At 43.3% G+C, this 65,484-nt stretch overlaps 2 protein-coding genes across 3 annotated transcripts in view; both read left to right on the forward strand.

The window, feature by feature from the left end:
* The first annotated feature begins 7,665 nt into the window (after window positions 1-7,665).
* LOC102906287 (cell adhesion molecule CEACAM3-like) lies at window positions 7,666-23,413 on the forward strand. 2 transcript variants are annotated; one of them, XM_042272652.2, is made up of 7 exons: window positions 7,666-7,924; window positions 9,219-9,575; window positions 12,415-12,774; window positions 15,793-16,146; window positions 17,421-17,780; window positions 20,154-20,495; window positions 21,522-23,413. In XM_042272652.2, the coding sequence occupies exons 1-7, from the start codon at window positions 7,861-7,863 to the stop codon at window positions 21,803-21,805; spliced, it is 2,121 nt and encodes a 706-aa protein (XP_042128586.1). In that variant the 5' UTR covers window positions 7,666-7,860; the 3' UTR covers window positions 21,806-23,413. The 2 variants fall into 2 exon arrangements, with proteins under 2 accessions (XP_042128586.1, XP_076424867.1); XM_076568752.1 differs by lacking the exon at window positions 9,219-9,575.
* Window positions 23,414-52,563: 29,150 nt separating this feature from the next.
* LOC102905983 (cell adhesion molecule CEACAM3-like) overlaps window positions 52,564-65,484 on the forward strand; it is a 14,689-nt gene continuing 1,768 nt past the window's right edge. Inside the window, exons 1-6 of the mRNA XM_006997648.3 lie at window positions 52,564-53,002; window positions 53,528-53,881; window positions 56,696-57,055; window positions 60,098-60,451; window positions 61,707-62,066; window positions 64,450-64,791. Coding sequence (XP_006997710.1) covers window positions 52,939-53,002; window positions 53,528-53,881; window positions 56,696-57,055; window positions 60,098-60,451; window positions 61,707-62,066; window positions 64,450-64,791 — 1,834 coding nt within the window. The 5' untranslated portion in view covers window positions 52,564-52,938. The remainder of the gene's footprint in view (window positions 53,003-53,527; window positions 53,882-56,695; window positions 57,056-60,097; window positions 60,452-61,706; window positions 62,067-64,449; window positions 64,792-65,484) is intronic.

Genomic DNA, 65,484 nt, shown 5'->3' on the forward strand with positions numbered 1-65,484 from the left:
CAATAGAGATGATCCTGTAGACAGGGTTGCAGGAGAACTGACCTTTAGGGCATGAGAGTAGGGTAGCTGGTTCTGCACCCCTAGTCTGTAGTGTGGTGGTTATGGTAAAGGAAAGATGCCTTCCTCTTCAACCCTGCTACCTGTGGTGGGTTAGAGAACTGAATATCCCCTTTATCAGCTGCAGCACTTGGGAAATTGGGCCCTGCACCTCATTTGGGCATCACAGTAGAGCTGACCTTGTTGATGGGGGTGTGGGTGAGCTGACCCCGAGGACACAAGATTGGGAGATTTTGCCTCTCCCTTCCTCTGTCACAGTGGCAAGTTCTAGGGAGAGTTGCACCACCTTGGTGCCTGTGGTGGCTGAAAGAGCTGGGCCTGAGGTCATAAGAGCAGGAGAGGTGTCTAGCACCCCAGCAGCTGCAGCACCTGGGAGATTGGCACCTGCATGTCCCCAGGGCAATATCATAGAACTGGCCCTCATGGTATAGGTATGGGTGAGCCCACCCTGAAGTCATGAAAGCAGGAGAACTGTCCCCACCCCATGCTCATTGCTGAATATGGTCAATTAGACAGGGCAATGCCAGAGAGCTCACCCTGGTGGTGAGGACAGGGGTGAGCTGGTTGGCTAACCAATACTACTAACCAACTACCCAGGCCCAGAACCAGGGTTATGAGTTGGCCCACACCAACATTCACACCATCTGAGATCTGCTGGAGCATGTGAAGGGTCCATCATGCAGATCCAAAGCTACAGGATCTCCTTGACACAGGTCACCAACCAGATAACCAAGAGGAACTCCAATGAGTTCCCAGTATCAGTGGTGTAGCAGAAACCAGAGTCCTTGAACCAGACCAATGACTCTTTGCAAGGAACACTTGCAAGTAAAGATATATATATATATATATATATATATATATATATATATATATATATATATATATACAAAATTATATACTGTGTGACTCACTATTATACTACAGCTTGCATGATGAAATATTTATGTCTTTTCTTTTTGTTTTATCTCTTTTTTTATTTTCTCTTAAATTTTATTTTATTTAATATTAGGAGGGAGGTTGCAAGGGTAGAGGACAGATTAGAAGGTACAGGGAGATAACTGAGATCAAGATGCCTTATGTGAAAGACACATAGAACAAAAAATAAATAAAATGAAAAAAAAAACTTTTTAAAAGCATTTGAAAAAGAGTGGAAATAAGACTGAGCTAGGGAGAGTAAGATAATGAAAAATAGCTGCCATGAGAGTGATCATGAATGGAGGCCAGGAAGCCTCTTCTGAGAACAGTCTCCAGTTCTGGACAACATCATTGAGCAGTCTTCTCCAGATTCCTGCCAAAAAAGAAGTGGCCTGGTCTTCTATAACCTTATAGGGGCACAGGGAAGTTTCACACCATGTGTTAAGTTCATTGTATTGGAAGTTACAAGGAACATGGAGGAGCCGGGTGCTATAAACTGAAAATACTTGAGCCACAGCACAGACAGCTCCTATACTCTCTGTCCTAGAATGAGCTGCAGGAGATGTGGCCTGACTAAAGCTGTGGGAATCTGCCCTAAAGGTTCAGATCTGTGTCCCAACAAAGGTGCATGGCCATGACTTGACAGTGGAGGAGAACTCAGAGAATGGCTGGCATCTGCTAAGGTAAGAGCTTGAGAGGGGACTCAGGGTTTGTGCTTGTATTGGTGCTTGTGTGGGGCAGATGGGGACAGAGGCTCACCAGCAGAAAGTTCTCAGTGAATAGGACACAGGAAGGGGAGGGGAGAAGCCTACCCCGAGTTACCACCATTGGCCATTATATTCTGAACACTGATGTTCCCAACTGTGACAGAGTGACTGTCCAATTGAAAATCAGACCAGGGTGGGGAACTGGATGGCTCAGTGAGTAAAGGTACTTGCGCCAAGGTAGTGTTGCTGAGTCATCCCTAGGTCCCACATGGTGGAGGGAGAGAGCCAACTCCCTCATCTTCTTTGACCTCCATGTATGTGCAGTATCATCTTCCCACCCACTGATGAATGTGTGTGTAAGCCCACACAGATGTTTGTTCTCTCCCTCACATACATAAAAACTCTGTGGTATTAGCCAATTTTGTTGTCTACCAACATGAGACTCCCTCAAAAGGCCATGCCCTGGTATGCTCATTCATTCATTCATTCATGCATTAATTCATTGTTTATCCCCAGGTGTCTGAGGCTTTCTAATAACTTGACTTTCCCACAAAAGAAGGTAACTCTTGTCTCTTCAAAGCTCTAGTTACCTTTTAGTTACTGGAAGGCAGACCAGCATCTAGAATGTGAAGTCTGGGGTAGACTAGAACCTAGTCAAACACATATGGAGAATGGAGGATGGGCATAACTGCTTAGGACATAGGGTCCAAGTTTCTGCCATATGAAAAGGGCCCAAGATTCCCCTTTGTTCCCTTCCAGCCTTATTTTAATTAATTTTTCAAAAGATTGTTTAGAGATTTATTTTCTCAAGGGTGTTTTATCTGCATGTGTGTTCTCCATCAGACAATTGCTCATCTGGTGGGTTGACATCCAAATTATCAGTTGTCCTCTGTTGTATTATGCCATGGACTGTGGCAGTAGTGGGCTCTCTCCTGCAGGCAATAGTAGCAGAAGCTGCTGATCTGGACAGCTGTCCTGTCCCAGTGTCAGGGCCTTGTTCATATCGAAGGCTACATTATAGATACAGCAACATTCATTTTTGATATGTGGTATCACTGAGAAAGTGAGGCACAGGGAACACAGTGGCCGTGTGAGGCTTACAGTGTCCATGCTTATCAGACATGAAGTACAAGCTGTCTGCCTGCATCCAGGTGTCCTCCATCCTGGAGGCTTTCTCAGGTGTCTGTGGATTGGGGAGGAGCTGTTTTTCAGAGATGTTAATCTTAGTCATCAGCAGCTTGAGGGAACAAATTGTCCAGGATGTGAAAACCAATGGACAGTCTAGAACTAAGCCACCTGCATCTAGAGAATTTCTGTAGAATTCCAGGACTTCACAGCCCACGTTCTAGACAGGAAATCACCTGTTTTCTGGTATGCTGCTATCACTACTCCAGAAAGGCAAAAGGATAGGGCTTTGCTTTGTACCTTGCAAAAGATCCTGCATCTAACTCAGGGCTCTTTCTGCTCAGGGAGTCACTGAATTCAAACAACTCTAGCATCTGTCATCTTACCTCTTTTGTGCTCATTGTGCTCTTTAGATCCTGGGTATTGGTAACATTTGTCTCATATGGAGACATATATCATCCAAATCCCAAACCCAGATCTGCCAAACACACTTGTCCTTTCCAGCCAGGGTTCCAGCAAGTTCTTGCTCTCTACCTTCTACCAGTCAGATATGCCTCTAAAAACATCCACCTGAGATGGCTCAGTGGTTTAAAGCATTGGATAACTCTTGTAGAGTTACCAACACATATACAGTAATTCATAACCATCTGTAATTCCAGTTCCATGATGATCCAATGCCCTGTTCTTGCTTATGTGGGCCCCAGGCATACTCATGGTACACAGCTATACACAAAACCAAAATAACATACACATAAAAAATTTAAAGAAAAAAAAACCCAGCCACTTTTGTATAAGGAAATATATCTACATGGTACTGTCCTGTGGGAGCCAGGGCATTATAGGCCAAGACAAATGGTTTTGTTTGAAGCTCCCCTGACTTCATACTCATCACACTTTTAGATCATTCTGAGACTCATCCTTTGCCTTTGGGGGCCCTGTACCTCATGTCAGTAACTATCAAACATGTTACAGTCCAGGATATGTAGTTAGCTGAATATCAGACTTGCTCCTGTTCTCATGTGTGAGGTTTCTGTACACACATCTAGTCCCAAGGACAGGCTGTGGGTGCTTCTCAGGGAAGCTCAATGGGAAATGTTATTCTGTCCTGTCTTTAGGACAGCCTTGAACAGAAAAGCTTGGAGGGCACTGGCCCAGGCTGAGCAGCAGAGGTCAGTGCAAAGGAGGGACAAAGCACTCTGTGGTTCTTGAAGGCAACGGGTCAGTGAAGACCAGGAGAAAAATTGGGTGTCTGATTCCAGATCCTAGGTTTGTACCATCAAGATCTGCAGCTCAGCTTACACATGGCAGACTGTTGTTCACCCAAGCACAGGAGGCCCACCGTCTCTGAGCACTCAGGTCCTCCTGCTCTGCCTGGGAGTCATCATCTGGATGGGAATGGATTTGGGGTGGGGTTTAGAGAGACCAACAGTTTGAAGGGGCCTTTTCAAGGATCAGAGGTTCCACAGGGGGCATCGTCTCCCTGTTGTCTGTACAGCACTGCTACTGAAGGCTAACACCACAAATAACAATTCTAACCCCTTGGAGGGTGAGAATGGTGGCCTTAAAGCATGAACCTGAGAGTCAGAATACAACCTACCTGTGGAGCACAAATGATCAAAGCCTCTCAGAAGGTGACAGGCTGAATCTCTGAAGGGGCAAAAGGATTCTCACTCAATGTTACAACTAACACAGGAACCACTGAGTGTGAAACTTGGGAACCACTGAGTATCATGTGAAGTGACCAAATCACTCTGAAAAGTACCTATGAGCAATTTCTGTTTCATCATGACTATTACTAAATATAGAACCAGGATACTTGGTCCCTCTTGGGTTAGTGACACAGATCCACCACACAGATATCTAGGTTGGTCAGGGAATCCTGGCCAAGTCCAAGAACATGAAGCCAGACCCAGCATTGAGCTAGAATGGTCTGGAGGAACTTCTTCCTAGAGAGGCTCAGGGTGATGGAGACAGGGGACATGTCAGACTCAGACTCAGTGCACATGAGTGTACAGTGGGGTTGTTTCTGTTTTGTGCTAGAGATGGATCAGGACTTGCACATTCTACATGAGTACTCTTCTATTAATATGCACCCCAGGTCTGGGTGGGACCTCCACAACTAAGGTTATATCACAGCTCAAAGAGATACTATGGCTTTCTACAGATCAGGATTGCCTTTCTTTTTTGCTGACATCACCCGTGGTTTTATAATATTGCTCTGGCTGATCTGGGTGTTCCAATCACATTCCTCACAGGTATTAATTTCTATCCAGGGCCAAACCTCAGTGTCTCCTGCCATGCATTCTCTCATCCACCTGAGCAGTACTGTTGGCCCATCATTGGGAAGCCATAGCCATCATCTCTAGAGCTTTTTATCTCCAACATCACTACTAATACATATTTTTTATCTTTCATGTCCAGATCTCTGCCATTGGCCTTGATAGGTCCACAGTGAAGAAAAGTACAGGTTTTGGTCAATGGATCCCTGAAATGTCATCACAGAGCTGTTGGGTGAAGTCTTAATTTTATGGATAGATACAGAGCTCAATTCCAAGCCTGTGTCTACAAGTACAAACAAATCACAATTCTCTAATGATATTCCAGCTCCATCTCTTCATTCTCTCCTTACATCTCTGATTTTTCCCAAAGGATTGGTCAGGGATTTTAGGGGGCCTTTATCCTATGGAGAGGAACTGTACTTTAGGTCAAGTATATTTAGATCACTAATTCATACCTATCTGTCCACACCATTTGTTTTCATGATCTCCATGGCCCAGAAGGAACACCAAGAGCTTAGAAACATGCTCATGTTTCTTTATGTTATATGCTCCTAGATCTTGTCTGTTCTTAGCTGGTGAGATGCTTCTACTCTTATTCCAATGGATCTAGAAGAAACAGGTCATCAATGTGCCTGGGAGGGCTGTGCTAAGTCAGGATGAAACTTATGTTTTGATAATGCTGATTCATTAATTCTTCACAATGACTGTGATGGACATAATAGCATCCCTGGGCTCAGGATCTGAGAAGTAGCAAAAGTGAAATTCAGTTCATATGTTCTTGAGCTGTGTCCTGGCTCTGTGGGTACAAATGTGAAGGACAGTGAACACCAGCACATGTGATTGGCCCAGCAAACAAAGAGAGACACTCCCTTGGAGAATGGAAAACTTCCTGTGGAATATCCATGTGGAAGAGGAAGACTTGGAAGTTTAAAACATTTTCCTAGTCAGCATTAACTGTCACCTTGACACAGGCCAAAGTCACTTGGGGGAAAAAGATACAACAGAGTAACTGTCTTTATCAGGTTGGGCTGTGGACACATCTGTGAGGGATTGTCCTAATTGATTCCGGAGGTCCCAGGCCACTGTGGGCAGCCTCATCCCTAGGCACATGGTCTTTTAGTTTTATAAGAAAGCTAATTAAGCATGAATCAGAGAGTGAGCATCAAACAGCATGTTCTCTGGCTTGACTTCTTTCAGTGCTACACTCTGTCCCAAACCAGAAAGAAAATGGACTGTTTACTCTCTCTTTAACTGTTGTTGCTTTATTCCAGCAAGAGAAAGAAATAGAACAAGGTATATGGAAGAGCAGAAGACACATCCATGTGATTCAATGTTCTTTGTACTAAAGAGCAGAACAGGGTATAGGGAAGAGCAGAAGACACATCCATGTGAATCAATGTTCTTTGTACTAAAGAGCAGATCCTTCAGCACCTTGTGGGCAAAGAGAAGGAAAGATTTAGACACCCGTGATGGGCCAGAAAGTGCATGTGCAACCCTACATTGGTGTCCTGTCCTTTGAGAGAAATTTCCAAGGACTTTCCTCTGAATTTTTCTGATAAGGACACCTAACCTCTGGACGCACATTATTTCAACTTTTGTCATGGATGTCCCAGGAAAAATCTGAAACCTTGCTTAGACCCACCCTATACTAGATGGGATAAGGAGTTCTGGCAAGCACAGTGAACAGGATGACAGGCCACACATCCCACCTGTGCCCAGGGTGTCAGGGCAGTTCACAGTTGACTTGTTGACCCTGCCTGTTGTAGACCTAGATGTGAGATTGCAGTTTTTCCAGTGATTGCCAGGAGGCGATATCAGGATACACATTCAACAATCAAAATTGTTTCCCTGAGCCATGATCTTGCCCAGAAAGGTCATTCTCATTCCTGTTCCTAGATCTTGCTCTGACCTACTGGCTGCTATGTGTGTCTGAGAACATCTTTATTCATGGTGAACTTGAAAGTCCCCTCACTCATGGCATGTCTCAGAGGAGAAAACTGGATCTCTACCAGGGATTCAGCTAAGGTGAGATCCAATGTGACCCAGGAAGATCAGGTAGGACATGGGCTTACCTAACACAGGGCTCATCCAACACATAATGCTAAAGGTTACATTGAAGCCCTCCATAAAAAGAGTGAACCCACACTCTTTTCAAGAACACACAGGACACCTCCACCTCAACACTAAGGACATGAAATTCCTAACACAATGGCTCTTGGGCCACTCTTCTGGGTCAGGAAATTAACTGGTGACATTAGTGATACAGGATTGATCTTCATCCCTAGTCATCACTCAGCTGGTCCCTCTGCAGCCCTCAGAGAATGTTCCCTTCCTTCAGGGAGTAAATCTCACCTTCCCAGAGCACTGAGGATACAGGGCAGACCGGATGCTCAGCTGGGTCTCTGTTACAAGGACACATAGGCAGGGTGGAGGCTCCTTCTTGTGTGCTGACAGACCCAAGGCCAGGACAGAGCAGCAGATGTCAGGCCTGAGATGAGTGATTGTTCTCTGAGGGCATGGGGATGTTTATTAGCCTTGTTGCTCAATGTGCTGCTTGGAGGTGAAACATAAAGAGAGAACAGTTGAGAGGGATGTGGGACAGCACTGGGAGTGGAAGGGACAGAGCAGTGTCTTGGACACAGACCCATTGGATTCTGGGAAGTGCTCCTACCTGGGATAGTGCTCCTCTCAGGAGTAGTAAGAACAGAAGAGCCTGGGGCTCATGAAGTAGCTGAAGCTCTTCTCCTCAGAGGGAGGACAACACAGTGAGAAGAGAGATGGAGGTGTCCTCTATGATTCCTGGCAGGGGTTGCGCCTCCTGGCAGGGCCTACTGTTCACAGGTAAGGGTACTCTCTCTCTCTGACTGTGGGCTTGGTGGGGAATTCAGAGAAAGGCTGGAGTCTCCTAAAGGGACAGGTTCCTGAGGAAAGACTCGAGATTTCTGTTTGCAGTCATGGGCCAGAAGGTAGAGTGAGGGACAGAGGCTCAGCATCCTGAAACTCTCAGTGGACAGGAGGTGATGAGGGGAAGAGAAAAGCCCCAAACACTCCCCATTCAAAGAGAGTCCCATTGGCTGCCTTGTTCTGAAGCCTGATGTCCACAGTCATGGCAGGGTGACTCCAAATATAAATCAACAAGGGTGGGCCAGGGGGATGGCTCAATGTGTGGAGACTTGACTGCATTCAGTCCTCAGCTTTCACAGGGTAGATGGAGAGAACAGACTCCTGCAGGTTCTTCTCTGCCCTCCACACAGCTGCTGTGGCATGGACCTGCTCATATGCACACCGAGACATGTGTCAATGGGAAAAAAATTAAATCATTCTTTAGTATAATTATTGTGCTTAGCTATAAATGGGAACTATGTAGACAAACCCATGGACACACCTTTCCTAAAATCCTTCCTTCCTTCCTTCCTTCCTTCCTTCCTTCCTTCCCTCCTTCCCTCCTTCCCTCCTTCCTCCTTTCTTCCTTCTCTTTCTCCTTCCTTCCTTCTTCCCTCCTTCTGCTTTTCCTTCCTTCCTTTTTTTCTTTTCTCACCCACCCCAACACAGTGTTTCTCTGTATATTCCTGACTGTCCTAGAACTCACTGTGTAGACCAGGCTGACCTCATACTCAGATAACTGCCTGCCTTGGCCTCTGGATTGCTGTGATTCAGGATGTGATCACCACCTTCCAGCTTATTTCATTTTTTTTCTTTCTTCATTGATGTTTGAGACTATTTTAGGAACTGAATCTTCCTAAAAGGTCACACCAATCCCTGTCTTTATGCAGCCCTGAATCTATCAGATTTGAAGTCAGTGTATCCAGAGGTGGATACCAGGAGATGACTGATAACACAAAGAGAACAGAGGAAAAAACATCAGAACATAAGGATCCCCTAGAGGAGGAGGTCAGAGTGACTTCCTCACAAGAAATACTCTTTATGTGAGGAGAGATAGGTTGATACTGAGGCAGAGAGCCAGGCAAATAAGTGAGAAGGTTATTCCTCAAAGAAGAAAGGACACAGTCAGAAGCTCTGAGGAAATGGAGGTCATGTAGCTCATCTCCAGCAAGGAGGGTGGGCACACAGCCAGCCAGATGCCTAAGCTGAGTGATGATCACACCTGCTCAATGCTTTTTCTCTTTCTTTCTAGCCTCCTTTTTAACCTCTTGGCACCTGACCACCACTGCCCAAGTCACCATTGAATTAGTGCCACCCCAAGTGGTTGAAGGAGAAAATGTCATTTTCCTTGTCCGTAATCTTCCAGAGAAGATTGTGGGCTTATCCTGGTTTAAAGAGGAGACAAATATGAAGTCTAAAATTGCAAGCTATGAAATGGCCTACAGTCGGGATTTTCTGGGGGCAGCACATACTGGTAGAGAGACAGTGTACCCTAATGGATCCCTGTGGATTCAAAATGTTACCCAGAGTGACTCAGGAGTCTATATCCTACGAAGCGGTAATAGAGTAAGAATTACATCATCAACATACATATACCTTCACGTGTACAGTAAGTAGTTCTTTGTGAATTCTCCATACTGTGCGGGGTTCATACCACTGGACACACACAGAAGTGTCAGGCCTGGCATGTGTGTACCTCCTCTCTGCACTGTGTCCGCATGTTGGGGTTTGAGCATTTAGTGCAAGACACACTTGGTGTAGAATAACTGTAGTAGATCAGAATCCTTGCACATAAGTGGATGCATGGTGAGTAACTCTGCCTATAATATCATCTTCTATCCAGACTCTTGGTGTTCTCACCAGGAATGTGTCCTTGAGAAAGACCATGAGGGAATCAACATTGGGCCTGATTTAGAAAAAACATTGGATCATGGGGAGAGGTGAGAACCAAGATGCCCTGGCTCCAAACCTCTGTTCCATACTCAGCTCCAGGTGTCCATGAGAAGCATTTTTCAAAGTTTGGATTTTGACTTCCTATAATCAGGGACAGTGCTTTCTTTTAGCTAAAGTCTTGTGCCATGTGAAACTAGCCAGTGCACTGTCATGAGATCCATGGTTAGGCTAGATCCCGTGGGCAACTCCAAAGACTCAAAAGAAGAGCATAGCTGGACAGGTGTCAGGCCATTAGCTGTCCTGATAGGTTTATGAGACTTCACAGGAAGGTCAAGGTCATGAAGGAGTGGGACAGAGGACAAATGTCAACCTGACAAGTTTCTTGTCCTCTGTGGTTCAGCTCAGGGAATTCTTTCAGGAAATTCTTTCCTTTAGGCAAATGTCTTCAGGCTCTTCTGATCTGGACAGCTCCCTAGATGTGAGCTGAAGATTACCAGGGGGAGAATCAGGACACACAATCAACACTCTAAAAGGTATTTCCCTAAAATGGAACTTACCTTGTATCCTTGCTCCCACCCCTCTCCCTACAAATTGGAAGTCAGTGACACAGACTTGGCAGATATACTCATTGCTTTCTGTATCCTTTATAGTGCCAAAGGATTGTGTTGAGGTATAGAGCTTATGTATTTCCTTCAAGAAAGATAGGGAAGCAAGGAGTAATAACCTAGACAAAGGTCTAAGACATCTTAGACGTCAGGGAGCACATGGGCTCAAAACATAGTTCAGGAAACAGAAGAAATGGGAGCATCATCATGAAACCCTGCATGGGATGATGGAGTCCAGAGCCTTCTTTATAGGACCCAGGTCACCTCCTCCTATACACATAGGATATGAGGCTCCTGACACATCTTCTCTTGGTCTTTTGTCCTGGGTCAGAACCCTGAATGATAACAGCAGTGAGAATGTCTCTGTCCCCTTCTTCCTGCCTCACTCAGCTTGTCCCTTGTGGCCTAGCAGACACCTCTGTCACCTTCCTGCTAAGAGGATATTCCTTCTTTTCAGATAACCGATCACACAGGGCAGACTGGGTGCCCAGCTGGGATTATCTGTTGTACATGGAGTACAGAGGCTCCCTCTTTGGTGCTGACAGTTCAAGACCAGGACATAGCAGAGGGCAGCCCCAGGGTGAGCTGCTGTTATCTCAGGGCACAGGGATGCTCATCTGCCCTTCTGATCACTGTGTGTTCTGGAGGACTGAGACATAAAGAGAGAAGTAGAGAGGGATATGGGGCAGCACTGAGAGTAAGGGGACAGAGTAGGGTTTTGAATAGCGAACCCCACAGCCCATGGAACTCTGGGAGATGCTCCATCCTGGGAGAAGGCTCAGTTCACATGAGGGAAGGGTAGCAGAGCCTGGGAGGAGATGTGCCACAGAGCAAGGATCTATCAGGCCATAGAGATTAGGGATGCACCTCTGTTTTCCTCTGCAAAGAGTCATGGACTCTTAGGGGCTCCTAATCACAGGCGAGGAGACCATGAGTTGACGCATGTGAGAAAAGAGGTCTTACCTAAACTCTGGAGTCTCCTAAGGGGACAAGGACCTGAGAGGAGTCTCAGTGTTTTAAGGGAGAAGACACAGGGTAGGTGGAGGCTCAGCAGCAGGAAACTTATTCTTATTTTTGGTGAATCTGAAAAAGTAAGGAAGTGGGGAATTGTTCTTAACAAAACTTAGCATGACCACAGTGTTGTGAAGACTGATGTCCTCACCTTTGCATCCTAAATAAAGTAACCAAACTTGTATTTATCAGTGACATGGCTCACTAGATACAAGCACTTGTTTCAATGTCTGACATGCTGAGACTAATGAATACAAGTCCTCTGACCTTCACATAGGTACTGAATCCTGCACTCACTCCCACATCCTGAGTCAAGACCTTGAACACAAACTCACAGACAAATACAAATGAGTTTAAAAAATCAAAGCAAATGGAAATATTCAACTCTGTATTCCCAAATCTATGAATTTCTTAAATATCCATGGGCATACAGAGTACTGGGATACCATTCATTCATTTGTTCTCCACAAGTACCTGAGTTTTACTAGACATCATTTCTTTAAAAAACATAAGATGAATCCAGGTTCTCACTATTCCCTAGTCCTAGTGGACTGGAAGTAAAAAAAAGCTAGAAGGTGAAGTCAGGTGTTGCTGACCGGAAACACCAGAGGAAAGAACATAAACAACAGAAAGTCAGAGAGTCAGGTATCAAGGTCTGTAGAGAAGAAGTCAGGGAGACATGTTCCTAGCACCAATCTACACTGATGTGAGCAGTGGCTTGAGGTGGTAAGCTGGCACCATGTTGACACCTGAGCAGAGAGCACCATACAGAGAAAATGACATGTGCAGGGACACTAAAGACATGGAAGTCAGTAAATGACAGGAAGTCACCCACCCACACACCTTAGCTAAACTATGGACACACCTGCTCAGGACACAGGGCCTCATCTTAGCCAAATACAAAGGTCCAACTATTGATCAATCTTTCTTTCCTTCCAGCCTCTCTTTTGAACTGTGGGCACCCTCTCACCTCTGCCCAGCCCACTATTGAATCAGTGCCACACAGAGTAACAGAAGGGTCAAGTGTTCTTCTAGTGGTTCACAATCTCCCGGAGAATCTTCAAACCCTTTTCTGGTATAAAGGAATTATTGTGTTCAAGAACCATGAGGTTGGCCGACACATAATAGCCAAGAATTCAAGTGTGCCAGGTCCTGCACACAGTGGCCGAGAGACAGTGTACAGCAATGGATCCTTGGCTCTCCACAATGTCACCTGGAAGGATGCTGGATTATACACCCTATTAACTCTGACCACAGATCTGGCAACTGAAGTAGCTCATGTGCAGCTCCAATTGGACAGTAAGTGATTCTCAAGATCATTCAGTCCTGGGGTGTGCGTGAACTCACAGGACTCTCTTGCTTGGCCTGTGCATACCTCCACTCTGAACTGCGTCTCCATTTTGGTGTTTTAGCACTTAGTGCAGGACACATATAACAGAGACAAATGGCCATAGATCAGACTCTTGCCCTGACTCTTTCATGAGTATGGTGAGTAAGGTGTGTGTGTGTATGTATGTGTGTGTGTGTGTGTGTGTGTGTGTGTGTGTGATGGGAAATGGTAAGTCTGTATGAGAAACATTAGACACAGTCTTGTCTTTTGGGGTTCTCATCAAGAACATAATTCAGAACGAGACCATGTTAGCATCAGGCAGATCTTGCCATTCCCAAAGAGAGGTGAGCACCAGAAAGTACTTGTTCCAGACTTCTGCCTGAAAATTGACTACAAGTGATCCTGGGGATACTTACTTCCTTATGTACCAGGTTTGGACTTTTACTTTCTTATGGAGCTGACAGGAAACAATGGTTTTTGGATACCCACTTCTCATAGCATTTGAAACTAATCAGTGCAAGGTCATGAGAGTCACATTCAAGGTGTGTCACCTGGTTACCTTCTTCTGAGACTCAGCATGGAGAGCAGAGCTGGACATATGCCCAGGCCAGCAGTCAACTGTCCTCATGGTCTTATGGGACTTTACAGGAAGGTCAGGGTCCCCAAGGTAAAGAAGAGAGGACACAGATCCACCTGGCAAGTGATTGTCCTCTGGGGTCCAATCCAAGGAATTCCTTCAGGCAGCCAAATAGTAACAGGCATTGCTGGTCTTGACAGCTCCCAGACATGAGCTCCAGTCATCCTATCAATCTCCATGGAGTGATATTAGCTCACAGTCAAACTCTAAGATGCTGCTTTCCTGGAGAAGATGAAAGAAACTTGTGTGCTTTCCATTTCTGTCACTACAGACCTAAGGTCCCTCCTACAAGTCCATTAGGACCCATGGTGCTTTATCTGTCTGAGAATGGTACTATGGTAGGGGATTTTAATTAGCCTCATTCCTTCTAGCATCTTCCATAGAGAAACAGAGACTAATCACAGGGGAATTATCAAGCAAAGGATAGAGACATCCCTAAATTTTCTGGGTGGATTTTGGCAGGCCTGAGCTACACCTCAGCCAACAGAAGAGGCTGGAATTCATGTTTCCCTTTAAAACCCTCCATAGCAGGGCCAGTCCACAACTCTCCAAGACATAGGTGACTTTCTCCACACAAAGGACATGGATTTCCTGTATAATACTTCCTGGATATCTGTTCTGGATAAGACCACAAAGGAAGGCATTAGTGAAAAGTGATGAGTGTCCTTCCCCTGGCTCACTCAGGTGGTCCCTTTCCAGCCCTCACAGACATCCATCACTTTCTGGCTAAGAGCTAATCCCACCTTCCAAGGGCATTGAGGACATGAGGACAACTGGGTTGACACAGGAGTTTCTGTGCCACAAATAATGCATAGGAAGGACAGAGTTCCCCTCTTTGTTACTAGAGTCAAGGCCAGGACACAGCAGAGGTCAGCCCTGGGGTGAGCTATAAGATTTTGGGGCACAGGGATGATTATTGGCCTGTTGCTCACTGTGTGATCTGAGGACTGAAACATAAAGAGATTGGGGAAGAGAATCACAATCAATGTCAAGGGGGTGAAGACACAGCAGTACCTTGTACAAAGACCCACCTGCAGCCCAGGTGACTCTGGGAGGGGATTCTGACTCGTGGTAGGCTGAGCTCAGGGTGAGGCAGGACAGTGGTGCTGTCTCCAGGACAGCAGATCTGACTCCAGGACAGTAGAGTTGATTCAGGGAAGGAGCCATGATCCTAGGAGAGTGGAGTGTAGTAGTAGTACTGGATCCCATGGAAACACCCCTGTTCCAAGGGATCAAGATCCCTACCTTGTTCAAGGGGCAGTATGGACAAGGGCTCATCTCATAAGTGAAGAGAGAATTCTCTGACAGTTTGTGGGAGTGGGGAGCTCAGGTCCTGGGTGGAGTCCGCAAGGAGGACAAGAGTCTGAAGGAGAATCAAGGTGTCTTCTTTCCCCCTTAGTGGAGATGACACAGAGATGCACAGAGGTTCAGCAGCAGGAAGTTCTCAGTGAACAGGAAATGGCAAGGGGTAGTGATGAAAGCCAGATTGTTCTCTGTTCATTGTTAATCACATTGGCTATTGTATTTTGAAGACTGATGTTCCCAACTATAACAGGGTGACACAGAGAAGAATCTGATCTGGGTGGGTCAGTGAGGTGTTTAGGTGAGTGAAGCCAAACTACCAGGCCCAATGACCTGCGTTTAATCCTCAGTCTCCATGTGGTGGAAGGAGAGTTCACTCTTACTCCTCAAACGTGTTCTCTGCCCCACATATAATTACTGTGGCATGCACCCAGCCATATAGGTATCTATGTAGGAATGCACATGTACTCACACTGACATGCAATCACACACACAGGCAGGGCATCACACACACACACATGAAATGGAAATAGATGCAAAAATTAAATCAAACTGAGATATCATTTGTCCACAAATCTGAGAGTTTCATAAATAAAACCCAGTACATACTGGACCATGGAATATTGGTTGTTCATTCGCATGTTCATTCATTCATTCATTCATTCATTTATTCATCCATTCATTCTCCACAGGTGTCACATAAGAGAAAAGTACATAAACAACAGAAAGCCAGAGGCTCTGTTGTCAAGGTATATAGAGAAGCAAGCCAGGATGTCATCCACCAAACAGCAATCTACAATAAATGTCAGCAGGGGTCTGAGGGCAGAGATTCAAAACACTGTTGACAACAGAGCTGATAGGGCCATACAGAGAAAATGACATGTGCAGGGAAACTGAATGTATAGGTCATGTGCTGACCTTCACCCAGTAGGAGAGGAAGAGGCTCACACACCTAGGCTGAGTAATGGACACATCTTCTCAGGACACAGGGCCACAACTTAGGCAAATACAAAAGTTCTACTACTAATGGATCTTTCTTCTTTTCTAGCCTTGCATTGTGTATACCATCCGACCTCTGCCCGTCTCACTATTGAATCAGTTCCCCCTAGAATTGCTGAAGGTGGAAGTGTTCTTCTAGTGGCTCACAATCTCCCAGAGAATCATCAATCCTTTTACTGGTTCAAAGGAATTATTGTGTCCAAGAAATATGAGATTGCCAAACATATAGTAGCCATAAATGCAAGTGTGCTGGGTCCTGCACACAGTGGCAGAGAGACACTGTACAGCAATGGATCCCTGCTGCTCCATAGTGCCACCTGGGAAGATGCTGGATGGTACACTCTACAGATTCTGACCACAGATATGAAATCTGAAAGAGCACATGTTCAACTCCACTTGGACAGTAAGTGATTCTTGGTGATTTATTCACTGTCCTGTGAGGTTTAGACACACAGCACAGGCTTTTCTGGCCTATACATAGTGTCTCCATGCTGGTGTTTAAACACTTAGTTGAAGGCACACCTGATGGAGACAAATGTTGATAGATCACACTCCATCATCTGACTCACCCCGGTATCAAGAAAGTCTTTGGCACAAAAGTAACTCAGCAGAAGATATCAGAATATGTTCAGGCTCATGGGGTTCTCAATGCAAATTTCAATTAGAAAGCACCTGCAGCCATCAGTGAGGAGATCATTGAGGAAACCATGACATCTTAACAGAGAAGTGGGCACCAGGAGGTCTGGCCACACTCCTCTGTGCTAGGCTCAACTACTACTGATCTTAGAGCTCTTTTTGCCAGGGCTAGACTATTAAAGCCTTTGAGAGCTAAATGGGAACATTGCTTCTTGGCTGTACGTGTCAAAATGGGGTATTCATTTTCTCCAAACATGAATTTCATAAATAAAATCTATGACCAGTTGCAGAGACCATGGAAGAGCAATGCCTATTAGATTTTTCTTGATTGTTTGCTCAGCCATGTCTCTTATAGCATCCTGGAACCCTTAGTGTAGGAGTAGAACTGCTTTCCATGGGCTGGATTTTCCCACATCAACCATCAATACAAATGTTGTACTCTAGGCTTGTCCGCAGACTCATATGGTGGTGGCATTTTCAGTTGAGCCCCCCTCATTCAAATCGACTGTAGCTTGTGTGAAGTTGACATAAATCCAGCCACCCTAGTATCTAAGTGTTTCCTAATACCTGAGCCAGCAATGGTATCAGACTTCTCTTGGACACCACCCAGTTCTAGACTTATGGGCTTCAGGGCAGAGCAGCAAGGACATCTAGAAGGTAAAGTCAGGGGTTGACTGGAGCCACAAACGAAACTGAGAAAAAAAACAAGAATGAAGATGTGGGGTGTGTGCAGAAAAAGTTCAGAAGAGGCATAATCTCAACTTCAGTGTGCCACGTGTGCACAGTGCTTGACTGAGGGCAGTGAGGGGCAGCCATGGAGACACCCCATGAGGGAGTTCCTTATAGAGGAGATGACATATCCCCGGGCACTGAGGGATTAGTGGTCATGTTGTTGCCACCCACCAGGTGGGTTAGAAGCACCCACACCTGCATCTTCAGGGTGAATGATGAATCTACCTGCCTAGGATGAAGGTTGCCATCTTTACACAAAACACAATGATCTTTGTGATAACTGTTTTCTGTTTTTCTTCTGTGTTTCAGCCTCCCTTTCTGCTTGCTGCAAGGATGTCACTTCTGCCCAACTCACCATAGAACAGGTGCCACCAGATGCTGCTAAAGGGGAAAGCGTTCTCCTCCTTGTTCATAATCTGCCAGAAGATCTGGATACATTTACCTGGTACAAATCAAAGTATAGAATCCAGAAATTTAAAATAGCAGTATACAGCAGAGCAATGAATTATGTCACCCAGGGTGCTGCCTACAGTAGAGAAACAATGGTGTACACCAATGGATCCCTGTTCCTCCAGCATGTCACAGAGAAAGATGCAGGAATCTACACACTACAGATTTTAAAAAGAGATTTCAAAACTGAAAAAATACATGTGGAGCTCCATGTGAACCGTAAGTGATTCTCTTTGGCCTCCAGGTGTGGTTTATCCTACTTCATACACTGGACTGTCAGGACTGAGCTGTGCCTGCTTTCTCTTTACTGCACTGTGTCCTCCTGCTGGGGTTTGAATCCTTACTGCAGGACACACAGAGGGTATAAAAGCTGTAATGTATCAGAACCTCTCACCTGTCTTTACCTGCAGAGTAGAATACCTGTGCTGGGTAAACTCAGCCCCAGGTTGTCACCTTCAGTGCAGACCCTTGGAGCTCACACCATGCACATGATTCCTGAATGATTCTGAGAGGGTCAGGCAGGTCCTTGTTGATGAAGCCATGGGATCATTACACAGAGCACTGGGAAGCACTGGCTGCAAATCTCTGTCCCTAGACAGACTCCAGATGACATTTGGGAGCCTTCTGTCACTTACTGGTCTTAACTTCCTGTTAGAGCAGACAGGGGACAGGGCTTTATTGGTATGTAGAACCAGCTAGTGCACTGTCATGAGAGGTATGGTTAGGCTAGGTCCCCTGGATTATCTTCACCGGAGACAACATGTGGAGATTATAGCTGTTCAGGTGGCCAGACCATTAATTAACTGTCCTGATGAAATCATGAGACTTCACAGGAAAGCCAAGATCCCCAAAGGAAGGAAAATAAGACACAATCCTCCTTGCAAATGGTTGTCCACTGGGATCCAACTCTGGAATTTTCTCCTGTGGGCAAATAGTAAAAGAGATGCTGATCTGGACATCTGTGGAGTTTCTCTAGTTATCCCTAGGTGGCTAGAGAAGGACAGAATCTACATGTAGAAAAGTATATTCTGGAAACATGAGCTTAATTATAGTCTTGCTTCCATCTACGTCCCTTACAGACCTGGAGATTAGTGCCAGTTTCTTAGACCTACTGGTTCCTTCAGGTGTTTCTAAGTATAATTCCCCCAGGAGAGGGTCCTGTGTTACCGCTCCTCACCACCTCCTGGCATATCCTTGAGGACTTCATATAGTCAATGTTGAGCAGCATCCCAGGAAGGACAAAGAGAGACCCAGGGCATGGCTCAGCCATCACAGAAAGATGGAGGTCCCTATAAAATCTGCCTAGGATGATGGAGCCACTGCCCTCACTGCAGAATTCACATCATCTCCTGCTCCACATCTTCATGAGTCTCCTACCAGGCTTCACGACAATGTGCCCTGATTGGTGGCTCCATTGAGAATGAGTCTGTACCCTTTCCCAGCCATCACTCAGATGGTTTCTTTCCAGTACTCATGTACATCTCAGTCACTTTCCTGCAGGGAGTAAATCCTACCTTCTCAGAGCAGTGAGAACACAGGGCAGACTGGGCACTCAACTAGGATTCTGTGTAATAAAGGACAGGTTGGTAGAACACAGCAGAGGAGAGCCCTGGTGTGAATTGTTGTTGCCCTAGGGCACAGAGATGATTATCAACCTTGTTGCTCACTGCATGGTCTGGAGGACTGAAAAAAATATAGAGAGAAGTTAAGTGGGATACCAGGCAGGATTAAGAGTTGAAGGGACAGAGAATGGCACTGGATGTTGTCCAAGGCTGAGCTCAGAGGAAAGAAGGCTATAGGTATTGGGGTAAGTGCTGGACCAAAAGCTGTTCACCACAGAGGGAGGGCAGAGCAGTCTGTAGCCACCATGGAGGTTCACTGTGTGCTTCTCTGCAAAGGTTGCAGCCCTGGTATTGGCTTCTGCTCATAGGTGAAGAGAACATTGCCTGATGGTGTGTAGTCAGGGAGTTCACAGACTAGCTAGAAGTTTTTAAAGTTGGGAAATCCTCCCTCAAGTTGTTCTCTAACTTTCATTTAGGTGCTGTGACCTGCATTCACCCATACACACAGGATGTCATACACCTGCTCCTGCACAAACACTCACACTCACACCCACCCTAGACACACAAACTGACTCACCACACATGCATAAGTCAATGTAAGCTGGAGTTGTAACTGGTGTCAGTGACTCCACACATGAGAATTTCATAAACACCTGGACTTGCAAATCCATGGACATTCAGTCTTCCACCCACCCACATTTTCCTTAGCCTTTCAGGTCTTGGGTCTTCCAGAAATATCAAACTAATTTTTCCAAATATGGCTCCATCTCTAGTGAACTGGAAGATGGACCAGGAAGCCCATCTGAAAGTGAAGTCAAGGGTTGATGTCATCCAGAGAGGGAAGCGATCAAAGACTTCAGAGTGAGAAGACTGTGTCTGTAGAGGATTAAGTAAGGAAAGGCACCTCTGATGTTGTCAGACACTTCCAGCCACCTCAGCTGAGTGATGGACCTAAGCTACTCAGTACACCAAAGACCAAGTTCTCAGTATTGATGAATTGGTCTCTGTTCTCTTCTCTCCTCCCTTGTAGCCTGCAGGGACCCTCCCATCCAGCTCATTATTGAGTCAATGCCACATAATGTTGTTGAAGGGGGAAATGCTCTCCTACTTGTTCATAATATCCCAGAGGACCTTCAATCTTTTGTCTGGTACAAAGGGATACCAATTGACAACGAACACAAAATTGCCCAGAATGTAATAAGCAGTAATAAAAGTATGCTGGGGCCTGCACACAGTGGTAGAGGGACTGTGTACCCCAATGGATCCTTGCTGCTCCACAATGTTGCCCAGGAGGACACTGGATTCTACGCCCTACGAACCTTAAATGCACAGTTTGAAACTCAAGAAGCACATGCGTACCTCCACATATACAGTAAGTCATTCTTGTGGGCCTATGGGTTTCTGTGGAGTTGATTTCTCTTTACACACACAATACTGTCCATTGTGGACTGAAGGCCTCCTCTCTACATTGTGTCTCCACATTGGGGTTTGAGAACTTAGAACAGGACACACATCAGGTAGCCATAGTAAAGTAGACCAAATCCCTCACCTGACTACAGCTACAGAGGAGAATAAGTGCTGGGTAACTGACCCCAAGGATGTCAGTCAGCCTCTGAATATTGGGGCTCTCACCAGGATCAGGTCTTGAGCAAGACCCCTTCGGAATCTGCTGTGGCCTGTCTTGGAGCTCTGTGGTTTCATCATAGTGAGGTGAGCAATAGAAAGTCCTGGTCCCAGACCTCTGTTTCAGACTCAACTCCAGGTGACCAAGGAGAGCTTTTCTCCAGAGCCAGAGTTTGATTTCCTGTTACAGATGACAGGTAATAAGACTTTACTCACTCTGCAAGACCCATAGTGGTGGCACCAGCTGTTCAATGACATGAAGCTACAGTTAGGTGAATCACTTCAGCATCTCCTAGTCAGTGGACAGGTGCCTGGACATGTTAACTCTTCTGACAATGGGCTTAAAATACTTCACAAGAATATTAGGGTTCCCAAGGGGAGGGACAGAAGACAGTTCTCTAAGCAGCTCTTTGTCCTCAGGGGTCCAGCCTAGGAATTCCCTGCTGCAGACAATAGTAACAGATGCTTCGGACTAGAGCAGCTCCCCCATCCAAATGTCATGCCATTGCTCATAACTAGGTTTAACCCAGACATAAGACAATGACCATAAACTGTGTGCACTAGTGAAGGGAAACAGAGACCCAGGAAACCCAGAGGCTGAATCAGGTTCACACGGGCCATGGGTGGCAGATCCAAACTACAAGAAAACTCTCTAATGTCATAGCCTCAATGTCTCCACCCTAGAGGCTTTATTAAATATCTGTTGCCTACAGAGGAGATTGTTGAGATCTCTGAAGGGCTATTGTCATTTTCCCCTCCTTTTTTTGCTTCACAGGGCCTGTGTCAGTGCCTTTTATCCGAGTCACCAGCACCAAAGTTACTGTGCGGAGCTCTGTTGTGTTCACCTGCCTCTCAGCTGACACTGGAATCTCCACCCACTGGTTCTTCAATAACCAGAGTCTGCAGCTCACTGACAGGATGACCCAGTCCCCGAAAAAGTGCCGACTCAGCATAGATCCTGTCAGGATGGAGGACACTGGAGAGTATAAATGTGAGGTCTCCAACCAAGCCAGTTCAAAGACCAGTCCTCCAGTCTATCTGGATGTGATGAATGAGTGACCTCTCTCCTCTCACACTATAGCAGAGTAGTGGCATTTCTTTATCAACAGGGTACAACAAGGAGGAAAATTTTTTGGTAGAAATAGTCAATTCCTACTCAGGTACAGCTTGCTTGTGGCTCATGACAGTAATCCTGGCATAAACATGTGTCTAAGGACAGGCCAGGATATAAACAGAGACTTGGTTTGCAAAAGGGAAAAGAAGACATCAATATATTAAACAGAATTGCAAAGGAGTTAAGAGCTTGGGTTAAATATATAGACAACTCTCAGAGTCCGTGGAAATTGATTTCATGAGCTCCCAAACTTCTGGATGTTCTGAGTCCCATGTTAACATGCTGCAGTGTTTGCATGAAGATAAATGCATCCTCTCCTTTATCCAAATACATTCCATGTAGAACTCACTCACATTATGCTGCCTAGACAACAGTCATTTATGTGAAGTGAGGAAGAGTGACAGGAGAAGGGACTGTCCTTTTCCCCCACGGACATACATTGTTACTAAACAGTTTTGATCCACAGTTTATCTTAGGTACACATGTGAAAAAACATGACATGTCAAAAGGCTGACCTGGACTGCTTCTAATTTGAGAGTGGCATTGACAGGTTGACATTACACAAGGTTCCTTTTCCTCTCAACATTTTTGAGACATATATGGGATTTTCCATTTGGCCATTTTGAAGTGGGCAACTAAATGGCATGAACATTTCCATAGTTTCATGTGACCATCACCATTGTCCATTTCCAAAGCCTTGTTAATCCAGTCCCATTCCCTCCAGCCCTGTGTAACCACATCTATTTCTTTCTCTATGCCTGTGACAAAACAGTATATCAAATTATTTGTGGTCAATATTAATTTACAGAGGTATGGCTAAGATAGGTGTGTATGCTCACCCATTTCATAAATTTCTGTAGAATCTTAAGGATTTTCTACAGATAACTCCAAGTCATCTACAGACATATATTACAGCTGATTGATTGACCACATTCACTTCTTTGTCTTGTTTAATTGTTATGTGTAGGACTCCTAAGAGTCCTACACACTGAACATATGTGGCCACAGCAGCATCCAGGTGTTGATCCAGGTCTTAGAAGGAAAGCTCAGTATCCTCTGCAATACAGAATTGGCTATGTATTTTCATGTGTTGCCCTACTGCACTAGAAATTATTCTATTCCTAGGTTGTCTGTTTACATTCTTAACAACTGTTCACTTTACCTGCGTGGTGGTGGCACTCACCTTTAATCCCAGCACTTGGGAGGCAGAATTAGGCAGATCATCTCTGTGAGTTTGAGGTCAACTTGGTCTACAAAGGGAGTTCCAGGACAGCCAGGGTTATAAAGAGAAATTCTGTTTTGAAAAACCAAACCAAACAAAAAGACTGTTCATTTTTGTGAAATGTCATCAGTTTTGTGTTTCTTCATGCTTCTATCTCTGTTTCTGGGCTTTTTGGAATGTGTCTGTTTCATTTATGTCAGCCAACAATTAGCAAGTAACTATTGAGTACTCATGGAATTCTTAGAGTTCTGAAAATGGAATATAAGGTGTCACTTTTCACTTCTAATATTAATAATGTTAATATTTTTAAAATAAAGCAAATCAGTTTAAAGTTGTCAAAAGTGTTAATCACTTCAAAGAACCAACTTTTGATCCATTAATTTTGTAAAAGATTACTATTTATTTGTATTATAGTTCATACCAACAGGAAGTCTAGTAGAGACTATGGAGGAATGATGATTCCTGGCAAATGCTCCATGATTTTCTTTGTTACCTTCTCCTTGTATAGCCTAGAACAACCTATCTGGGATTGGCAATATTCAAGGCGTGTTGATGTGTTGTCTCACACGTCAATCTATAACAAGTATATAGTCCCCATACATACCCACAGGCCAAGCTGAAGGAGGCAATTACTTGAGATTCCTCAGGTATCTAGATTTTATGTTATGACCTACAACAAAACACGCACACATGCTGAACATTCCAGGTCCATCATTCCAGTTTCAGCAAGTTATTGCTTTTATGTTCTATATGTCATATAGTCACTGTCCATTTAAAAAGCTCAATACATGGTCCATACATACTAGAGAAGAGACATTAAAGCCCATGGAAAAAGGTGGTTCTGTTAAAAGTTTGTTCTAATCTTCACATTCTTAGATGATTCCTAGATTCATGCTTTATCCTTAAGTAACCAGTGGCTTATGTCAGTCATCATCAACCACCTGAGCAGAATCACTCAAGTTGTGGTCCACCTGGACCACTGATCTCAAAGCAGGCCTGCTGCTGGTCTCCTGGTTGAGATTTCTGTTCACATATCATGTCCTGAGGATACCCAGTGAAGCCACATGGGAACTTTAATCATCACTTATATTTAGTACAGTCTTAGACAGCAAAGGTTTGGAGGGTACTGGATCATAGTGCAGTGCTGTTCAGTGCATTTTGACAGACACAGGACTTTGGGCTACATGACCCCCTAGGGTTGTCTATTACCAACCTCTCTAGCTTCTATCCCATGCAACAAGTCTGTTTTTCTCTCATGAAAAGGAGGGCCCAACATCTTGGAGCATTCAGATTTCCTCGCATCTCCTGTGATTTACCTTCTCACTTACTTCATACTCTGGTTGGCAGGGATAGGCCAACACTCATTGAATGAGACCCTTGCAAGTGTCAGATGTCCCATACTGGGCAATCTCCTCTCTGTTACCTAACTGCACTGTTACATACTACCACAAGAACAACTCCCACTCAGTGGAGGGTGAGGACTTGGTAGCATAAATATGTGAACCTGAGTCTGAGGATATAAACTACCCTATGGTGAATAAGCTTTCAGGACCTTTAAAGAGTGTTAGGTTGAGGCTGTCTGAGATCAACAGGGTTTTCAATTTTTCTAGTGTCTTTAGGACTGACTCAGAATGCTATGAGTGTATAACCTGGCACACATCAAAATGTGACCCAGTCAACATAAATGTTATCTGTGAGTAAATTTTCTTTTTTATAATTATTAAGAGGTTTTCCATTCATTGTACATACCAACCCCAGATACCCCTGTCCTCCCTCCTCCTATCTCCCAGCCTTCCCCACCTGACCCACCCCCTATTCCCACCTCCTCCAAGGCAAGATCTTCCATGGGGAGTCAGCAGAACCTGTTATATTCAGTTTAGGCAGTTCCAAACTTCTCCTCCCTGCACCAAGTCTGTGCAAAGTGCCCCAACATAGGCACTATGCTCCTCAAAGCTGGATCATTAATCAGGGATGTGTCTAGGTCCAATTGCCTGGAGGTCACCTTATTAGTTCAAGCCAAACAACTGTTTTGCCTATCCAGAGGGCCTAGTCCAGTATGATGGGGGATCCTCAGCTATTGGTCCACTAGTTTGACTGTCTGTCTCTGTACATTTTCACTTCATGATCTCAATATCCCTTGCCCATAGAATCCCTCCTCTCTCCCATTGATGTACTCCTGGTGTCCGGCTGTGGATCTCAGCATCCACTTCCATCAGTCACTAGATAAAGGCTCTATGATGACAGTTAGGGTATTTATCCATCTGATTACCAGAATACTCCTCTTCAGTCACTCTCTCGTCAATTGCTAGTAGTCTAAGGAGGGTTCATCCTTGTGGATTCCTAAAAACTTCCCTAGCACTCTGTTTCTCCCAATTCCCATGATGTTTTCATCTACATCATTGTATCTCTTTCCTTGCTCTCCCACTCTATCCCTGTTCTATATCAAACCTCACATTCCCCTATGTTCTCATGCCCCATCCCTTACCCAACATTACCTGCCTTTACCCCTGTTTGCTAATGTAGATCTCATCTATTTCTTTTCATTGGGTGATCCATGTGTACTACTTACAGTTCTCCCTGGTAGCTAGCCTCTCTGAAGCTGTGGGTTGCCCTCTGCTTATCCATTGCTTTACATCTAGTATCCACTTATGAGTGAGTACATACCATGTTTGTCGTTCTGAGTCTGGGTTACCTTACTCAGGACAATATTTTGTAATTCCATCCATTTGCTTACAAATTTCATGATGTCATTGTTTTTCTCTGTTCAATAGTTCTCCATTGTGAGAGAACTATTGTGTATATGTACCACTTTTTAAAATAACCCATTCTTCAGTTGAAGGGCATCTAGTTCTTGTTTCCAGGTTCTGGCTATTATGAATAATTCTGTTATGAACGTAGTTGAGCATATGTCCTCTTGGTATGCTCGAGCATTCCTTGGTTGTATATCCAAGAGTGGTATAGCTGGGTCTTCAGCAAGATTGATTCCCAATTTTCTGAGAAACCATCATACTGATTTCCAAAGTGGCTGTACAAGTTTTCACTCCCACCAACAGTGCAGGAGTACTCCCCTTGCTCCAAGGCCTCTCCAACATAAGCTATCTTCAGGGTTTTGATCTTAGCCATTTTAAGATGTGTGAGATGGTATCTCAGATTCTTTTTGCCTTGTATTTCCATGATGACTAAAGATGTTGAGTACTTCCTTAAATGTCTTTCAACCATTCGAGATTCTTCCATTGAGAACTTTTTGTTTAGCACTGTAGCCCATTTTTAAAATTGAATTGTTAGGTATTTTGATGTCTAGTTTCTTGAGTTTTTTATATATTTTGGAGATCAGCCTCTGTCAGATATGGGGTTGGTGAAGATCTTTTCCCATTCTGTCGGGTATTGTTTTGTCTTATTGACCATGTCCTTTGCCATACCATAGCTTCTCAGTTTTAAGAGGTTCCATTTATTAATTGTTTCCTCAGTGTTTGTGCTACTGGTGTTATATTTAGGAAGTGGTCTCCTGTGCCAATACATTCAAGACTACTTCCTACATTCTCTTCTATCAAATACAGTGTAACTAGATTTATGTTGAGGTCTTTGATCCACTTAGACCTTAGTTTTGTGCATGGCAACAGATATAAATCTATTTGCAATCTTGTACACGGTTACATCTAGTTAAGACAGCACCATTTATTGAAGATGCTTGCTTTTTTCCATTGTACAGTTCTTGCTTTTTTGTCAAAAATCAGGTCTTCATATGATCTGTGAGCAATTTTTATTCCTACGTGGCTACAACTGTGTAATAACACAGGGACAGAAACAGACTCCTCAGTTAATTTTGGTATCTTAAGATGAAACCACCTCTACCAACACCTAGGTTGGCCATGTCATTTTGTGTTTGCTCATGCACATCAATCCAGGTGCATGCAGGAGCCAAGTATGACGTAGGGGGACTTCTCCTTACTGACAAATCTTAGTGTTACCACTTGTGATGGAGAAATGTGACATCTCAGTCACAGGTTCACTTAACACATGTGATTGTAGTTGGATATATTCTGTATGTATGATGCACTGGTGTTGGTATCCAGGCTACTGTGGTTGGCATAAAAGCACTTGACTACTTCAGTACACTCCTAGTCTCAACTCAGTGATAATTTTGGAGGTGGTCATGACTTTCAGAGCTGCTGTGGCCTTCTAAAGGCAAGAAATTCGTTTTCTCTCTGGTGACTCCACATTTAGATTTAATCTGTTTACTCCATAAATGTTCCCACATCCAAAATATTTATTCAGTCATGTGTTAGTTTTATTTCTGTTCCTTGGCCATAAAACACCAGTATGTGAAGAAAATAATTATTAGGGTTTATGGTCCATCATGTCAGGGATGCACATCAGCAAGCTGAAGGAATTGTGGTTGGAGCAAGAAGCTGAGGGCTCACCTCTTGAACTGTTTGCACAAATCAGAGAGATTAAATATTGCAGACCATGAGAGACTGCTCCCATGATCAGTTCAGGGTAATAAAAGGAATGCCTCAGAGTAACAAAGAATAGGAAACCTTTTATCTGGGGGGTTTTAAGAATAAGTTTTAATCTGTCTATGACTGGTGTAATAAGGAAACACACTTGCTTTCTGATGTTAACTTTGTCTTTTACTTCATCTTAAAAATGGTCTCTGACTCTTTGTGTCTCTACATAACTACATGTCTCCACATTGCTGCACACAGCTACATATCTCTGCATACATACATCTTTTCACATGGCTGCACATCTTTCTTTTATATACATTTCTCTTCTACATCTATTTTCTAAATTTTCATTTCTCCATAGCTCTCTCACCATACAGAACTTTACACAGTTCTTAGGCATAGCTTCTTTGTGTAGCAGCAGCTCTTTCATACAGTTCTCTCTCACGCTCACTCCCACATCTTTCTTTTACAATATTCACCCACTCTTTACTCAATCACTCACTCTTTCACCATCTCATGCCCTCACACTTCTCTCATGCTTCTTCATATCTTACTCAGATCATGGGAGCACACGAGTGCACATGCACACACACACACACACACACACACACACACACACACACACTTCACTCAAATTCTGTAGCAGTTCTCATGTAGCTCTACATAGCTGTCTCTCTCCACACCACTGCACCTGCTCTCTCACAGCCAAAACTCTGGATAGTTATAATTTTCATTTGCAGAGCCCTACCCATTCTCATAGCACAAGATAAGTCACGCAGTTTCTCTTAGGCTAGTAATGTCATGTTGATTCATGCACATTTCTCTGAGTTGGTGAGCAATCCTAGACAGTAAACAATTGACTAAACCTTGAGCAGTCAAGATACGTGCAGAAAAAGAGCTTCTACAAGGAGCTCTATCAATGTGAACAGTCTGGCCTTGATTCAGCAATAAACAACACCTGGGAATTAGACTTTGTGTATTTTCTGCAGGGGCAGTCTAGTCTGTATTGAATTTGTTCTAAGGTCTTTGCAAAATGTGTAAAAGGCTGTCTTTGAGACTGAGAATACTGTTACTTTTATATGTCAGTAAAGAAGAATATTCTGACATCAGAATTATACAGCTTAAACAGAAGTCATACTCTGACCATCCACAACTATAAGTATGCCCAAAGATATAAAACACACTACCAAAGGGCTGTGGAAAGCACCTCATAGCTATTCTTTTGCAGGGTATAATGGCAGCACATGAGAATGTTACAAACAGAAAACAACCAGTTTCCACACCTTGTGACCTCCTGGATTTGCCAGGTGTTCTCCCCATCAGGGAGTTATATGTCTGGTGTGTCAACTTGTGAAACTCTAGTTGTCACCTGCTCTATACTCCGGTGACCATTGGCAATTATCCCTTTTTCATTTTGAAAAATTTAAAAATTTGTCATGACCTTTTAGTGTCAATGTTTGAAAAGTGATAATCTTCTGGCAGGGGTCATGGCTCTTAAACTTCTGCAAACAGTGCCACCAACCAGGAGCCAAGAGTTTATGTGCCTGAGATGATGGTGGACATCTGTCCCCACTACAAGTGACAAACATCAGCCATTTTCTGTGCAGTATCTGTTTGATCTGCCCCAAATCTTGCCTTATTAATGGAGAATCTCAGACAGAATCCTCAAAAGTCCTTATCCCCAATATCATTTCTAGTAATCAGACCCAATATCTTTGCCACTGATCTCACTGAGACAATAGCCATGAAAATCACAGTCCTGTCTAATTGGAGTCCTTAACTGTCAACAGCAAAGCTTTGATGTGAAATGTTTTGGTTTTCAAAAAAATATAGAAGTCATTTCCTAACCTGTGTTCCTGTGTACCAATACATCCTAATCTTCCCACCCTTAATGCAGTGGGGAGGGTCTTGGTCCTGCCTCAACTGAATGTATCAGGCTTTGCTGACTCCCCATGGGAGGCCTTACTCTTTTAGAGGAGAGAAATGGTATGGTTTGGTGGTAGGCTGTAGGAAGTGGTAGGAGGTATGAGAGGGGGGTCTTTGGTTGGGATGTAAAAAGAATAAAAAAGGAAAAAAAAGAAAATCACAGTCCTTTTTATTGGAACCTTGAACTGTCAGCACCAAGCTTTGATGTGAACTTGTTTTGTTTTTCAAAGATACAGAAGTTTGTTCCTAGCCTGTGTCCCTGGGTATCAGCAAATTTTAATCTTCCTGACTTGAATTTTTATACTGTCATTACCCTTGTTGCTCTCCTGTTTGCTTCTGTCAAAATATGGATCAATCCTGGAGCTTGAGTCCACTATTTCCTAGCCCTGGCAGTCTCACATAGTAGGAAGGACTTTCTAGGGGGTGAAATGTCTTTAAGGGCAAGTTGATTTCTTTTCATCACAAACTCATGACTTCCTGTCTCCTTCATTAACTTCTACAACATCCCCTATAAAGAGGGAGGGGACACCGGGATTTGAAAAACATTCACACTCTTCTTTTCCCACAAGAAAGAAACAACTCCTCACAAAAGGTGACCAGCAGCTCAGAGTTTTGCTCCCAGCTCTGTTCCTGTACTTCACAGCACTTGAGCCTGGTGGCTGTCATTCTTGTAGCCCCAGACACAAGCTGTTGGTCTCCTAGTGTTCTCTAGAGAGTGACATAATAACACAGAACCAACACAGAAAATCTTTCTATTGTGTGTATATATCACATTTTTGTTACCCATTCATCAGTTGAAGACTGGGCTCCTGGAGCTCTGCCTGGTGCTTGCCTGTGGATCTCTGCATCAGCTTCCATCAGTTACTGGATTAAGGCTCTATTGTGACAGTTAGGGTGTTCATCAATCTAATTACTGGGGTAGGCTAAGTCAGACACCCTCTCTTCTATTGCTAGTAGTGTAAACTGGGGTCACCCTTATGGATTTCTGAGATCTTCCCTAGCATCAGGTTTCTCCCTTACCCCATGATGTCTCCCTCTCTCAAGATGTCTCTTTCATTTCCATCCCACTTTGTCTCTGGTCCAGCTCAACCTTCCTGTTCCCTTGTGTTCTGATTCCCTATCCCCTACATGCTATTCCCCTTCCTTTTCCCCAGTTTACTCAAGAGATCTCATCTATTTCCCCTTCCCAAAGTGATCCATCCATGTGACCCTCTTGGCTCCTCTTTGTTAGCTAGCTCTCTGGAGCTGTAGCTCATAGTCTGATTATCCTTTGCTTTACATCTACTATCCACTTATGAGTGAGTACATACCATATATGTCTTTCTGAGTCTGGATTTCCTCACTTAGAATGATTTTTTTTAGTTCCATCCATTTGCCTGCAAATTAATGATGTAATTGTTTTTCACTGCCGAGTAGTACTTCATTGTGTATATGTACCACATTTTCTTTTTCCACACTTTGGTTGAGAGACATCTAGGAAAACACTCCTTTTTCTCAGTTTGTTTTGTATCCTGATATGTTGGTGAAATTGTTGATTGCTTAGAGAAGTTTTCAAGTGCAATTTTGTGGTCTATTCTGTGTAACATAATATCATCTGCAAATAGAGTAACTTCTTTTTCCTATTTGTACACCTTTAATTTCTGGCTCTTGTCTTATTTTTCCAGCCAGTGCTCCTAGACCAATACTGAAAAGGAGTGGAGACAGTAGAAACCTCTGTCCTCTTCCTAGATTTGAAGGGATTATGCCCTGTGTTTCTTTCTTTTGGAATGATATTGAGTGTGGCTTTGTCTTATGTAAACCTAGTTATACTGATGTGTGCTCCATCTATCATGATTATTGTAGCCATGACTTTTACCATGAAGCCATGTTAGATTTTGTCAAAATCTTTCTCTACATCTATTGGGACGATTATGTGGTTTACATTTAAATGTGGTCCATATACCCAGTGAAAGCATTCTGCTGTAAAAAAAATGAAAGAATAAATTTGCAGGTAAATGAGTGAAACTATGAAAATATGACTTAGGCAACTGAGACCAAGAAATACACCCATATGTATTTTCACATTTGTAGTTCCCAGCTCTGAATCTTCAAATGGGTGGACATAACAGGATAGCCAGAGAACTAGGAAAGTTAAAAGATATCATGGGGCTAGGGGGAGCAGGGTACTGATGCTATGAAGATGAAGCAGACAATGGTGCAGTCTTGACTGGGGAAGGAGAATAAGAACAATGTAGAGGGAGAAAGAAGTGAGATAAATAACATAAGGATGTTTGAAATTCATAGGGACTCTTATCATTCTATGTTCACCTAAAATTACCTCATCTAGACATATATAAATATAATATATATTTAAATAAAGTTGTACTACTTGGGTAGGGAACGCTCCCAATCAATAATCATAGAGTTACAGAAACCCAGTACAAGGGGTGAGAAACTACCCTACAAATTGTTGGTAGAACAATAGATTCCCCAAACAATATAGGCTATTGCTGTTGCCCTTAGTTATTTCCTAGAATTTAAATATACGCCCTACAGTAGAAGATACCCTGAACTTACAGAACAAAAGTCTTTGAGGAGTGTAGTTGGATCTGACACCAGAAGCTCCTCGCTGTGAACTAGACCTGTAGCACTTAATGTTTATGCAAGCTAACAACCAACTGAGGAAAAAAATCAGTAGTCCTACTCAGTTGCGATATCTAAACCCCACAGAAATGACCATTATTTGAGCTGATGGAACTTCTCAGCAGAGGAGGGAGAAGGATTGTAAGAATCAGAGGATTTGGATGTTTTCTGTGAGATTGTGTGTTCTATATACAAGAGGGAAGCTGCACCCAAGAATTCTCAACTACATGGCTGTCTGTACAAGACCTAAACAATGACAGCACCATCATACAGGCCAGCATGGATGAGGAAATCTCAAAGACCTCCACCTGTAATTAAAAAGCTATATACAGACACTGTGAGCAACAATTAATAAATGGGACCTCCTGAACCCAAGAAGCTTTTGTAGGGCAAAGGACATGGTCAATAAGACAAAACAACAGCCTACAGAATGACAAAAGATCTTCACCAACCCCACATTACACATAGGGCTGATCTCCAAAATATACAAATAATTCAAAAACTAGACATCAAAATACTGAACAATCCAATTAAAAATGGGCTACAAAGCTAAACAGAGAATTCATAAGAATCTCAAACTGCTGAAAGACATTTAAGGAATTGTTCAACATCTTTAGTCATCAAGGAAATGCAAATCAAAATGACTCTGACATATCATCTTATACCTGTCAGAATGGCTAAGATAAAAAACACTGAAGACAGCTTATTTTGGAGAGGATGTGGAGCAAGGGGAGTACTCCTCTACTGTTGGTGGCAGTGCAAACTTGTACAGCCATTTTGGAAATCAGTATGATGGTTTCTCAGAAAATTGGGAATCAATCTACCTCAAGACCTAGCTATACCACTCTTAGGCATATACCCAAGGAATGCTCAATCTTACCACTAGGACACAGGCTTCATTATGTTCACAGGCAGAACCTGGAAACAACCTAGGTGCCCCTCAACTGAAGAATGGATAAAGAAAATGTGGCACATATACACAATGGAGTAATATGCAGCATTAAAAAACAATGATATCACGAAATTTGCAGGCAAATGGATGGAACTAGAAAATATTCTGAGTAAGGTAACCAAGACTCAGAAGGAAAAACATGATATGTACTAAATCATAAGTGGATACAATATGTAAAGCAAAGGATAACCAGACTACAACCTACAGCTCCAGAGATGCTACCTAACAAGGAAGACCCTAAGAGGGACACAAAGAGAGCCTAGAGAAGAAAAATTAGATGGGATCTACATGAGCACATTGGGAGGGGGGCAATGGAGGCTAAAGAATGAGGGATGATAACTCAAGGAAATGAGAGGTTTGAGCTGGAACAGGGACAGAGTAGAAGAGCAAGGAAAGAGATATCATGATAAATGAAGACATCATGGAAATAGGAAGACACAGGGTGCTAGGGAAGTTCCCAGGAATCCACAAGATGACCCCATCTTAGACTATTAGCAATAGTCAAGAGGGTCCCTGAATTGGTCTACTCTGGTAACCAGATTAGTGAATACCCTAACTGTCATCATAGAGCCTTCATCCAGTTACTGATGGAAGAAGATTCATAGATCTATGGCCAGGTACCAGGCTGAGCTCCAGGAGTCCAATCGATGAGAGAGAGCAGGGATTCTGTAAGCAAGGGACAGCAGATCATGATGGGAAATTGTACAGAGATGACCAGCCACACTAGTGGAAACCAATCAAATGTAAATCAATAGCTGTGGAGCCCCCATGGGAATGGACTAGGCCCTTTGGATATGCAAGACAGATGTTTAGATTGAGTTGTTTTGGGGGTTCCAAGGCAGGGGATTGGGATCTGTTCCTGGGGCATGAGTGGGCTTTTTTGGAGCCCAGTGCCTAAATTGTGACACCTTGCTTAGCCCTGGTGCAGGAGGGAGGGACCTGGACTTGCCTCAACTGAATGTACCAGGATCTACTGAATCCCCATGGGAGACCTTGACTTGGAGGACATGGGGGAGGGGGTCAGGGGGAATGCTAGGGGATGGGAAGAGGGAGGACAGAGTATCTGTGGTTGGTATGTAAAATGAATAGAAAACTTCTTAATAATAAAAAAAGAAAAAAAGCTATAGTAATTAATGGGTGCTGAGGGAAAATCAGTATTCTTAATGAATGAGCACTTGATAAATTATCCAAATAGTCAGTCATAGACATAAACATATGAGCAATACTAAATGGGCCAAGCATGTTGTATTTATACAGCTATTAATTTTACAAAAAAGTAATAATAATAATAATAATAATATTTGCAGAAGAGACCTGGATTTGAGAGAAAGTGGAAGGCATGAGAGGTGGTAGAGGGTGAAACTGAGGAATGCAAATGGTGTAAATTCAATGAGATGTAGAAAATTCACAGTTAGGGTATTCATTTAAAAGCTTTAGAAATGAGTTAAAATAATAGAGAGTCAGGGAGAGTGAGAGAACATGAAATAGCTGCCATGGGAGTGATCATGAATGGAGGCCTAGGAACCTATCATGAAAGCAGTCTCCATTTCTGTGCAGTATTATCGAGCAGTCTTCTTCCAACCCCAAGCACAAAGGAAAGGTCTGATCTTCTATAATCTTATAGAGGCTGATAGAAGTGTCACACTATGTATTTAGTTCAGTGTAGTGTAAGGGACAAGGAACATGCAGGAGCTTGTAGCTAGAGTTTTCCTGCCTTGCCCACAGTCAGGACAAATCTTTGTCACCCACCAGTCCCACAGCCGCTCAGACCCAACCAAGTAAACACAGAGACTTATATTGCTTACAAACTGTATGGCCGTGGCAGGCTTCTTGCTAACTGTTCTTATAGCTTAAATTAATCCATTTCCATACATCTATACCTTGCCACATGGCTGGTGGCTTACCGGCATCTTCACATGCTGCTGGTCATGGCGGCGGCTGCAGTATCTCTCCGCCTCAGCCTTCCGCTTCCCAGAATTCTCCTCTCTCCTTGTCCCACCTACTTCCTGCCTGGCCACTGGCCAATCAGTGTTTTATTTATTGACCAATCAGAGCAATTTGACATACAGACCGTCCCACAGCAGGAGCTAGTTATGGCAAACTGAGTGTAGTCAGGTCAGAGCACAGAGAACCCCTACACTCTGGCCTAGAGTGAGCTGCAGGCAATATGGCCTGATTGAGGCTATGGGAACCTTGCCTAAAGCCTCAGACCTGTGTCCTACCAAAGTTGCTGAGACCATGTCTTCACAGTGGATAGTAGGAGGGAAATTCAGAATACTGCTGAAGTCTTCTAAGATGGGAATTTGAAATGGGACTAGGGGGTTGTTCTCAGCACTCCAAAGGAGAGGACAGATGTGGGGCAGAGGTTTAGCAGCAGGAAGACCTTGGTGAACTGGAAACAGTCAGGGGAGGGGGAGCAACAATGTTTTCTACTCAAAGTTTATTCCTCTTGGCCATTATTTACTGAAAGACAATGTTTCCAACTATGACAGTGTGCCACTCTAAATGAAAATCAGAGCAGGGTGGGCTACTGGGTAAAGGCACTTGCTGCCAAGGTTGACATGCTGACCTCAATTCCCAGCTTCAACTTCATGGAATGAGAGAATGAATTCCCTCACATCTTCTAACCTTCATACATATACAGTAGCATTTCCTTACTCATACACTGATGTATACATGAGTAAACACACACATATTCTCTCTGTCTCTCTCTACACACACACACACACACACACACACACACACACACACACACACACATGTAGATGTAACCAACCGTCTTATTAAATAAGAAACACAGAAACAATGTAAAAGAGAAAGCCGAGAAGTCAGAGCTCAGAGCTAAAATCTCACCCTTCCTCCTGCTGTCCCAGCTTCGCGAAAAGAGACCTACTTCCTGTCGGTTCATTTTTTTTTAAAGTATGTTGTTCTGCCTTCTCATTGGTTGTAAACCCAAACACATGACTGCCTCGTCACTGTCTGAATGTACAGCCCCCTAGGTCTTAAAGGCATATGTCTCCAATGCTGGCTGTATCCCTGAACACACAGAGATCTTATGGGATTAAAGGCGTGTGCCACCACCGCCACACTCTTGCTATGGCTCTAATAGCTCTGACCCTGAACACACAGATATCTATGGGATTAAAGGCGTGTGCCACCACCGCCACACTCTTGCTATGGCTCTAATAGCTCTGACTCCCAGACAACTTTATTTATTAACATACAATCAAAATAATAATTCAGTACAATTAGATTATCACCACACACACACACTTTGTGATTTCCAACTAGGGCTGGCATCTGCTTAATGTTAATGTATCTCATATTCATTACATGAATGTCTCGCTCCTCTTCATTTTAAGAACATAAGGAAGTTTTAGATTCACTCTCTCCCTCTCTCACTCACTTTTCCTGCCTCTTTCCACAGATATAAAATGCATAACTGAATGTAAATTAAAAGTCAAACTGATGCATTAGCCTATTTTGTTATATCCCAACATGAGATTCCTTCAGATCAGTGCCCTTGTATTAACATTCTTTCATTCATTCATTCATTCATTCATTCATTCATTCATTCATTCATCCATTCATCCACAGGTATTTGAGCCTTTTCCAGGCCCTGGAACATTCAAAAATAGCTGGGGTATACTGTCTTCCCAAAGCCCTGGTTGCAATGGACCAGAAGACAGACCGGCATCTACAAGGTGAATTCAGCTGTTGACTAGAACCACAAAGGGAACAAGGAAGAAAGTGAGAAAGGAGATCTGGGGAGATGTTCCAAATTTAATAGCACACGCTGATCTTCCAGAGGACCTGAATTCAGTTTCCAGCACCTATGTGAAGAGGCTTCAAAATGTCACCTAACTCCTGCTCCAGGTGATTCCCAACACCCTAGGCATCTACTAATCACCTGGGCATTTCCTCCTGAGACAGCATGGAGAACCCAGCTTCACAAGTTCTCAGTAGGTAACTAACTGATCTCATGGTCTTATGATGTATCATAGTACAGTCTGGATCCCCAAGGGGAGGGAAAAGAGGCCATAGGTCCTACTGATGACTCCATATCCTCAGGGATTAAGACTAGAAAATTCTCTCCTGTAGGCAAATAGTAACAGATGATGCTGTGGACAGCTGTCCTGTCCCAGTATCAAGACATTGTTCATATTTGAGGTTACCTTATTACCATAGAAACATTCATTAGCAATGTGTGCTATCACTGGGAAAAAGACAGAAAAAAATGTGTACATCTGTCTCATGCATCATGGGTGATAGACAAGCTGTCTGTATACGAACACGTATTCAGTGTCTTCAGCCTGGAGGCCTTCTTGCGTTTATGTGAAGCAGGAACAGCTGTTTTTCACAGAAGTCAATCTTGGCCATTGGCAGCTTGAGGAGATGTCTGTTCTATGAAGTGAAAATAAATGAACAGTTAGATTTGATTCTAGAACTGAACTACCCAACTCTGGAGACTATCTCCTAAATTCCAAGACTCCACAGCCCACATCCTGGACAGGAAATCATGTGTTTTATATAATGGTGCTATCCGTACTCAAGAAAGGCAAAGGAAAGGGCTTTGCTTTGTATCTTGCAAAAGATCCCGCATCTTACACAGGGTTCTCTCTGCTCAGGGATTCACTGATTTCAAACAACTCTAGCATGTTTCTCTCCTCATACCTCATTTTGCTCTTTAGAGAAGCAATCATTTTGGGAATTGGCCTTAGATCCTGGGTATTAGTAACAATTGTCTCATATGGAGACAGTTACCATCCCATATCCCTAACCCAGATCTGACAAATACACTTGTTCCTTCTGGCCAGAGTTTCAGCAAGTTATTGCTCACTATGTTCTACCCATCAGATCTGCTACTGAAAATATCCACCTGGGAGTGTTGAAAATATGGCTAGGTGGTTAAGAGGACTGCTTGCTCTTGTAGAAGACACATGTTCTGTTTCCAGCATAAGCATGTCGGCTCATAACCAGTCTGTAATTCCATTTCTAGGGGATCCAGTACCACCTTTCGACTTATGTGATTACTAGGCATACTTGTGTTGCATAGATATTCATGCAGTAAAATAACCAAACACATGCCGAGAGAGAGAGAGAGAGAGAGAGAGAGAGAGAGAGAGAGAGAGAGAGAGAGAGAGAGAGAAAGACAGAAAGAGAAAGAAGAAAAGAAAGAAAAGGAAGGAAGGAAAAAGAAACCAGCCACATTAATTTTTTATTTTATTTTATTTTTCATTTTACATACCAACTCCAGTTCCTCTATCTCCTCTCCTCCTACTCCCCCCATCTCCCCATACCCCAACACGAGCAATCCTCAGTAATTTTAAAGCCTCCCATGGGGAACTGACAAAGTCTGGTACATCAAGTTAAGGTAGGGCAAAGACCTTCCATAGGGAATGGGCTCCAAAAAGCCAGAACATGAACTAGGGATAAATCCTGCTCCCTGTGCCAGGGGCCCCACAAACTGATCATGTCACACATACATTCAGAGGGCTTACTTTGGTTCCATGTAGATTCCTAGCTGTCATTCCAGAGTCAGTGAGCTCCCACTAGCTCAGGTCAGCTGTCTCTGTGGGGTTCCTTATCATGATATTGACCATCATCCTTGCTCATATAATCTCTCTTCCCTCCCTTCAACTGGACTCCATGTGCTCAACCCAGTGCTTAGCTGTGGATCTCTGCATCTGCTTCTATCAGTTACTGGGTGGAGATTCTATGATAACAATTAGTTTAGTTATCAGTTGGTTACAGGGTTAGGCCTGTTCTAGCACCCTCTCCATTATTGCTAGGAGTCTGAGCTTGCAGATTCCTGGGGAATTCCCTAGCACCAGGTTTCTCCCCATCCCCATAATGGCTCCCTCTATCAAGATAGCTCTTTCCTTGATCTCCATCTCTGTCCCTCCCACAACTGGACCATCCTGTTCCCTCATGTACACATCCCCCATTCCCTATTACCTCATCCCTGAACTCCCAGTTTACTCAGGAGATCTTTTTTTAATCTATTTTCCCTTCCTAGGGCAATCTAGGCACATCCCTCTTAGGGTCCTCCTTGTTACCTAGCTTCCTAATGTTGTGGATTGTAGCCTAATTATCCTTTGCTTTACATCTAAAATCCAGTTATGCGTGAGTACATACCATGTTTGTCTTTCTGAGTCTTGGTTACCTCACTTAGAATGATTTTTTTCAAGTTCCATCCATTTGCCTGCAAATTTCATGATGTATTGTTTTGTACTTTTGAGTGATATTCCATTCAGTAAATGTGCCACACTTTCTTTATCAGTTCTACAGTTGAGGAGCATTTAAGTTGTTTCCAGGTTCTGGTTATTTTGGATGCTGCTGCTATGAACATAGTTTAGCAAGGATCTTTGTGGTGTGACTGAGTATCATTTAGGTATATGCCCAAGAGTGATGTTGCTGGGTCTTGAGGTAGATTGATTCACAATTTTCTGAAAAACCACCATACTCATTTTCAAAGTGACTGTACAAGTCCGCACTCCCAACAACAGTGGAAGAGTGTTCCCTTCACTCCCCATCCTCTCTAACATAAGCTGTCTTCAGTGTTTTTGACCACACACATTGTGACAGGTGTAAGATGGTATCTCAGAGTTGTTTTGATTTGTATTTCCCTGATGGCTAAGGATGTTGAGAAATCCCTTAAATGTCTTTCAATGATTTGAGATTCTTCTGCTGAGAAATCTCTGTGTTAGATCTGGACCCATTTTTATTGGATTATCTATTTTGATTTCTAGTTTCATGAGCTCTTTGTATATTTTGGAGATCAGCCCTGTGTCAGATGTGGGGTTGGTGAAGATATTTTCCCATTCTATTGGCTGCCATTTTGTCTTATTTTCAGTTTCATGGAGTCCCACTTATTAATTGTTGCTCTCTTGTCTGTGTTACTAGTGTTGCATTTGGAAAGCAGTCTCCTCTATGCCAATGTGATCTAGGCTACTGCCCAATTCCTTTTCTACCAGGTTCAGTTCTTTGATCCATTTGGACTTAACTTTTGTGCATGGTGATAGATATGGAACTATTTGAGTTCTTCTGCATGTGGACATCAAGTTATACAAGCATCATTTGTTTAAGATGCTTTCTTTTTTCTATTGTAGAGTTTTGCCTACTCTGTCAAAAATTAGGTGTTCATAGGTGTGTGGTTTAATATCAGGGTCTTCAATCCAATTCTGTTGATTTACATGTCTGTTTTTATGCCAATACCAAGCTGTTTTTATTACTATACCTCTATAGGGAGCTTGAGGTCTAGGGTGGTAATACCTCTAGAAGTTGCTTTATTGTACATGATTGTTTTGGCTGTCCTGGGATTTTTTCCATATGAAGTTGAGTATTGTTCTTTTGAGGTCTGTGAAGAATTGTGTTAGGATTTTGGTGAAGATTGCATTGAATCTGTAGATTGCTTATGGTAACATTGCCGTTTTTACTATGCTAATCCTACCTATCCAGGTGCATGGGAGATCTTTCCATTTTCTTGTATCTTCTTCAATTTTTTTTTCCTACAAAGACAAAGTTCTTGCAATATAGATATTTTTCTTGCTTAGTTCTAGTTACCCCCAAAATATTCTATGTTGTTTATGGATACTGCAAAGGGTGATGTTTCTCTGATTTCTTTCTCAGCCCACTTATCATTTGTATTTAAGAGGGCTACTGATTTTTTTCAGTTAATCATCTTTGCTGCCACATTACTGAAGGTGTTTATCAGCTGTTGGAGTTTCCTGGTAGAATTTTTGGAGTCACTTACGTATACTACCATATCATCTGCAAATATCAAATGTTTGACTTCTTTCTTTTCAAATTGTATCAGCCTTGATCTGTTTTGCTTGTCTTATTGCTCTAGCTAGAACTTTTAGTACTATATTGAATAGATATGGAGAGAATGGACAGCCTTGTCTTGTTCTTGATTTTAGTGGAAGTAATTTGAGATTCTCTCAGTTTAATTTGATGTTGGCTATTGACTTGCTCTAAATTGCCTTTATTATGTATAGATATGTTCCTTGAATCCCTGATCTCTCCAACACCATTGTCATGAAGGAGTGTTGATTTTGTTGTAGGATTTTTCATCATCCAATGATATGATTATGTGTTTTCCTCTCCAGTGTGTTTATATGGTGGGTTATATTGACTGATTTCCATATGTAGAATCATTCTTACATTTCTGGGATGAAGACTAGTTTATCATGATGGATGATTTTTTTATGTGTTCTTGGAGTTGGTTTGGCAGTATTTTATGGTATATTTCTGCATCAGTGTTCATGAGAGAGAATGGTATGTAATTCTCTTTCTTTGTTGCATCTTTTTATGGTTGGGCTATCAGGGTAACTGTAGCCACATAAAGAGTTTGACAATGTTCTTCTGTTACTATTTTGTAGAACAATATGAGGAGTACTAGTATTAACACTTCTTTGAAATTCTGGTAGAATTTTTTTTGTTTGGTAGGGCACTTTTTGTTTGGCAGGATTTTAATGACTGCTTCTATTTCCTTGGTGGTTATAGGTCTTTTTAAGTTGTTTATCTGTTCTTGATTTAATTTTGGTATGTGGTACCTATCAAAAATTGACCATTTCTTTTATGTTTTCCAATTTTGTGGAGTACAGGTTTTTGAAGTATGATATAAACAATCTCTGGAGTTTCTCAGTGTCTGTTGTTATGTCCCCCTTTTCATTCCTGATTTTGTATCTTCTAGTTAGTTTGGATAAGGGTTTTCCTCTCTTGTTGATTTTCTGGAAGAACCAACTCTTTGTTTCATTGATTTTTTGTTTATATTTTACTGATTCTGCCCTTAGTTTGATTATTTCCTGTCATGTACATCTTCTATCTGAGTTTGCTTCTTTTTGTTCTAGAAAAGAACAAAAAGCTTTCAGGTGTGCTGTTAAGTCCCTAGTGTAATATTTATCCAAATTCTTTAGGTAGGCACTTAGTGCTATGAACTTACCTCATAGGAATGCTTTCATAGTGTTCCACATGTTTGGGTATGTTGTGCCTTCATTTTCATTGAATTCAAAGAATTCTTTATTTTTTTATTTCTTCCTTGATTCATTGGTGATTCTGTTGAGCATTATTCAGTTTGCATGAGATTGTAGGCTTTCTGTAATTTGTGGTATTGTAGTCTAAATTTAAGCCATGGTGATCTAATGAGATACAGGGGTTTATTCCATTTTTTTTAATCTGCTGAGATTCGCTTTGTGACAAAGTATTAGGTCAATTTTAGAAAGGGTTCCATGAGGTTCTGAGAAGAAAGAATATTCTGTTGTTTTTGGGTGAAATGTTCTATAGATGTATGTTAAGTCCATTGGAGTTACAACATCTGTTAATTCTCTTAATTTGCTGTTAAATTTCTGTCTGGCCAAGTTGTGCATTGGTGAGAGTGGGGTGTTGAAGTCTTCCACTATCAATGTGTGGGGTTTGGTGTGTTATTTAAGCTTTTTAATGTTTCTTTTACAAACTCATGTGCCTTCTATTTGTTCAGAATTGAGGTTTCATCTTCATGGATTTTTTCCTGTGATGAATATGAAATGCCCTTCTCCATCTCTTTTGACTAACTTTAGTTTGAAATCTATTTTGTTAGATATTAGGATAGCTACACTTGCTTGTTTCTTTGGTCCTTTTGATTGGTAAATCTTTTCCAACCCTTTAATCTGTGGTAATGTCTCTCTTTGAAATTGAGGTGTGTTTCTTCTATGCAGTGAGATGGATTCTGTTTTTGTACCCATCCTGTAAACCTGTGTCTTTCTATAGGTGAATTAAGTCCATTAATATTAAGAGATATTAACTATCAGTGTTTGTTAACTCCTGTTATTTTTGGTTTTGTTGTTGTTGTTAGTGTGTGTGTGTGTGTGTGCGCGCGCGTGCGCGCGCGCGCGCGCATGTCTGTTTTATTTGAAATTTGCTAGTGTGAGATTATCTATTGCCTGAGTTTTCCTGGGTGTAGCTATCTTCATTAGAAAGTTTTCTTTCTAATGCTTTCTGTAGGGCTGTATTTGTGGATAGGTACTGTTTAAGTCTGGTTTTGTCATGGAATGTCTTGTTTGCTCTGTCTATGGTGACTGAAATTTTTGCTGGGGTTTTGGTGATATTGTGTTCCCCAAAATATTGTGCACCCTAATAAATTTATCTGGGGTCAGAGAACAGAGCTGTCACTAGATATAGAGGCCAGAAAATGGTGGCACACATGCCTTTAATCCTACCACTTGGGAGGCAGAGATCCATTCGGATCTCTGTGAGTTTAAGGCCACACTGGAAATAACCAGGCATGGTGACTCATGTCTTTAATCCCAGGAAGTGATGTTAGAAAGCAGAAAGGTATATAAGATGTGAAGACCAGAAACTAGAAGCTTTTGGCTGGATAAGCTTTTAGGCTTTTAGCAACAGTTCAGCTGAGACCCATTCTGGATGAGGACTCAGTGTCTTCCAGTCTGAGGAAACAGCATCAGCTGAGGAATTGTTGAGGTGAGGTGGCTGTGGCCTGTTCTGTCTCTCTGATCTTGCAGCTTTAACCCAGTACCTGGCTCTGGGTTCGTTTTATTAATAAGACATCTAAGATTCATGCTAAAGGGTTTAGTAGACTGAGTTTGCATCCATGGTTTCATATTGTTTGCAAAGCATCTCTCCAGAACCCTCTGGCTTTCAGTCTCCATTGAGAAGTCGGGTGTAATTCTAATTGGTCTGCCTTTTATGTTACTTGGTCTCTTTCCTTTGCAGCTCTTAATATTCTTTCTTTTTTCTGTATATTTAGTGGTTTGATTATTATGTGGCTAGGGGACTTTTTTGGGTCCAATCTATTTGGTGTTTTGTATACTTCTTGTGTCTTCATAGGCATGTCCTTCTTTAAATTGGAAACGTTTCCTTCAATGATTTTATTGATATATTTTCTCTGCCTTTGAGCTAGGATTCTTTTTTTTTATAATAATGGATTCTTTGGAGTCACTCAAATATATTGACATATGAATAAAATGGTCAAGAGCAATTTACAATATGATTTTGTACAATGATATATACCAATTCATAAACAAGCATGCAAATAGATTTTAGTTATCAAGTATAAAATTTAACCTACATGTAAATATTGACTTACTGTATATCATACAAATTAGGAATATTTATAATGTATTTTCTTGATATAATCCCTTAAGTGTCTAAAATCAAGCTGGGATTCTTCTGCTTCTTATATCACTATTATTCTTAGGCTTTGTCCTTTCATGGTGTCCCATGATTGTAGCAGGAATCTTAAAAGTTCTTATTAATAAACTCAAACCTGAGGTGAGTTATTAGGGTCCAAGCTGGTAGATCAGAGAGACAGAACAAGCCACAACTATCTCACCTCACCGGATCCTCAGCTGGTCTTGTCTCCTCAGACTGGAGGCCTCTGAGTTCTCATCCGGAATGGGTCTCAGCTGAATTACTGCTCAAAAGCCTGAATGCTTAACCAGCCAAAATGCTTAACCAGCCAAAAACTTAACCAGCTAAATGCCTCTAGTTTCTGGTCCTCAAGCCTTATATACCTTTCTGCTTTCTACCATCACTCCCTAGGATTAAAGGCTTGCTTCCTGGGATTAAAGGCATGAGTCACCATGCCTGGCTGTTTCCAATGTGGCCTTGAACTCACAGAGATGCAGAGGGATTTCTATCTCTGGAATGCTAGGATTAAAGGCGTGTGCTATCACTGCCTAACTAGTGGCTTTTCTCTTCTCTGACCCCAGATAAGTTTATTAAGGTACACAATATTTTGGGGAACACAATACCACCACACATGATTTCCCTTATATTTCGTGCCAAGATTTTGCTATATTTAAATTTTGCTTTGACTGATGAATCCATTTCCTCCAACATAACTTCCATGCCTAAGATTCTGTCTTCCATCTCTTGTATACTGTTGGTTATGCTTAAATTCCTAGTTCCCTGTTTGTTTTCCCAGATTTCCGTTTTCAGAAGTCCCTCAATTTGTGTTTTCTTTATTGCCTCTATCTCAATTTTCAAGTCTTGAACTGTTTGATTGGCTAATTTCTTGGTTTTCTTTGATGGATTTATTAATTTCTTCCATTTTTTCTTTGCCATTTCCTCCATTTCTTAAAGGGATTTTTTCATTTCCTCTTTAAGGGCCTCTCTCATCTTCATAAAGTTGTTTTTAAGGTATTTTCTTGTGCTTCATCTGAGTTTGTGTGTTCTAGTCTTGCTCTTGTAGAACCACTAGGATTTGGAGGTGTCATTTTACTCTTTATGTTGTAGAGTGTATTCTTACACTGCTGTGTACCCACCTGGGTTTGGGGTAATTACACGTACAGGTGTTGATTCATTCTCTACTTGGTGTAGGTGGCACTTGTGTCTCTGGGGTGGTTCTTCCTCCCATCAGGACAGGATCAAACTGTGCCTCTAGGGAACTTCTGATGCTATGCTACTGGGGCTGGTGGTGGAGCAGCCTGACCACAAGAATCATGCCTGCTGACCAGCTGATGGGACTCTTCCTTCAAGTGATGCAGTTGGAGGCTGTGTTTCTGGGTCCTGAGACCCTCTGAAGACAATGGGATGGTGATGGAGTGGTCTCTTCCTCCCATCCACCTGAATTTCAAGAAAACTCTCTTTCTTGTCCTTTAGTGTTCAAGAGAGGGATAATACAAAGACAAGAACATAGTTCTGTTTCACGCTGAACTATACTTCATATTCTTACCTATCCTGGACCATTCTGAGACTCTTCATTTGCCTTATGGGGACCTGTGTCTCATTTCAATCATCATTAAACACCTGGGAATATTGGCCCATGCTATGGTCCACCCTGGGTAGTTAGATCAATGACAGGCTCTCTCCTATTCTCATGTATGAGATGTCTTTGCACACATTAAGTCTTGAAGGCAGCCTGTGAGTGATTTTCAGGGAAGCTCAGTGAGAAGTCTTATTCTGTGCAATCAGTAGGACCTCTTGAACATTAGTGCCTCAGAGGGCACTGCCCCAGGCTCTGCAGTGGACATCAGTAGAGAAGGAGGGACACAACACTCTCAGGTGGCAGGCAGGAGTGTGTCAGTGAGGACCAGGAGAGACAATGGGCATCTGACTCCAGATCCTAGGTCTGTATCATCATGCTATGCAGCTCAGGACACACATGGAAGACACTGTTTCTCTCACACAGCACAGGAAACCCACTTCCTCTGAGCAGTCATTTTCTTCATCATGTGACTGTGAGTCATCTTCTGCCTGGTTCCCAAAAACATGGATTGGGAGTTGAGTTTGGAATGGCCAGCACTAGTTAAAAGAGGCCTAAGGTGTGGCCTTATTGTGTTCCCCAAAATATTGTGTACCCTAATAAACTTATCTGGGGTCAAAGACAGAACAGCCACAATATTAAACATAGCAGTTAGGCAGTGGTAGCACACGCCTTTAATCCTAGCATTCCAGAGGCAGAAATCCATGTGTTCAAGGATACAGCAAAGCATGGTGACTCACACATTTAATCTCAGAAAGCCAGACTTTAATCCCAGTGAGTGATGGTAGAAAGCAGAAAGTTATATAAGTCATGTGGACCAGAAACTAGAAGCTTTTAGCTGGTTAAGCTTCAGGCATTTGAGCAGCAGTTCTGCTGAGAGCCATTGGGATAAGGACACAGAAGCTTCCAGTCTGAGGAAACAAGATCAGCTGAAAAGTTGGCCCAGTGAAGTTTAGCTGTGGCTTGTTCTGTCTCTCTGATCTTCCAATGTTCACCCCAATAACTGGCCTTAAGTTTGATTTTATTAATAAGAACTTTTGAGATTTCTGCTACAGTCAGAGGTCTCACAGGGGGCCATATTCTCTGTTCTTTGCACAGTACTGCTGCCAAACTTTACCATCACAAGAAACTATTCTACCTTTATGAGGAGGGTGAAGATGGTAGCCTTAAAGCATAAACTGGAGAGCCAGAATACAATTTACCTGTTGAGAGAAATTGTCAACGACTCTCAGAAGGTGATAGTCAGAACTGTCAGAAAGCAAATGAACTCTCAGTTTATTGGATGTCATGACTGATGCAGGACTCTCTGAGTGTGAAACCTGCACCTTAGTGGGTGCCAAGGAGACCCATTCAACTCTAACACTACCTGTGAGTAGTTTGTTTCACCATGGCTACAACAGCCTAAATGTACATAGCTAGAACCAAGAAACCTGCTCTCTCTTGAGTCCATGACAGAGATCCACCACAAAGATATCTTGGCTGGCTAGGTCCTTGAGGGACTTATCCTGCCTAGAGAGGTTCAGGGTGATGGAGACAGGTGATATCTCAGGCTCAGAGAACACATGTTTTGTATGTTGTAGTAGAGATATATCAGGGCTTGTTCATGCTATATGAGTACTTGTTCACTAATCTGCACCATAGTTCTGGTTGGGTGCTGCTCAACTAAGGTTCCTGAACAGATATTATAGCCTTCTACTGGGAAGGAGTTTCCCTTCTCTCTGTTGACTTCACATGTGGCTTCACTCTGTTCCAGATAGTATCAACAACTTGATCATATTCCTCTCAGGTATTCATTTGTATTCAGAGTCAACTCTCAACTACTCCTCAAATGTTGCTTCATACCCACCTGCACTATATTCTTGGTTTATCAATGGAAAGCCCCAGATACCTAAATAAGAGCACTTTATTCCCATCATCACTTCTAATAATTGCTGATCCTATGTTCCCTTGTCCAGAATTTAGGCACTATTGTCCATAGGACAAAAGTAAAAAAAAATATAGGCCTTGGAACATGAATACCTGCAATGATAGCATTGAGCTTTGGGGTAAAGCCTTGTTTTTATGGATAAGCATAGAAAGTAATTCCAAGTCTGTGTCAGGGGTTGAACAAATACCAGTCCTCTTATGAGATTCCAGCTATGATTCTTTCTCCTCTCCTTGCATGTCTGCTTTCTCTTGGCTCACCTTGTATTGGTATTGAAATGTGAAGCATGGGGTTCCTCCAGGTGAGAGGAACTTCACAGGCAGGGTAACATTGGTCTCTTTATTGTACTTGATCTTATAGTCAAGTAGACTTTCCTATTGTCAACTGAAATCATCCTGTCCCCTCCATTTGCTTTCATGATTGCTATGACTCAGAAGGATTCTGCACAGCTTTGAACCATGCTCATGTTCCTTTTTTCCAAATGCTCCCAGATCCTGTCCTGTCTAGCCATTGACTGGTTGGTCTGAATCCAATGCAGGCAAAAGATTCAGGTGATAAACAAGCCTGGGATGCCTCTCCTGAATAAGGATGAAACCTATGTTTTGATGATGCTGCTTCATGAACTTTTGACAATGTCTGTGGTAGACATCACAGTGTCCCTGAGCTAAGGGACACAGGGAGTGGAAAAGTGAAACTCAGGGAAAATGTTCTTAAGCTGTTCCCTGAGTGGACAGCAGCACTTGTGATGACCATGACAAACACAGGTAGAGGCTAAGATGGAGAATGGAGAATGTCCTATGGATTCTACCCTGTGGAAGATGAGGATTTAAACAGATTTAAAGACTGTCATAGTTAGCATTAGCTGTCACCTTGACACATCCCAAGTCACCTGGTTTCAGGAATAGAGTCTTGAAGCTCAGGCCACACCAGTCAGATGAATATATGAGTGACCCATTTGCCTGATGAACTGGCCCACAACCTTAGATTCTGCTTCCAGAGTCCCATCCCCCAACCTAAACTTTTCCCAGTTCATCACCCACACTGCAGTCTGTTCCAGTCCACATTCTTAACTAAATTCTGATATTCATGCACAGTACACATATGTCTAAATAACAGATACAGACCACACCAGTCAAAGGAACAGAGATGCCCCTGCTGCACCAAACAACAAGCTAATCAACCAACTCCCAACTTGGACAGAGGCTCCATACTAGACCAGAAGTCATGCTGGCCACAAGAAATCCAGGCCATGAAGATTAGAAGACCAAGGAGGGAACAGTAACCAAGGAACAAACTGCCAGTCCTACAAAGACAAAATCAGAAATAAGGCCCTAGACCTAATCCAAACCCAGAAGCCTGAACATCAGTGTAGGACTGCAATTAACAACACTCAGGGCAATATGACACCACCAGAGCCCAGCCTTTCTATGATAGCAAGACCTGAATATTCCAAGTCTGTCATATCACAAGGAAATGACCTTGAATACAACTTTAAGATCATAATAGAGGTCCTTAAAGAGGAAAAGAGAAACACCCTTAAACAATTTGAGGAAAAGGTAACCATAAATGTGGGAAATATAAAAATTCCTTAGTGAATGCCAATAAGGCCAAAAAATGACAAGCAGCCAGGTGAAAGCAATATTGAAGACCTGAAAGTTGAAATCAATGCAATAAAGGAAACAAAAAAGTAAGGGAATTCTAGAAATGAAAATCTGGGTAAGTGAACAGGCACTACAGATGTAAATATCACCAACAGAGTACAAGATGGAAGAGAGAATTTCAAGCATTGAACATATGAAAGAAGACATAAACTTATCAGTCAAAGAAAATGTTAAATCTAAAAATGTAACACAAAATTCAGGAAATCTGGGACACTATGGAAAGGCTAAACCTAGGAATAATAATAATAGAAGAAAGAAGAATCATAAATCTAAGCCTCAAGGAGAAGGACTGTACTTTTGGCCAAATATACTTAAATCACTAATTCATGCCTTCCTGTTCCCACCATTTGCATTCTTTTTCTCCATGACCCAGAAGGAACACCCAGAGCTTGGAAACGTTCATGTTTCTTTATGCCATATGCTCCTAGATTCTGTCTTGTCTCAGCTGGTGATTGGCTTCTACTCAGATTCCAATGGAGCTAGAAGGGGCAGGTGATGAATGTGTGTGGAAGGCCAGACTTGATTAGGGATGAAGCTAATGCTTTGATGATGTTGTTTCACTTACTCTTCACAGTGTCTCTGGTGGACATCACAGTGTCCCTGGGCTCAGGATCTGGGAATTGGGAAAAGTGAAGCCCAGTTCAGATGTCCTTGAGCTGTGTCCTGGCTCTGAGGGTCCAGATGTGAAGGGCAGTGAATACCAGCACATATGATGGCCACAGCAAACAAAGAGAGACACTCCCTTGGAGAATGGAAAACTTCCTGTGGAATATCCATGTGGAAGAGGAAGACTTGGAAGTTTAAAACATTTTCCGAGTTAGCATTAACTGTCACCTTGACACAGGCCAAAGTCACTTGGGGGAAAAAGATGCAACAGAGTAACTGTCTTTATCAGGTTGAGCTATTGACACATCTGTGAGGGACTGTCCTAATTGATTCAGGAGGTCCCATGCCACTGTAGGCAACCTCATCCCTAGGCATGTGGTCTTTTACTTTAATAAGCTAACTAATTATGCTTGAAGCAGAGAGCTAGCATCAAGCAGCATGTTCTCTGGCTTGACTTCCTCCAGTGCTATACTGAAACCAAACCAGAAAGAAAATGGACTCTTTACACTCTCTTAAACTGTTGCTTTATTCCAGCAAGAATAAGAAATAGAACAGGGAATATGGAAGAGCAGAAGACACATCCGAGTGAATCAATGTTCTTTGTACTAAAGAGCAAACCCTTCAGCACCTTGTGGGCAAAGAGAAGGAAGGATTTAGACACCAGTGATTGGCCAGAAAGTGCATGTGCCACCATACATTGATGTCCTGTCCTTTGAGAGAAATTTTCAAGGACTTTCCTCTGAAAATTTCTGGATTCACACTGTTTCAACTTTTGTCATGGATTTCCCAGGAAAAACCTGAAACTTTACTTAGACCCACTATTGAGCTGCTGGTAGCAAAAGTCCATGGGAGTATGCAGCACGTGACAAGTGGTATTCAGAAGGTCAACCTCTCAAAACCAAGTGTTCTGTTGGAGGAATCCATCATACAAGGTGTTTTGGAATTATTGCCTTTTGAAGGAATTGGCTGTTTCATGTTGCAAATTTCTTGTACAAGAACACTAGGATCTTCTAATTTACCATGCATCTTCATGTAATGTATGTATGTCATCTCATGATTACATCTCAGTCTTATGGGCACATGTATCCCTGGGTGGTGAGGAACATGACTTTTCATTTAGCTGTATAATTTTGATATATAGAAAATATACTAGGATATGCTTCCTAGATAGATCAATTTTCCCATGAGACTGTAGACACTTAAAGCTTGCTTTGTTCCTTTTGCTCAGACTAACAGAGAAAATAATAATCTCTCCTCAGTCTAACACAAATTGCATACATTAAGCTCATTTTTGTCTCAAATAAATTTAAATCTAGACTAAAGTTCTTTGTATATACATAATAAGTTTAAAACTCTACAGTTATGCACAAGGTCATAGTTGCAGGTGTCTACCAAGGTTACTAACACAAACCACCCTAAAAAAGCCTGCCAATTCATTGCTTTCTAAGTCTGCCAGTGAAAAGCTATGTCTCAGAGTTTGTTGCATTGGGCACTGCACCCTTTCCCTCTGGTCCTGAGAATGGAAACCTTGTGAAATTATGGTAATGGCTCTGCTCCTTATCATCTATTCTAGGAATGTGCTATGACCTTGATGGTTTTAAAACTTTTCTCAGGACTGCAAGGAGTCTCTTGTTAGAAATGTGAGAAGTCAGGCAAGAAAGAAGGATGAGAGAGAGAACTAAGGTAGAAGAAAGATAGAAGAGCTGAGAGATCAGAGGCAGAGAGAAATGACTTAGAAGAATAAAGTGAATGGACTAAAAGAGATCTGAATTCAAAGATTTATTTGATATCTCTCAGAGTAGATATTCATCCACGTGTAAGCATCTTCCCCAAGTCTCTCAGAGAACACCCTATGGGACAGGTACCTGAGGGGCTACTGTTAACCCACCCTACAGTAGATGGAAAGGGGAATTCTGGAGAGAAGAGTGAACAGGGTGACAGGCCCTCCTTCACACTTGTGTTGAGGGAGTCAGGGAAGTTTACAGTTGACTTGTTGACCATGCCTGACATAGTCCTAGTCATGAGATTGCAGTTCTCTCAGTTATCTCCAGTGGGAGGATGATATCGGGACACAAACTCAACAATCAGAAAATTGTTTCCCTGAACCATGAACTTGTCTAGGAGACTCATTTTCATGCCTGTCCCTAGACCCTGCTCTGACCTACTGGCTGCTTCATGTGACTGAGAACATCTTTATGCATTGGGAACCTGAAAACCCCCTCCTTCTTGGTATCTCTCACAGGGGAAAACAAGATTGCCCTGGGAATCACCTAGGCAAAGGACAAAGGTGACCCAGGAAGATCAGTGAGGACACTGGCTCATGTAACACCCAGCTCAGCCAACATATAATTCTGAAAGCTGCCTTGTAGCTCTCCATAAAAATTGTGGCACCACATCTACCCCTACACTGAGGACATGAAACTCCTCACACAATGGCTCCTGGTCCACTCTCCTGGGTCAGGAATTTGACTGAAGCCATTAGTGATAAAGATTGCTCTTCTTCACTAGTCACCACTCAGCTGGTTCATTTGTAGTCCTCAGAGACTGCCCACTTCCTTTGAGGAGTAAATCCGACCTTCCCATAGCACTGAGGATGCAGGGCAGACCAAATGCTCAGCTGGGTTTCTGTGTTACAAGGACACACAGGCAGGATGAAGATTTCTTCTTGGGTGCTGACAGACCCAAGGCCAGGACAGAGCAGATGTCAAGCCTGAGATGAGTGATTCTTCTCTGAGGGCATGGGGATGCTTATCAGCCTTGCTGCTCAATATGTTACTTGGAGGCTAAACATAAAGTAAGAAAAGATGAGAGGAATGTGGGACAGCCGTGAGAGTGGAAGGGACAGAGCAGTGCCTTGGACACAGACCCAACACCTGGCAGCCAACTGTGGTCTGTGAAGTGCTCCAGCCTGGGATAGAGCTCATCTCAGAAGGAGGAAGGACAGAAGAGCCTGGGAGCTGTGTCGTGGCTGAATCTCTTCTGATACAGAGAATAGCACAGTGAGAAGAGAGATGGTGGAGTCCTCAATGATTCCCTGCAAGGGCTGCACCTCCTGGCAGGGACTACTCCTCACAGGTAAGTGTACCCCCTTTTGGACTTTGAGCTGGAAGCAAACTCAAGAGGATAGGATCCTGAGAGAAGACTGGGGTTTTCTGTATGCAGTCATGGTGCAGAAGGTGTAGTGAGGGACAGAGACTCAGAATCCTAAAGCTCTCAGAGGACAGGAGGTGATGAGGGGAAGAGAAAAGCCCCAAACCCTCCTCATTCAAAGTGAGTCCATTAGTTGCCATGTTCTGAAGCTTGATGTCCCCAATCATGGAACTGTGATTCCAAATAGAGGAGGAGGTCAGAGTGGCTTCATCCCACCAAATACACCTTATGTGAGGAGAGAAGTGGTAATACTGAGGTGGTGTGCCAGGCAAAGAAATGAGAAGATTATTCTGTGAAATAGAAAGGACACAGTCAGAGGCTCTGAAAAATGGTGGTAATGTCGCTCATCTCAATCAAGGAGGGTGGTCACACCAACAGCCAGATGCCTCAACTGAGTAAGCTATGATCATACCTGCTCAATATTGATGCTTTTTATCCCTTTCTTTCTAGTCTCCCTTTTAACTTGTTGGTACCGGCCCACCACTGCCCAAGTCACCATTGAATCAGTGCCTCCCCATGTGGTTGAAGGAGAAAGCAACCTTTTTCTTGTCCACAATCTGCCAGACAATCTTTTAACCATATCATGGTTTAAAGAAGAAGCAAATATGGACCATAAAATTACAACCTACACACTGAAATACAATATTGCTCTGCCGGGGCCAGCACACAGTGGTAGAGAGACAGTGTACCCAAATGGATCCCTGTGGATTCAAAATGTCACCCACAAGGACACAGGATTCTATATACTAGAAACCAGAAAAGTAAAAATTATATCAACAATATACATATACCTTCACGTGTACAGTAAGTAATTCTTTGTGAATTCTCCATGCTGGGTGGGGTTCAACTTACTGGACACACAAAGAAGTGTCAGATCTGGCATGTGCGTACCTCCTCTCTGCACTGTGTCCCCATGTTGGGGTGTGTGGATTTAATGCAGAACACATTAAATTGTCCAGAATAACTACAGTAGAATAGAGCCCTTGCACACAAGAGAATGTGTGGTAGGTAACTCACCTAGGATATCATCCTCTGTCTAGACTTTTGGGGTTCTCACCAGGAATGTGTCCATGTGAAAGAACTTGAGGAAATCAACATTGGGCCTGAATGAGGATAACACTGGATCTTTGGGAAGAGGGGAGCACCAGGAATTCCTGGCTCCAGTCACCTGTCCCAGACTCAATTCTAGGTGTCCATTAGAAGCATTTTTCAAAGTTTGGATTTTGACTTCCTATGATCAGGAACAGTGATTTCCACTAGCTCAAATCTTGTGCCATGTGAAACCAGCCAGTGCACTGTCATGAGATCCATAGTTAGGCTAAGTCTCCTGGACATCTCCAGAGACTCAAGAGGAAAGCATAGCTGGACAGGTGGCCTGATTTATGAGACTTCATAGGAAGGTCAGAGTCATGAAGGAGTGGGACAGAGGACAGATGTCAGCCTGACAAGTGCTTGTCCTCTGTGGTTCACCTCAGAGAATTCTTTCAAAGAATTCTTTGTTTTTGGTAAGAGTCTTCAATGTCTGATCTCAACAGCTCCCCAAGGTGAGCTGAGTGGTCACCAGGGGGAGAATCAGGACACAGAATCAAAACTCTAAAAGGTATTTTCCTAAAATGGAACTTACCTTGTATCCTGGCTCCCACCCCCTCCCTACAGATTGGAGGTCAGTGAAACAGACTTCACAGACATACTCATTGCTTTCTGCATCTTCTGAAGTTCCAGGGGATCATGTTGAGTACCAGACCTTATATATTTCCTTTAAGAATGATAGGATAGCCAAGGGGAATCACCTAGACAGAAGTCCAAGGCATCTTAGAGGCCAAAGTGCACATGGTCTCAGCACATAGCTCAGTAAAGAGAAATGGGAACATCATCATGAAACCCTACATGGGATGATTGAGCCCAGAGCTCTCTTTATAGGACCCAGGTCACCACCTTCCATACACATAGGATGTGAGGATCCTGACTCATCTGCTCAAGAGCCTTTGTCCTGGGTCAGAACCCTGACTAATAACTGCAGTAAGAATGGATTTGTCCCATTCTTCATGCCTCACTCAGCTTGTTACTTGAGGCCTAGCAGACACCTCTGTCACCTTCCTGTTAAGAGGATATTCCTTCTTTTCAGAGAACCAAGCACACAGGACAGACTGGGTGCCCAGCTGGGATTCTCTGTTGTACATGGAGTACAGATGCTCCCTCGTTGGTGCTGACAGTTCAAGGCCAGGACACAGCAGAGGGCAGCCCCAGGGTGAGATGTTGTTCTCTCAGGGCCCAGAGATGTTCATCTGCCCTTCTGATCACTGTGTGTTCTGGAGGACTGAGACATAAAGAGAGAAGTAGAGAGGGATATGGGGCAGCACTGAGAGTAAGGGGACAGAGTAGGGTTTTGAATAGCGAACCCCACAGCCCATGGAACCCTGGGAGATGCTCCATCCTGGGAGAAGGCTCAGTTCACATGAGGGAAATGTAGCAGAGCTTGGGCGGAGACGTGCCACAGAGCAAGGATCTATCATGCAACAGAGTCTAGGGATGCACCTTTGTTTCCCTCCGCAAAGAGTCACAGACTCTCAGGAGCTCCTGATCAGAGACAAGTAGACCAGGAGTGGACAGCATATGAGAAGAGAAGATTGACCTACCCTCTGGAGTCTCCTAAGGGAATAAGGACCTGAGATGAGTCTCGGTGTTTATAGAGAAGAAGACAAAGGGTAGGCCAGATGCTCAAAAGCAGGTAGGTAACTTATTCTTATCCTTGGTGAATCTGAAAAAGTAAGTGGGGTAAGGGATTGTTGTTATCCAAGTTTAATCAGCATGATGACAATAACTGAATGCTGATGTCCTCTTCTTGGCATCCTAAAGAAGAATAATTAAGCTCATACTGATCAGTGACATGGCTCACTAGATACATGCACTCGCTTCAATGTCTAACATACTGAGACTAATGAACACAAGTCCTCTGATGTTCACCTAGGTACTGTATCCTGCACTCACTCCCATGTCCTCAGTCACAACCTTGAACACAAACTCACAGACAAATACAAAGGAGTGTAAAAAATCAAAGCAAATGGAAACATTCGACTCTGTATTCCCAAACCTATGAATTTCTTAAACATTCATGAGCATACACGTGATATCATTCATTCATTCATTGTCCACATGTATCTGAGTTTTTCTAGGCACCATTTCTTTAAAAAAATATAAGATGAATCCTGGTTCTTACTATTCCCTAGTCCTAGTGGACTGGAAGTAAAGAAAGCTAAAACATGAAGTCATGTATTGACTAGATCCACAAGAAGAAAGAACATTAAATTCAGAGAGTCAGGTGTCAAGGTCTGTAGAGAAGAGGTCAGGGAGACACGTGTCCAACCCCAGTCTACACTGATATGAGCAGTAGTTTGAGGCTTTAAACTACTGGGGTTATGTTGACATTTGAGCAGAGAGCATCATAAAGGGGAAATGACACTTGCAGGGATGCTGAAGACATGGAAGTCAGTAAAAGACAGAAATTCACTCACCCACACAGCCAAGCTAAGCTTTGGACACACCTGCTCAGGACACAGGGCCTCATCTTTGCCAAAAATAAAGGTCCAACTATTGATCCATCTCTACCTTCCCTTCTAGCCTCTGTTTTGAACTGTGGGCTTCATCACAGCTCTGCCCAGCTCACTATTGAATCAGTGCCACCCAGAGTTACAAAAGGGTCAAGTGTTCTTCTAGTGGTTCAGAATCTCCCAGAGAATCCTCGAGCCCTTTTCTGGTATAAAGGAATTAATGTGTTCAAGAACCATGAGGTTGGCCGACACATAATAGCCAAGAATTCAAGTGTGCCAGGTCCTGCACACAGTGGTCGAGAGACAGTGTTCAGCAATGGATCCTTGGCTCTCCAAAATGTCACCTGGAAGGATGCTGGATTATACACCCTATTAACTCTGACCACAGATATGACAGCTGAAGTAGCTCATGTGCAGCTCCAATTGGACAGTAAGTGATTCTCAACATCATTCAGTCCTGGGGTGTGTGTGGACTCACAGGACTCTCTTGCTTGGCCTATGCATACTTCTACTCTGAACTGTGTCCCCACTTTAGTGTTTTATTACTTAGTGCAGGACACATATACCAGAGACAAATGGCCATAGATCAGACTCTTGCCCTCCCTCCACCCTCAGAGGTGTGTGTGTGTGTGTGTGTGTGTGTGTGATGAGAAAGTGTAAGTGTGTGCAATTAGCATTAGATTCAATCTTGTCTTTTGGGGTTTTCACCATGTACATGGTTCAGACAGACATCATGTTGGCATCAGTCAGATGTTGGTATTCTCACAGAGATGTGAGTACCAGGAAGCCCTTGTTCCAGATTTCTGTCTGAGGATTGACTACAAGTGATCCCGGGGACAATTACTTCCTTATGTACCAGGTTTGGACTCTTACTTTCTTATGGAGTTGACAGGAAATAATAGTTTTCGGATATCCACATCTCATAGCATTTAAAACCAATCAGTGCTTTGTCATGAGAGTCACATTCAATGTGTGTCACCTGGTTACCTCCTTCTGAGATTCAGAATGGAGAGCAGAGCTGGACATGTGCCCAGGCCAGCAGTCAACTGTCCTCATGGACTTATGAGACTTCGCAGGAAGATCAGGATCCCCAAGTTGAAGAAGAGAGGACACAGATCCACCTGGCAAGTGTTTGTCCTCTGGGGTCCAATCCAGGGAATTCCCTGAGGCAGCCAGATAGTAACAGGCTTTGCATGTCTTGACAGCTCCCAGACATGAGCTCCAGTCATCCTATCAATCTCCAGGGAGTGATATTAGCTCACAGTCAAACTCTAAGATGCTGCTTTCCTGAAGAAGATGAAAGAAACTTGTGTGCTTTCCATTTCTGTCACTATAGACCTAAAGTCCTTCTCACAAGGCCATTCTGAGAACAGTTCTATGCTAGGGGATAATGTTCAGCCTCATTCCTTTTAGCATCTTCCTTAGGGAAAGAGAGGGTGACCACAGGGGAATTACCAAGCAAAGGATAGAGACATCCCTAAATTGTCAGGATAGACATGGAAGACCTTTACTATACCTCAGCCAGCAACAAAAGAGGCTGGAATTCATATTTCCATTTGCAACCCTCCACAGCAGAGTGAGTCAACAGCTGTCTAAGACATAGGTGACCTTTTCCACACACAAGACCTGTCTTTCCTGATAAAACTGTTCCTGGATATTTGTCCTGGTTGAGACCCTGAAATGGTGACCCTATTCATAAGCAATTAGTGTCCTTCCCCTGGCATCACTCAGATGGTCCATTTCCAGCCTTCACAGACATCCATTGCCTTTTAGTTGAGAGCTAATTCAACCTTCCCAGAGCACTGAGGATATGAGGACCACTGGGTTTACAGAAGAGTTTCTGTGTCACAAAGAATGCATAGGGAATACAAAGTCCCCCTCCCCCTTCAGTGCTACAGAGCCAAGGCCAGGACATAGTAGAGGTCAGCCCTGGGGTGAACTGTTACACTTAGGAGCACAGGGATGATTATTGGCCTGTTGTTCACAGCTGTGGTCTGAAGGACTAAAACATAGTGAAAGAGATTTGGGAAGAGAATCACCAAGCAATTCCAAGGGGAGGAGACAGCAGTGCTTTGGAGAAGGGTCCACCCACAGCCCAGGTGACTCTGGGAGAGGCTTCTGCCTTATAGCAGGCTCAGGCCTAGGGAGGCAGGACATTAGAGGTGACTTCAGGACAGCAGAGCTGATCTGGGACAGTGCAGTTGACTCTGGGTAGGAAAAGTTACTCCAGGACAGTGGAGTGTGGTGGCAGTGCTGGATCCTTTGGAGACACCCCCTGCTCCAGGGATCAAGATCCCTACCTTGTTCAAGGGGCCTATGGACAAGGGCTAGTCCCCTAAGTGAAGATAGAATTCCCAACAGTGTGTAAAAGTGGGGTGCTCAGTACTGGAGCCCCAAGGAAGACAAATCTGAAGGAGAATCAAGGTGTCGTCTTTTCCCCTTAGTGGAGATGACACTGAGATGCACAGAGGTTCAGCAGCAGGAAGTTCTCAGTGAACAGGAAATGGTAAGGGTGCAGATGAAAGCCAGATTGTTCTTTGTTCAATGGCAATCACATTGGCTACTGTATTCTGAAGATTGATGTTCCCAACTATGACAGGGTGACACAGAAAAGAATCTGTCCTGGGTGGGTCAGTGAGGTGTTTCAGTGAGTAAAGGCAAATTCTGCTGGGCCAATGATGTGAGTTTAATCCTCAGCTCCAATGTGGTAGATGGAAGAACTTTCCTACTCCTCAAAAATATCCTCTTCCCCACATATAAGTACTGCGCCATGCATCTGGCCATATACACATCTATGTAGAAATGCACATGTGTTCACACCTACATGCATTCACACACAAAGGCAGAGCATCACACACACATGCAATAGAAGTATATGTAAAAAAATAAATCAAACTGGAATATCCATTAGCCACAAGCTAAGAGTTTCTTTCATTAAAAAAAAAAACCTGGACATTCTGGACATTGGAACATTGGTTATTTATTCTCATGTTCATTCATTCATTCATTCTCCCCAGGTGTCAGAATCTTTTCAAAGCAGCATGCCTTCCAAAAAGTGAAATTAGTTCTGATCTTCACAAAACCCTACTAAATGTACTTGAAGTCAGGTGTTGGTTGGAACCACAAAAAGAAAGCACATAAAGAACAGAAAGCCAGAGAGTCAGTTGTCAATGTCTATAGGGAAGCAAGCCAGGACATCATCCCCCCAACAACAATCTACAGTGAATGTCAGCAGGGGTCTGAGGGCAGAGAGTCAGGACTCTGTTAACAACAGAGCAGATAGTGCCATACAGAGTAAATGTCATGCGCAGGTACACTGAATAGGTAGAGGTCATGTGCCGACCTTCACCTAGTAGGGCAGGAAGACGCTCACACACCTAGGCTGAGTAATGGACACATCTGTGCAGGACACAGGGAACAAATTAGGCAAATATAAAAGTTCTACTACTAATGGATCTTTCTTCCCTTCTAGCCTCCCATTGTGGATACCATCCCACCCATGCCCGGCTCACTATTAAATCTATTCCACCTAACATTGCTAAAGGTCGAAGTGTTCTTCTAGTGGTTCACCATCTCCCAGAGAATCTTCGAGGCATTTTCTGGTACAAAGGAGATCGTGTGTCCCAGAGCCGTGAGATTGTCAAATATCTAATAGCCACAAATTCAAGTATGCCTGGCCCTGCACATAGTGGCAGAGAGACTGTGTACAGCAATGGATCCCTGCTGCTCCATATTGCCACCTATAAAGATGCCGGATGGTACACTCTCCTAACTGTAACAACAGATATGAGACCGGAAATTGTGCATATTCATCTCCAGTTGGACAGTAAGTGATTCTCTGTGATTATTCAGTGTCCTGTGGGGCTTAGACACACAGCACAGTCTTTTCTGGCCTGTATATAGTGTTACTATGTTGGTGGTTGAGCACTTAGTGGAGAACACACATGATGGAGACAAATAGATCATACTCCATCATCTGACTCACCCATGTATCAAGAAAGACCTTGGCACAAAGTAACTCAGTCAAAAATGTCAGAATACATTCAGTCTCATGGGGATCTCAATGCACATTTCATTAAAACAGACCCAATAGGCATTAATCAGGGGATGGTTGAGGAAAAGTTGACATCTTAACAGAGAGGTGAGCACTAGGAAGCTCTGGCCACTCTCCTCTTTCCTAGGCTCAACTACTAGTGATCATAGCATTTGCAAGGGCTAGAATATTAATGCCTAGGAGAGCTAAATGGGATTAATGGTTTTTTGGCTGCCCATGTATAACTGGGATATTTATTTTCCCAAATACGAATTTCATAAATAAAATCTAGGATGGGTTGCAGAGACCATGGAGGTGCGATGCCTATTAGTTTGTTCTTGATTGCTTGCTCAGCCAGGTCTCTTATAGCACCCTGGAAAGCTGAGTATAGGAGTCAAACTGCCTTATGTAGGCTGGACCTTCCCACAACTACCACCAGTATAAACACTGGACTCTAAACTTCCAACAGACCCATATGGTGGTGGCATTTTCAGCTGAGCCCCCCTCATTCAAATCTATTGTAGCTTGTGTGAAGTTGACATAAATCCAGCCATCCTAGTCTCTAAGTCTTTCCTAATACCTGAGCCAGCAATGATATCAGACTTCTCCTGGACCCCACCCAGTCCTAGACTTATGGGCTTCAGGGCAGAGCAGCAAGGACATCTAGAAGGTGAAGTCAGGGGTTGACTGGAATCATATGGGAAACTGAGAAAAAAGAACAATAATGAAGATGTGGGGTTTGTGGAGAAAAATTTCAGAGGAGGCATAATCTCAACTTCAGTGTGCTAGGTGTGCACAGTGCTTGACAAAGGGCAGTGAGGGGCAGCCATGGAGACACCCCATGAGGGAGTTCCTTGTAGAGGAGATGACATATTTCTGGGCACTGAGGGACTAGTGGTCATGTTGTTGACACCCACTAGGTGGGTTAGAAGCACCCACACCTGCATCTTCAGGGTGAGTGATGAACCCATCTGCCTAGGATGAAGGTTGCCATCTTTCCACCCAACACAATGATCTTTGTGATAACTGTTTTTCTTCTGTGTTTTAGCCTCCCTTTCTGCTTGCTGCAAGGATGTCACTTCTGCCCAACTCACCATAGAACAGGTGCCACGGCATGCTGCTAAAGGGGAAAGCGTTCTCTTCCTTGTTCATAATCTGCCAGAAGATCTGCAAACCTTTTGCTGGTACAAATCAATATATAGAACCCACCTTTTTCAAATTGCAGAATACAGCAGCATCACAAATTCTATCACCCAGGGGCATGCCCACAGCAGTAGAACAGTAGTGTACAGCAATGGATCCCTGCTCCTCCAGAATGTAACAGAGAAAGATGCAGGATTCTACACACTACAAACTTTAAACAGAGATTTCAGAACTAAAATAATACATGTGGAGCTCCATGTGAACCGTAAGTGATTCTCTATGGCCTCTAGCTGCTGGGTGTGTCTTATCCTACTTTGTACACTGGGCTGTTAGGTCTGAGCTGTGCTTGGCTTCTCTCCCACTGCACTGTGTCCCCACACTGGGGCTTAGGCCCTTACTGCAGGACACACACAGTTTGGAGAAACTGTAATGTATCAGAACCCCTCACCTGTTTTTACCTGCAGAGTCGAATATCTGTGCTAGGTAAACTCAGCCCCAGGATTTTAGCTTCTGTGTAGACCCTTGGAGCTGTCACCATGCAGATGATTCCTGAAAGGATCTGTGAGGATCAAGCAGTCCCCGGTTGAGGAAGTCATGGGATCCTCACACAGGGCTCTGGGAAGCCCTGGTTGCAAATCTCTGTCCCTGGATAGACTCCAGATAACAAATGGGAGCTTTTTGTCACTTATGGGACTTATCTTCCCCTTAGAGCTGACAAGGAACAGAGTTTTATTGGTATGTGGAACCAGCTAATGCACTGTCATAAGAGGTAGGCTAGGTCCCCTGGATTATCTTCACCAGAGACCACACGTGGAGAGTATAGCTGGTCAGGTGCCCAGACCATTAACTAGCTGCCCTGATAAAATCATAAGACCTTATAGGAAGATCAGGGTCCCAAATGGGAGGAAAAAAGGACACAAGCCCTCCTAGCAAGTGATTTTCCTCTGGTGTCCAGCATTTGAATTCTCTCTGGCAGGCAAATAGTAAGAGGTGCTTATCTGGACATCTCCAAGATATCTGTGCATTTCCTCTAGTTATCACTAGGTGGCTATAGGACAAAGAATCAACATGTAGGAAAGTATATCCTGGAACTATGAGATTAACTGTAGCCTAGATTCCATCCTCCTCCCACACAGACCTGGAGCTCACTGACAGTTTTCTGAGAACTACTGGTTCCTTCCTGTGTTTCTAAGTACACTTCTCTGCCAAAGAATCCTGTGTTACCACCCCCCAACTACAGCCACATCTTTTGAGGACTACACCTAGACAGAGCTCAGCTGCATCCAAGGAAGGACACAGAGAGACCAAAGGCATAGCTCAGCCTTCATAGAAAGATTAAGGGTCTCTATGAACTCTCCCTAGGATGATGAGCCACTGCCCTCTCTGCAGAACTCAGGTCACCTCCTGCTTCACATCCTCATGATTCTCCTATTGGGCTTCATGACAATGTGCCCTGACCGTTGACTCCATTAAGAATGGTTCTATGCCTTGTCCAGGCATGAGTCAGATGGGTACTTTCTAGTACTCACATACATCTCTTTCACCTTCCTGCAGGGAGTAAATCCCACCTTCTCATAGCATTGAGAACATAGTCAGACAAGGTGATCAACTAGGAATCTGTATCATAAAGGACAGGTTAGTAGAACACAGCAGAGGAGAGCCCTGGTGTGAATTTTTGTTGCCTTAAGGCACAGAGATGATTGTCAAACTTGTTGCTCATTGCATGGTCTGGAGGACTGAAAAAATATATAGAGAAATTAACTAGGATACAAGGCAGGAGTGAGAGTTGAAGGGACAGAAAATGGCCTTGGACAACATCCAATCTCTCAGGAGGCTGAGCTCAGAGGAAGGAAGGCTGTAGGTATTGGGGTAAGTGCTGGACCAAAAGCTGTTCACCACAGAGGGAGGGCAGAGCAGGCTATAGCCACCATGGAGGTTCACTGTGTGATTCTCTGCAAAGGTTGCAGCCCCAGATAGTGGCTCTTGCTCAGAGGTGAAGGGAACACTGCCTGGTAGTGTGTAGGGAGGGAGTTCATAGACTAGGTAGAATATTTTAAGGTGGAAGGATAGGAAAGTCTCCCTCAAGTTGTTCCCTGACATCCCACTTGGTACTGTGACAAGCATTCACCCATACACACAGGATGTCATCCACCTGCTCCTGTACAAACACTCACACTCCTACAAACCCAGACCCCCACACTGACTCCCCACACATGTATAAGTTAATGTAACCTAGAGTTGTAACTGGTGTCAGTAGCTCCACATATGAGAATTTCATAAACACCTGGACTTGCAAATCCATGAACATTCATTCTTCCATCCACCCACATTTTTCTGAGCCAGTCCATGCCTTAGGCCTTCCAAAAAGATCAAAGTAGATTTTCTAACAAGGCTCCATCTCTAGTGAATTGAAGACAGACCAGGAAGCCCATCTATAATTGATGGCATCCAAAGAGGGAAGAGATCAAAGAGGGCAGAATGTGAAGACTGGGGTCTGTAGAGGAAGAAGTGAAGTTAGGCACCTCTGAGTTTACAGACATGCCCACACACTTCAGCCAATTGATAGACCTAAACTTCACATTACAGCAGAAACAAAGTTCTCAGTACTGATGAATTTGTCTCTCTCTCTCTTCTATCCTCCCTTGTAGCTTGCCGGCTCCCTCCTGCTCAGCTCACTATTGAGTCAATGCCACACAATGTTGTTGAAGGGGATAATGCTTTCCTACTTGTTTATAATATCCCAGAGGACCTTCGATCCTTTGTTTGGTATAAAGGCATACCAATTGTCAAAAGTCACAAAATTGTACAGAATGTAGTAACCAGTAATAAAAGTATGCTGGGGTCTGCACACAGTGGTAGAGAAACTGTGTACCCTAATGGATCTCTACTGTTCCAATATGCTGCCCAGGAGGACACTGGATTCTACACCCTACAAACCTTAAATGCACAGTTTGAAATTCAAGAAGCACATGTGTACCTCCACATATACAGTAAGTGATTCTATGGGGTCTCTGAGCTCTGGTGGGGTTGATTTCTCTTTATACACACAAGAGTGTCCATTTTGGACTGACTGTCTCCTCTGTACATTGTGTATCCACATTGGGGTTTGAGTACTTAGTACAGGACACACATCAGGTAGACATAGTAAATTTGACCAGAATACCTCATGTAACAACGTCTACAGAGAAGGATTTGTGTTCAGTAACTTAGCCCAAGGATGTCAGTCAGCCTCAGAATATTGGGGCTCTCACCAGGATCATGGCCTTGAGCAAGACTTCTTGGGAGTCAGGCCTGGCCTATCTTGGAGATCTATGGTTTCATCATAGTGGAGTGATTATCAGGAAGCCCTGGCTTCAGACCTCTGTTTCAGACTCAACCCCAGGTGACCATGGAGAGCCCTTCTCTCAGGCTTGAGTTGGACTTCCTGTTAGAGATGACAGGGAACACAGTGTTATTGACTGTCTAAGACCCATAGAGTGTGGGACCAGGTGTCCAGTACTGTGACAGCTGCAGTTAGGTAGGTCACCAGGGCATCTTCTTCTCTGTGGACAGGTACCAGGACATAAGCCAACTCTTCTAATGATAAGCTTAGCAGACATCACAGGAAGGTCAGGGTCCCCAAGAGGAGGGACAGAGAATATATTTCTCTAGGTATCTTTTCATTCTCAGGGGTCCAGGCTAGG

Source organism: Peromyscus maniculatus, chromosome 1, assembly GCF_049852395.1.
Source record: "Peromyscus maniculatus bairdii isolate BWxNUB_F1_BW_parent chromosome 1, HU_Pman_BW_mat_3.1, whole genome shotgun sequence".
Taxonomy (NCBI): Eukaryota; Metazoa; Chordata; class Mammalia; order Rodentia; family Cricetidae; genus Peromyscus; species Peromyscus maniculatus.

Bases quoted from the DNA above. Each gene is read 5' to 3' on its own strand.
- LOC102906287 (XM_042272652.2), top strand. From the start codon at position 7,861: ATGGAGGTGTCCTCTATGATTCCTGGCAGGGGTTGCGCCTCCTGGCAG. The intron at 17,781-20,153 runs GTAAGTGATTCT...CCTCCCTTGTAG, and splicing joins TGTGGAGCTCCATGTGAACC to CCTGCAGGGACCCTCCCATC. The intron at 20,496-21,521 runs GTAAGTCATTCT...TTTGCTTCACAG, and splicing joins TGCGTACCTCCACATATACA to GGCCTGTGTCAGTGCCTTTT.